We start from the raw sequence: 72,089 nt of genomic DNA on the forward strand, positions 1-72,089 counted from the left end.
GAGAAAATGACAAAAAGGCAAATAAATGTAGACTTGATGTTGGAAGAAAGTTCCTACCAATTAATGCTATTGAAAAGTAAAATGGACTTCCTCTGGAGGTAGCATGTTCTACATCTGTGTGTGTGTATGTGCGTGTGTGTGTCTGTGTGTATGTGTGTGTGTGTGTATTGGGTGTGTGGGGGATAGAGAGTTGAATTTTGAGCAAAGATAAATGACTACTTCTTAGAAACAGCAAAGGAGGGAATTTGTTCTCAATTATGGTTGAATTAGAAAACCCTTTCCAATGTTGAAACTCCGGGATTCTGCTACAGTCCCTCACCTTCTACTTGATAGCAAACAGAATTCAAAAAAAGCTTAGTCAGTCTGGGACCTCTTCCCAAGGGCGATCAGTTACTGACGTGCCAAAGGTCATCATTATTAGGTGGTCTGACCTCTAAAGTGGTCCCATGGTACGGGTCTCCAAGGAGAGAGTCATATAGAGGCTGACGTGGACCTCCTCAATTTCTGCTTCATCTCCTGTTAGCTTTATTCTGTCTTTCTTTGACTTGCACTGAAGCTAGCTTGCCTTCTTCCGGAGATGGGATTTCAATTAGGCTAGGGCCCATCTGATCTTTTCCTCCTTCTGGGTTAGAAAGAGAAGGAGATCCATACAAATTGCTTCTGCCATCCTCCCCCTTCCAGCATCCCATGTTATATTTTAAGCTAATTTTAATGTCAAACTCATCAATTAGTCTAATTGCCAGGAGATACATTTGGTCGGAAGGATGCCTCACAAAGCAAAGGCCAATCCAATTCTGTCCTATTTAACAAATCTGCGGCATGTATGGCAAGCCGGTGATCGTATTTCCCACTGGGGTTGAAAGGATGGGCTTGTTTTCTCCTTTGAAAAATCTCTCTTTAGCTTACTCCTTCCCTAGACTTTCTGTCTGGCGTTGGCATCTTGTTGCTATACTAGGCCCGTTCTTGCTGCTTTTGCAAAGCAGGAAGAAGGCTGGCTGATGGGTGGGACATTGGCAGTCCAACACCCCAAGATCTGCTAATTGCGTCTTCCTTTCAAATGAAAAAAGCAGGTGGTTGTGTTGAGTGAAAGCTTTTTATGCTTTCAAATGAGGTGTAGCTGTGATTGAGCTGCTATTAGGTTTTGAACAGTAATAATTCCCTTGAAAATGCACGTGAAATAATAGTAGGTTTGTTTGATGACTGGAGTTCCCTGTATTTCAACTCTGCCAAGAATTTTTTTTCCCTTCTTTAAACCTTCATGTGAATCATGTATGATAATAGCTACTTTGCTGCTTCCATGCAGCTGTGGTTCCTGGGAACATCTCCTTAGCAGACAGGATGGGAGAATGGGTCTGGGGTACCAGTACAGGGCTAGAAATGACAGCAGAGGGAAGGGATATACTTAAGAATGGGGACCAGGAAGCCCCACAGATCTTCCTATAGAAGTGGGGAATACAGAGGTATCTCTACACAGTGGGACACTCAACCCTATAGCCCAGTTCATAGACTGGTGGAGTAACAAGGTTATTGAGAGTGATTTAGGGGCAACAGGTTGGAGCAGGTACCAGTGTTCCCAAGTTGGGTCAGACCAGATGTGACACTTAGATATGTAGAATCATCCTGGATGCTCCTGGGCCATCCATTCCTCCTCACCCCCAGTCTACTCACCAAGAGGCAGGGTTCATGCATGCTGCTCTGCCTGCTTCCTACCTTTCCAAAGTTTCCCTTCTCCTTATTTTAGGCTTGAAACTTCAGGCACTTTGGCATGGTGGGCAGAATGATGAACTTAAAGTCTAAGTCTTAGAGACTGAGGTTCTGGAACTTTGTTAGAGGCATATGAGGGGCATCTCTCCATGGGACCTGGGCATGCCTACTGGAGGACACTGGGTACTCTAAAAATGCTTGGTTACCTGAGAAACAGGAAACTCTCTCTCTCTCTCTCTCTCTCTCTCTCTCTCTCTCTCTCTCTCTCTCTCTCTCTCTCTCTCTCTCTCTCTCTCTCTCTGTCTACAGCCTCCAGTTGTGTGGATAAGATTTTACATTCCCTAAGCCCTGTGGTCTCTCTACACTTAGCTTTTTGGCCGTAGAAGGACAATTTCCTAGGCAACCTCAGGTGTTCCTGGCAAACACCAGGTCTGGAAACTGTCTTTGGGGTAAGGTGGAGTTTAAGCACGAGCATTCTAGAAGGAGATATCCTCAATGGTGTGCTTCTTGGGGGAGGGAAGAGGATGACCAATATGACGACTGGGGGTGAAGGACTAAAATCACATCAAGACGACATATCTGGATCTCGTTGCCTCCCACAATGATCATTAGTGACTCAGACAGTGCAGTTCTGAGAGAAGGATTGTTTGTTAAGCAGTCTCCAAAGTTTGTTTTCCTTCCAAGAGAGTCTAAGCCACAGGGTGATGCTATGGGTCTTAAGGGGACAATTTCGCACTCTAGACAGGAATGAATCACCAGGACATAAAAGTTTTGCCTTCAGAAACAGACTCAAGTTTCATTCTCTTCTAAGAGAACTGATCATCTGGGTAATTGATGTGTTTTAAAATTTGTTTTGGACTCTTTTGTGTCCTTTTCATTTTATGTGGCAACAGTTAGGTGGTGCAATGGATAGAGTGCCATGTTAGAGTCAGAAAGACCGGAGCTCAAATCCAGCCTCAGACACTTAATAGCTGTGTAATGCTAGGCAAGTCTTTTAACCCTATTTGCCCCAGTTTCCTCATCTGTAAAATGAACTGGAGAAGAAAATGGCAAACCATTCCAGTAACTCTGCCAAGAAAACACCAAGCAGGGTCACAATCATGGAACAACCACAACAAAGAAAAGCTGTCCTATATTCTAGTTACATGCATTAGCTAGAGTGCTTGTACAGGAAATGAATGTCTTTTATTCATATTTTAGTAAACCTAGATACAAACTGTACCTGAGCTTTTTTGTGGAGATTTCATGAGATTTTTGCCCTTCTTTCATTCCCCAGTACTTAAATGCCTGATGGACAGTAAAATTTAATAAGTGCTTGTTGACTATAATGACTAACAGATTGGGAGTAATTGGGATAGAGGCAATGAACCAAGGAGGAAAAATGTTCCTCCCTGGGTCAACCCAAGGATCCGATATAGAGATCTGGATTCTGAGGGAATCCAGAATCTTAGAATACCATTGACCACTGGAGATAGAGAGCTCACAATAAATGGGATGGGTGGTCTTCAAAGGGATGTCTGGGTAACCTTATTGTTTGTATATATTGTAGAGAAAAATTCTCTTTCAAGCCCAAGTGAAGTCCCTTCCAACACTGAAACTCAGTGATTCCATGATTTTGGACTCCATGCCCATTATGTGCCTATAGTTTTTGCTTTTTTCTCTGAAATTCTCTTTTTTCACCTCACTCATCTTTCCACAAACATAACATTTCGAGTGCAGTAAATTTGGAGTTAGGATGATCTGGGTTCAAATCCTGACTCTGAAATTTACTAGCCATGTGACCCTGGGCAAATCATTCAACATTTCTTAGCTTCATATTTTTTTATCTGTAAAATGGGCACCATGTAACTCACCAATCGTGTAGGAAGGAAATGGATGGTAAATCTTAAACAGAGGTACAAAGGAAATGTGGATTGTGATCATTCTCACTGCCTTTACTCTTCATTAAAGTCTGCCTCCTTGGAATTTGAGTTGACCCTGAGTATAGAAGCCTCTGCTAATAAGGAGCAAGCTCTGGCAGGTCCTACCCAGCTGGGGAAGCCTTTTTATAAGGTGCTAGCAATAGACACTGTATCAATCGACTAATGCAAATAAGTTCAGAGAGAATCATCACATGCTTTCAGGGAGATAAGCTAGATAGATAGATAGACAGACAGATACATAGATTCATAGATAGATGATAGATAGATATTGTGTTCGTTCTTCGTTTTTGAAGAACCCTATGACATCAGAGAAATGATGACATGACTTGCACTTGACTTTGTTTTGAGTGAGGGAGGGCTGTGCAAGGTCACTAACCTCACTTTCTCCTCCTGAACCATCTGGGTCCAGTGACCAGATATTCATCAGAATGACTGGAGGTAGCCCAGAAAGCAATGAGAGACCTTGGCCTTCTTAGGTTGGCCTTTTCAGGTACTCACTTAGAGGGAGGTAACACCCATTGAATACATAGGCCTCTTTAAGAAGTAGTCAGAGAATGGTCCTTTTAATGAACAAAATTAAAAATATAACTAAATCAAGGGAGGGAAACAGAAACTGTTACTATTGATAATCACTCTGAGCCAGCCACTAAGTGGAGCTTGGGCAGGGACCCATTGTTGTCTAGTCTATGGGCTTCAGAGTTCACTGGGTTTAAGGTATGGGGAATGAGAAGGAAGGAAGGAAGGAAGGAAGGAAGGAAGGAAGGAAGGAAGGAAGGAAGGAAGGAAGGAAGGAAGGAAGGAAGGACATCTAGCCAGTAAACCCCAAAGGAAGGGGAGGGGGAGACAGAAGAGTGAGGATGAGCTGGGTTACTCAGCTAGCTGGGTCCCCACTCAGGCAGTTCAGTCTACTCACAGATTGTGCTCATCCTTCGTTTTCAGAGAAGACCATGACATCAGAGAAATGATGACATGACTTGCACTTGACTTTGTTTTGAGTGAGAAATGGACAGATGGATAGACAGGCAGATGGATGGATGGACAGATAGATAGACTGACAGAGAGACAGATAGACAGACAGACAAATAGACATACAGAGACAGACAGACAGACAGACAGATAGATACATACATACATAGATACAGATACATACCCGTTTATAATCAGTATATATTGTAGACCTAGGGCTATAGATTTAGGATTATAATAGGATAGACCTAGGGTTAGAAGAGATCTTAGAGGTCATCTAGTACAATTTTTTCTTTTTACTTTTGTGGAAACCGAGGCCCCAGGAGGTAAGATCACTAGGATAGGTCAGTAATATATTGTCTAGAGTGCTAGACTCAGAGTGAGGAAGACCTGAATTAAATTTCTGCCTCACACACTTCACTTTGTGACCCCGAACAAAACGCTTAACCTTTAGGTTAGCCTCAATTTCCTTATCTGTAAAATGGGGATAATAATACCACTTCATAGGGATCATGTGAAGATCAAAGGAAATTGCATATATATGTATATGTATATATATGTGTATATGTACACATACATACATATATACATACAGTAAGAGAGAGAGAGAGATTATTTAGAGAGAGTTTTCCAGACCTTAAAATGGTACACGAACACTAGCAATTTCTTGGGAGAGAACATGTTTCCCACTCTGTGGAGTTCTTCAGATAAATCTTCTTTGTGCCATGAATCACTCTGAAAGTTTAATGAAGCCTATGAACCCCTTCTCAAAATGAAGGTTTTAAATGTATTCAGTAAAATATGAAAGACTGTAAAGATGACCAATTATATTCAAGAACAGATATATACCCATCACACACATATATCTAAGTGTATAGATAGATCTATCTTTCTACCTACATATCTGTCTAACAAATTCACAGACCCAGGGTTAAACACTCTGCCTTAAAGTTTTATATAAATATTAGCTATTAACATCATCCTCATTATTATCTCATCATTACAAACATCAAGACTATTATTAATCATGTCTCTCCACCTAATGATACTTTAGGAGTCAGGATATTTTTTTATGTCTTTTTTCTCTCCTATAGAGCCTAGCACAATGCTAAGCATATGGGACATGCTTAGTAAAGGTGTGGTGAGCCCTTACTGAACATATCACTGCCCACACATGGGCACCCCTGACCCTGGGATTTTCTTAAAGTAGTTGTCAGTATGAGAGCTTGACCCCTCGCTGACAAGAACAGGAGGTGGTGTCTGATTCTGACTACACACACATGCACATGTGATATGTATGTGTAGATATGTGTATCTATCTATCTATCTATCTATCTATATATATATATTTGCATGTGTATGGAGAGAGAGAGAGAGAGAGAGAGAGAGAGAGAGAGAGAGAGGGAGGGAGGGAGGGAGGGAGAGAGAGAGAGAGAGAGAGAGAGAGAGAGAGAGAGAGAGAGAGAGAGAGGGAGAGGGAGAGGGAGAGGGAGAGAGAGAGAGAGAGAGAGAGAGGGAGGGAGAGAGAGAGAGAGAGAGAGAGGGAGGGAGGGAGGGAGGGAGAGAGAGAGAGAGAGAGAGAGAGAGAGGGAGGGAGGGAGGGAGGGAGAGGGAGAGAGAGAGGGAGGGAGGGAGGGAGGGAGGGAGAGAGAGAGAGAGAGAGAGAGGGAGGGAGGGAGGGAGGGAGAGAGAGAGAGAGAGAGAGAGAGAGAGAGAGAGAGAGAGAGAGAGGGAGGGAGGGAGGGAGGGAGGGAGGGAGAGGGAGGGAGGGAGGGAGAGAGAGAGAGAGAGAGAGAGAGGGAGGGAGGGAGAGAGAGAGAGAGAGAGGATGATTGTTTCAAATTATTTTGCCTTTGGCAAGAAAGGAAATTGAACTTTGTTCCTGGATGCAAATGGCCACTGGGTAATTGTCAGTGTGTTGGACAAGCAATAAATATATTCACAGGGGCCGGTCCTAGGAATTCATCACCTAGGGAGGTCACTAGTCCCACCATTTTTGTTATCTCCTCCTAGAACATAAATGGCAGTAGAAGTTGCTGATAGAGGAGTGAATTTCTACTGATCAGTTCACTGTGCGGTCATGATTCCAGGGGACTCAAGCTGAAACATGTTGCCTACCTCCAGCCAGAAAGGCAGCCAACTTAAAATACAAAGCAGGGAATGTATTGCTGGACATCGTCAACGTGGGAACTTGTTCGGTTTGCTTGTACATATTTGTTGTGAAGGTTTTCTTTTTTGCTTTTAAAGAAAATATTGTTCATGCGGAGGTTGAGAGGAAGAGAAAATAAATACTTCTTAATCAGAAAAATAATAAAATTCAATCAGAAAGAATGGAATACTAGGTATATACCTAGCAGAGTGTTACTATTGAGAAGAGATGTGTTTGTGGAAGGGTGGATTTCCTCCTGAGCACAGATAATTAGTTTAACTGAGGGTGAGTTTATTAATAGAAATATTTTTTCTTCTTTTATTTTTCTTTGAAATGTCATGAACCTTTACTTCAGCCATGGTTTACTGAAAGTTAACAAGGTTAGTAGAGGCAATATGGTGGAGTAAATAGTGGAGAAACCTTGTATCTCGAAAGACCTCAGTTCTAGCCATGCCTCTGAGATTTACCTTTTGCATGAACATGTTTTCGTGTGGCATGACAACTTGAGGTAACTCACCCTCACTGGGCTGCCATTTCTTTAACTATAACAATGAAGGAAATGGACTAAATAATCCCTCCCATTTAGTCTTTCCAGGTCTAGGGCCATGAACTTAATGATCCTACAACCTCAACCTCCTAATATCCCAGGCAACTCTCCAATATCAATCAGGTGTAGAATGGTTGTTGGTCTGCATTGATCAAGGGTTCCTTACTGGGACTTCTGTACATAAATGAAATCAACCATGCCACCCCCAAAAAAGAAACACAACTATGGGAAAATTATGTAATGCCTTCTGACCCACAGTCTCCTTATTTATAAAATGTGAATGATAATAATAACACCTACCCCCTAAGGCTACTGTAAGGATCCATTCGGATAATGGACGTGAAGAGCTTTTATAAGTCCTAAAATGCCACATAAATGTCAGTTGTAACTATAATTATTATTAATGATACCATTGAGCCATAGAAGGATAAAGGCATACCTCTTTGAGATCTCAATAAAGTTGAAAGTTGTGAGGGAGAAAGAAAAAGGAGATATAAAGGAGAGGTCCCCTCAGGTATAAACTGGTGATCTATGGTATTGAGTGGCTAAATTACAGATGAAAAGGCCAGAAGAGATGATGAATTTGCCTTCGGAGCACACACTGTCTCAGTCACCTTTCTCTCAACCACTTATTTACATAAACCCAACAGGAATGTAGAAAATGTTCTAGATGGTCACTCTAAGTAAGGCTTAGGTTCCCCACAGAAAGACCTTAGTTCTGAGTCAGGAAGAAGTATCATAAAAGAGAGTCTATACCTCTCCAAACTCCTAGGTGACAAACCCCAGAGCAGAGGTCCTAAGGGAGTAAAATTGGAGAAACTTCTGCCAGTTCTCGATTGTCTCTGCCATTTCTGAATGTGGAAAGACAACAGCCAAAAGAGTCCACCAGAATGGAGATGGTAGAGATTATTGCTGACCACTGGAGATGTATCCCAAGGAGTACAATGGATTGACCTAACCAGAAGGGATGATGCACTCCAGGAACAACCATCCTAGCAAATGACCTGCCTGGCTCAGTCAGTAGCAGGTTGACTTATCTAGCAAATATTTGCTCCTGAAAATTCAGCTGAGCCACTTGTCCAGTTGAAACTTTGGGTTCCCTGAGAAGAAAGGCTAACTGAATGGTGGAATGCTTTGTGCATTACTGATACTGACTCAATGCCTTGCCATACCCTTCCTCATGATGAAATTTTTAAGGACTTTCCAGAGAGAGAAGCATTGAAGTAATGCCTTTCTGAAATTGTGACTTACTTTGGCCACATGTGCTCCTTATATGTGGACTTTTCTATTAGACTTTAAGTCTGTATTCATTCTCCCTCTCCTGAATCCTGGGTGTCTTTGTGGGAGAGTACATCTCAGGGTTTGTTTTGTTTTGAGGTGAGTGTTTTGTGAATACTGTATTAGCTATTCCGTTTGAGTAAATGTCTTTTCTAAGAAATAGTTCAGTCTACTGTCCTACTGTTAATGGGATATACGCTGATGGAGACTTGGGAGATAAAGTGTTAGGACTAGGGACCAACAGAGCTATCCTAAAAACCTGAAGCTGGAGTCACACCAATGGGGACCCAATCTGCCAAAGTGAATGAGATTTCAAGGCATGAGCCCAAAGATGGTGCTAAAGAATTATTGAAGTAACCTGAGCACTGATGACCATCTTTCACTCACTTATTCATTCAGTCAACAAATATTTATAGGGGCACAGGAAGGGATACAAAGTTTAAAAATATTATCTACAGGATAGTTGTAGAATCAGCACTTATACACAGGAAAATTCAAGTAACAAGACAAAACAAAATATCAGACATGGTTTCATTATTTTTTATTTGATTATAAACCCTGGGAGGGCAGGAACTGAATCTTCTCTAAGCTTTGTGTCTCCACCAACACTACTCACAATTCTCCACACGCATTCAGAATTTAATAAATTCTGAATAATAATAACTGCATTTGTAGCATGTTCCGAGGCTTGCAAAGTGCTTTACAAATACTATCTCATTTGATCCTCACAATAACTCTGGGAAGCAGGGGTTAATACTATCCCCATTTTACAGATGAGGAAACTGAGGCAGCAGAGATATACAAAAGTGCCTGACCATGAGGAATTTCTTATCTAGTTAAGAAACCAGTCAATCAACCAAAAACATTTATTATTTATGCCCTGCTTGGTGTTTGGGTTGTAAGTATGAAATAAAACGAAGCAATCCCTTCACTTGAGGAACTTTTCATTTTAATAAGTCCAAGACACATGAGAAGTTAGCTGACAGTAAAGGGAAGTCTATGTTCTGTGCCAAATGAGGATTTGTATTCTATCTTCCTTGCTAGAAAATAAGCACCATGAGGGCAGGGGCTATGTCTTATCAAAACCATGTGTCTTCTCCAGAGCCCAGCATAGCTAGGTTCTGAACATAGTAGGTTCTTTATTGTAATATCTTTTAAAGGAATGAAAAGTAAGGGATTTAGACAATATATGGTCTGTTTAGAAATTCATAAGATCAGTGTGGATTAGAGCATGTGGCAAAGTTTCCTTAAAGAGAAGAAAGGATAGCATTGAGGTAGATAAGGAAGAGTATTCCAGATAGTCAAAGCCTTGGTGACTTCAGGAGATAATCAGTAAACCAGTCTGGCTGGGGTGGAAAGTTTGGGTAAGCAAATGGTAGAGGATAACTATGTTGGAGTTGGAGAGCAGAAGGTTTCCCAAATGCCAGGCTAATAATATTAATTCACATTTCTTTACTACATCAAGGCAAGCAGGAAACTTTCTTGACAACAACCCTGTGAGGTTTGTTTGTGTTACTTTATTACTGACCTTTTTACAAATGAAGAAACTTAGAGTGGGGAGAGGTTCAAATGACTTTCCCACTGACCACCTAGATAGAAAAAGCCACATGATGAAACAGACGATCATTTTCAATGACCTTAGGGGTTCAGCCTTTCTTCTGGAACCACTGATGATACTTGACCTTGGAGGTAACATAATCAAAGCGACATCTTAGGATAACTAATTAAATCCTTGTGTAAGATGATTTGGAGGGAGGGGAGGGGAGACACTAAAGGAGGGGAACCCATAGGATCATAAGGATCGCTGAATTTAGACCTAGAAAGGACCTAAGAGATCATCCCTCTAGTTCAACCTTCAGTTAGGTAATAGTCTAGCTCTATAAGGTGATAAGTATCTAAAAGGGAACGCAGGACAAGAACTCTGGAGCTCCCCTGCTCATAACTCTCCTTGGCAGCAGGTCAATCACTTCCAATTAAGCTCAAAAGGGCATGTGTTCCAGGTAGGTCACACCAGGTTAGAGTGAAAAGATTAGGGAAGTTACCATGAACCTTCTTCACCCCACCAAAGTCTAAGGAGGAGTCCAGAAGGCTGAAGCTCATTGTGGAGCAAGATGAGGCCATATTCCACATCCCCCTCTGTCCCTCACTGGACCCAAGAGCATTTAATACTAACTGCCATTTCCTTTCCTCAGTTGGACCCATGATTACTCCCAGTTGGGGATCTGTCAGTACGGGAAAGAGCTATCCATCTTTGTTGGGAAATGATCTCACGCAGTAGGGAGCAACATCCTAAGGCATTCATAGCAACAAGGCACTGACAAGCTTGATGGATGGAATACCTGCTGTGGGGCGGGGAGGGGGCTTGGGGGGACAAACCCCCTCCTAGGAGAGCCAGGAGCAGATGGAGACCTGAGCGGGGAGAGGGAGGAGATATCACTGTCATTCTCAACAGAGCAGGGCAAGTACTGAGGACAAGAGGCTTACTTACAGGAAGACGCTGGCCATGGCTGGTGACCCAAGGTTGGCCAAGAGGGAGATGCAAAGAAGGGGCAATGTCCCTGGGGAGGGGATTCCTTCCTGGAAAGGGGCAGTCAGGCTATTCTCAGCAGGAGCTGATGAAGATGGAAAGTTCTAAGCCCAGAGTGTAAATTTTGGTGAAAAAAACAGAGCAAAAAAGATGCTGATTCCATCTTTAGTTACCTTTAAATATAGAGCTGAGGCTCAGAGGGGGACTCAATAACCTATTCAATTCTGATGTTGCTTAAATGACTCTTCTAGAAGGAACTAACCAGGCACCATTCATTCTCCAACTCCCATACTGGAGATGCAGGTAACCCAGATGGCACTGGGTTTCTGGAGGCAGTGACCAGTTGCCTTTTGTTCTTGTATCCCAAAGGTCCATTATAGGTCTTTGGTCAAAGTAGGGACTTTAAAAGGACAGATAGATAGATAGATAGATAGATAGATAGATAGATAGATAGATAGATAGGTAGGTAGATGGATAGATAGATGAATGGATGGATAGATGATTGCATGACTGAATATAGAGATATAAATGATTAGATAGATAGATGGATAATTGATGGATGGATGAATGAATATCTAGGCCATGTTCTTTGGCATGATTTAAAGTTTTCCCTTCATGACACATAGTGGGTTGGGGAGAAAGATGGCATACTGTAAAATGAGAAATGTTAGAACTGAAAATAGAATATGAAATATTAGAGTTAGGAGGGGCTTTAGAACAGGGAATGGCCGAGCTGGGAGGGATCTTAGAACAGGAGATGTCAGGACTGGAATAAGCCTTAGAACATAAGATAGCAGAGGTAGAGGGACTTTTGAGATCAATTCATCCAACTCATTCAGTCTATAGAGGAAGAAATAGAGACCTAGAGAAGTTCATCCACTCAATTCCATTCCATTTATTCATTCACTCATTCATTCAATATCTATCATTGCAATGTGTTACACACACACACACACACACACACACACACACAGAGTGACTTTTCTAGGGTGATAGAACTGAATTGAGATGTTTAGTCTTCTAATTTCCAGACCAGAGGTTTAGATGCCAGCCTGGTGGCACAATGGAGAGAATGCTAGGCCTGGAGTCAGAAAGCCCTGAGCTCAAATCCAGGCTCAGACACTTCCTAGTTGTGTGACCCTGAACAAGTCACTTAACTATGTTTGCCTCAGTTTTCTCACCTCCAAAATGATCTGGAGAAGGAAATGACAAACCACTCTAGTATCTTTGCCAAGAGAATTCCAAATGAGGTCAAGAAGGGTTAGACACAACTGGAGAACACAAAATGCTGTCCTCCCTTAGGTTTTTTTCAGTTTACTTACCTGGTCTTGTTCACCCTACTAACAGTGAGAAAGGTTTAGTAGAGGATCTCTGGCCTTGGATGACTGCCAAGGCCAGTGATGGGGATGGGAATGGGTATCCCCAGGGTATAGCCCTGGATTGAGGGCAGAGTCCTCAGCTTCTACATCTCCCTCCAGGAAAGCTTATGAATCAGTTACAACTTTGAGACAAAGCAGAATACTCAGAACCACAAGATTCACTATCTGAATTTTGAGAAAGATTCCAGAAGCCAGGGAACAAGAAAAGACCAAAGATTAGGCATTGGGAATGACCAGACAAGATTAGGGAATAGACCCTTTTGAGAAATCAGCATCCTAGTGGCAGAGAAGGGCAGACTTACTATAGATCTACCCCCCCCCCCACAGCCCATAAAATGCCTGCAAAAAATGACTCCAAACAAATTCTAGAGCAGCAGAAGCCACAAAATGAAGGAGTGAAACATATTTCCAGCCCAAGACAACCTGAAAGGCTGACAGGAAAGGTCTATAGCACCAGACTCAGAGAGCAGCACAGTCCAGCCTTGGTTGCGCACTTGCAGCTTGGACAGGACTGGAGCAGGCATCAGGGCACAGAATCATGGGCAGCAGACATAGTTCCCAGATTTCTCAAACCACAAACACCAAAGACAGCTTCAAAGGTCAGTGCGAAATCTCTTTCACTTGGATAAGAAGGGAGCAGGGTCTGGCCCTAGTCCCAACTCCAAGGCAGTAGCAGCCACTGCAGCAGCAGAATCCTCAACCTAAAGACCCTGGGGGAATTGAGCTGAATATCTGACTCTCAGCACTGACTAATGGTCCTGGGGTCAGGAGGAATGCTAGTGTGGTGGAGCTGGTGGAGGTTCTGGAGTGAGAATTCTACTTGCAGATCCTGGGCAGAAAAGTTTGTGGTTGCTTCCAGATGAGAGCACAGGACAGGAAAGAAGTAAAATCCTCTCCCTTGATTGTACTATCTTGGAGAAATTGAGAATTTACTGGTCCCTAAAGCATACCCTCCATTTGACAAAGGATTCAAAAGTCAGGTAACAGAGTGGGAAAATGCTCAGAAAAGGGAGAAAAAATAATACTATAGAAGGTTACTTTCTTGGTGTACAGGTATTTTCTTCCATCCTTTTGGATGAGGAAGAACAAGGCATACCATTAGAGAAAGACATCAAAGTCAAGGCTTCTGCATCCAAAACCTCCAAAATAAATATACAATGGTCTCAGGCCATGGAACAGCTCAAAAAGAATTTTGAAAATCAAGTAAGAGAGATGGAGGAAAAATTGGGAAGAGAAATGAGAGTGATGCAAGAAAATCATGAAAAGCGAGTCAAGAGCTTGCTTAGGAGACTGAAAAAAATGCTGAAAAAAAATAACACCTTTAAAAATAGACTAACTCAAATGGCAAAAGAGGTCCAAAAAGCCAATGAGGAGAAGAATGCTTTAAAGAGCAGAATTAGTCAAATGGAAAAGGAGGTTCAAAAGCTCACTGAAGAAAATTGTTCTTTAAAAATTATAATAGAGCAGATGGAAGCTAAAGACTTTATGAGAAACCAAGAAATTACAAAACAAAACCAAAAGAATGAAAAAATAGAAGACAACGTGAAATATCTCATTGGAAAAACAACTGACCAGGAAAATAGATCCAGGAGAGATAATTTAAAAATTATGGGACTACCTGGAAGCCATGATCAAAAAAAGAGCCTAGACATCATCTTTCATGAAATTATCACGGAAAACTGTCCTGATATTCTAGAACCAGAGGGTGAAATAAATATTGAAAGAATCCACTAATCACCTCCTGAAAGAGATCCAAAAAGAAAAACTCCTAGGAATATTGTAGTCAAATTCCAGAGTTTCCAGGTCAAAGAGAAAATATTGCAAGCAGCCAGCACTCCACAATTAGAGTATTGTGGAAATACAATGAGGATAACACAAGATCTAGCAGCTTCTACATTAAGGGATTGAAGGGTATGGAATATGATATTACAGAAGTCAACGGAACTAGGATTAACACTAAGAATCATCTACATAGCAAAACTGAGTATAATACTTCAGGAGAAAAGATGGGACTTTCAAGCATTCTTGATGACAAGACCAGAACTGAATAGAAAATTTGACTTTCAAACACAAGAATCAAGAGAAGCATGAAAAGGTAAACAGGAAAGAAAAATTATAAGGGACTTACTAAAGTGGAACTGTTTACATTCCTATATGGAAAGATAATATTTGCAACTCTTGAGACTTTTCTCAGTATTTGAGTAGTTGGAGGCATTATATACATATAGGTAGAGGGCACAGGGTGAGTTGAATAGGAAGGGATGATATCTAAAAAAATAAAATTAAAGGGTTAGGGAGGAATGTTTTGGGAGGAGAAAGGGAGAAATGGAATGAGGCAAATTATCTGTCATAAAAGAGGCAAGAAAAAGCTTTTTCAATGGAGAAGAAAAGGGAAGAGATGAGAGGGAAAAAGTGAAGCTGGCTCTCATCACATTTGGCATAAGGAGGGAATAAAACACACACTCAATTTGGTATGAAAAACTATCTTACACTACAGGAAAGTAGGGGAGAAGGGGGATAAATGGGTTGTGGAGGGAATGATAGAAGGGAGGGCAAATGGGAAGAGGGTGTAATTAGAAGTAAATGCTTTTGGGGAGGGACAAAGTCAAAAGAGAGAATAGAATAAATGGGGGGCAGGATAGGATGGAGGGAAATATCACAACATGATATTAAGGAAGTCTTTTGCATAACTACATATGTATAACCTATATTGAATTGCTTGCCTTAGTGGGGATGGGTGGGGAGAGAGGAAGGGAGAGAAGTGTGAACTCAAAGTTTTAGGAATGAATGTTGAGAATTGTTTTTGCATGCAACTGGGAAATAAGAAATATAGAATGTGGTATAGAAATCTATCTTGCCCTACAAGAAAAGAGAGAAGATGGGGTAAGGGAAAGGAGGGGTGTGATAGAAGGGAGGGCTGATAGGGGGAAGGAGTAATCAGAATGCACAGTATCTTGGGATGGGGAAGGGGAGAGATGGAGAGAAAATTTGGAACTCAAAAACTTGTGGAAATGAATGTTGAAAACTAAAAATAAATAAATAAATTTTAAAAAAGAAATCAGCATCCTGACTAGACTTCCCCTGGAAAATCCCAAGTCAAAAATTTGATTCAACATTTATGAAGCACCTATTCCTTGCACAACACTGTGCTTGAAGAATATCATGTGCTAGGCAGAGAGGTTTAAAAAAATTAAAAAATAAAATATTTCCTGCTCCTAGAACCTTACTTTCCATTGTACTCCTCTCCTGTCCTGTGCTTTCATCTGGAAGCAACCACAAACTTTTCTGCCCAGGATCTGCAAGTAGAATTTCCACTCCAGAGCCTCCACCAGCTCCACCACACTAGCGTTCCTCCTGACCCCAGGACCAACTGTCAGTGCTGAGATTCAGATATTGCACTCAATGAAATGGAAATGTGCACAGAAACTCCAATACAAAACACTAGGGAAAATTGTTTCAGGAGGAGAGCACAGTCGAGGGGAGGGTGGGTTGGAGAATAAGGGGACATCCAGAAAAGTTTCATGCTTGGTGCATGATTGGGTAGTAAAGAAAATTAGGGAGTGGAAGAGTCAGGGGGTAGAGGGAAAGAATCCTCAGCTTCCTCCCAAGTCTTTTAGCCCAGGTACTCCTGATCCCTGATGGCCTTTCCTGGACCCCACCCTCACCCCAGTTGTGATTTTTTTCTCTTTTTTGAAATTATTTTCTACATACCTTTGACTTACTGTTGTATTTATTCACCTCATAAAACATAAGTATCTTAAGGGAAGAGAGGGTGCTATTTTTGCCTCTCTGTCTCTACAGCTTAATCTAATGCCTTATGCATACTATGCCCTTGATAGATGTTTGAGTAATTGAATTGAATGAACCAATTAAGTATACCAATCATGTGGGCACAGCCAGGAGGTTGGAGCCACCTTAGGGAGTCTGATCCAAGAGCAAGAATACTTACAAAGGAGCGAGTATGTTTTAACTTAGTGGTTACTGGGCTGGGAATCAGAAAAGAACTGAGTTTGAATTCACCAGCTGTGTGATCTTGGACAACTCATTTCCCTTATCTGGGACTCAATTTCCTCACTTGCAAAATAAAGAGGTTGGATTAGAAATTCCCTAAGATTCCTTGCAGATCTGAAACTATAATCCTAAAAAGGTCAGGAGACCTGGAGTCTGGTCCTAGTTCTTCCACTAACTGGTCGGTTCATCTTTCTCAGCCTCAGTTTCTCTATCTGAAAAATGAGGGCATAGGACTAGATGACCTTCTGCCTCTAGATCTATGAGACTATTGTTTGTACATACTGCTTTATCACCTCCCATCAATGCAACACTGACCCTTGAAATTGGACACTGAACCTTCCTAATGCCCTCTCTCTCAAAGCTGCTTGCTTCCTTTGCCGTTTAAATTCAATATTATGGTGTTTTTGATGACATGAAGAAGTAGTGGTTTAGAAAATGTCATTAAAAATAAAAACCACATTATTTCATAGTGTCCTTTAACTCCCTCCCTCCATCCTCCATCTTCCCCAAACTGTATCCCCTCCAGACCAGCAATGAGAAGCCAGTCTCACAGCTAAATAAGATCTAATTGCAGCAGGGAAGTAAACAAGCAACACCACTCAGCACTTTCCATCCGGAAAGCATTTTACATTGACTAATGGCCCTGCTCCCTCTCTGAAACAGGTACCATTACTCCCATTTGACAGATGTGGACACTGAGAAAAGCTGAGTGGATTCCAGAAGGGCAGGGCTGGGGAGCTCTACATGGTGAGGGGAAAAGTGATCCCAGCCCTCCATGACATTTTCTGCTTTACCTGACCAAGGGGAGGGAGCAGCAATGGTATGAGGTTGGCCAGAAGCCAACAAGCACAAAGGATTTGCCCAGCTTGCTTTGGGAGCAATCATTCCACTGAGTTAGATGGTGGCCAGTTTCCATTCCCTGGGGAAGCCCTTATATCCCCATCTCCCTTCTTGTTCCTCTTTGTTTTTCCTAACCTCTTCTGCCCAGATGGTCTTCAATGTCTGCCTCTGGTCATTTCCAAGACATAAGGTTTCTCTTCAGCCAGACTCATTGCTATTTACATCCCCTTTCCCCATCAAACTCTGCCCCTAGGACCCTGGGCTCTGAGAGGTGACATTTTGCTTTACCTTCCACAAAATCATGTATAGCCCTACACACACACACACACACACACACACACACACACACACACACACACACACACACACACACACTTTTAGCCTCCCCCTAAGGTGCAATGGACAGAGCCCCTGCCCTAGAGTTAGGAGGATCAGAGGAGCTGATGGGTCATCTGGGCGTTTGATGTGTTTTAAAATTTTACTTTGGACTCCTGTAGGTCCTTTGCCTTTTATGTGGCTACAGCTAGGTGGTTCAGGGGATACAGCCAGGAGTCAGAAAGACCAGAGTTCAAATCTAGCCTCAGATACTTCTTAGCTGGGCAAATCACTTAACCCTGTTTGCCTCAGTTTCCTCATCTGTAAAATGAGATGGAGAAGGAAATGGCAAATCATTCTAGTATCTCTGCCAAGACAACCCCAAATGTGGCCATGAAGAGTCAGATAGGACTGAAAAAAATGAATGAACAACACTGAACTTTATGTTCCCAATTGGGAGATGCTCAAGAGCAGGAACTCTCTAGCTTCTTTTTTATTTGCACCTCCAGTGCTTAGCACAGTGCCTGATATACAGTAAGCGTTTAATAAGTGCTTTGCTATTCATTCATCCTTTTCGTTTCTAATTCTAAAAATTCTATAAGTTATTTCATATATGGTATTACTCTTTTTCCCTTTTATGTCCACATTTTTTCTTCCTTCTTTTCCTCCTCTCCGTTCTTCTCCACCCTCTCCTCATCTTCCTTTTTCCCTTTTATTCACTAGAAAAGAAGGTACAACTCTCCCTTGATAGAGTTAGAAAGACTGTTCAAATCCAGCCCCAGACACTTACTAGCTGTGTGACCCTGGGCAAGTCACTTAATCTGTTTGCCTCAGTTTCTTCATCTGTCAAATGAAGACAGTATTAGTACCTGTCACTCGTAGTTATTATGAGAATCAAATGAAGTAACAATCATAAAGCCCTTAGCACAGTGCCCAACACACAGTCAGCATAATTTTGTTGTTGAGTCATTTCAGTCATGTCCAACTCTCCATGACTCCATTTGAGGTTTTATTGGCAAAGACACTGGAGCAGTTTGCCATTTACTTCCCCAACTCATTTGCAAATGAGGAAGCTGAGGCAAACAGAGTTAAGTGACTTGCTCAGGGTCACATAGTTAGTAAGCATACGAGGCAGGACTTGAACTCAGGTCCTCCTGACTCCAGGGCCACCTTCTCTCCTAACTGTATCACCTAACTGGCCCCTGGTACTACATCAATGTCAGTTATTATTTTTCCCTCACTGTTACCTGAGAGTAAGTATTCTTAACCTTGAGTCCACAGACACTCGTCTACACAGACTCAAATTTGGATGAAGAAAAAATACATCTATTTTTATCAACCTCTAACTGAAATTTAGCATTTCCTTCAAATATTAAAAAAAATATATATGATTCTAACAAGGACTCCTGAGACTTCATCGGACTGCAAAAGGGCTCTGAGACACAAAACCAATGTTCTAAAGTCCTGCTCTGGAAGCATCACATGCCCGGAACACCATTCCACCTTTCCTCCACTTCCTTAGGCTCTTCCCAGCCCATGTTCCCCATGAACCTTCTCAGACTTTCCAGCCCACAGCTGTCCATTCTAATTGACCACCTAGTGCACCTCAGATGAGAACTCTGAAGTTCACTCCTTTTCTGATTGTTCTTTAGGTATTAATCCTCTTTTTTTTTTCTCTTACAGTTCCCCACACATAGTTGTGATATGGTAAGAATTTCATTGGTTGATCTATAACACTTAATTAACTGTCTTAGCACAGTGCCCAGCACATAGTAAGCATCTGATAAATGCTAGTTAACTAAATATCTTAGGGCAGGGGGAGCAAATCAAGATTTTGTGCCATTTTCATAAATGAGATTTTCCCACTCTCTTTTCTAATCCATCCACTAGATGTCTGGCAAATTGATATTATCAAAGCAAAGATCTGAACATATCACTCCTCTCTTCAGAAGTCTCCAGTGGTTCACTATCACTACTAGGATAAATGCCCAGCTTGGCATTCAAAGCTCCTCACATTCTGCCTCTCATCTCTCTTCTCAGCCTTATATCATATTCTTTTACTCACTTAGAATTCCAGTTACATGAGCCTACCAGATGTTCATAATACACATTTCATTTCCCATCCTGGCACCTTTGCACAGGATGTACCATATTCCTAGGATGCCTTCCTTCTTCACTTCTTTGATTCTTTCTTAATATATATCAGGTGTTACTTCCCCATGGTAGGTCTTTCCTGATTCCTCCAGTTTTATTGTACTTGACTCCTTAGAATTATTTTGTATGTACTTCAGATATATGGAAAGAAATAGATGTAGATATAGGCACACATATGTACATATATGTATGGATGTGTATGTATGTATAAATAATGTACTTTCCTAGTAGAATGTACACTCCTTGTACACAAGGCAGGGTCTGTTTCCTTTTTGTCTCTGTACTCCTGGTGTCTAACATAAGCATCTGGAACCTACTAGGAACTCAGTAAATGCTTGATAAATTGAATTGAATCAAATCCAATTGAATCGAATTAAACTGAGTTGAATTGAATTGCCATACTGACTGGCAAAGTTTCCTGCTAGCTCTTGGGTCTGAAAAGTTGGCCACTCACTTAACTATATAACTTAGGAGAAATGACTCATTCTCTTCCAGGTCCCTTAGCAACCTGGTCAGTCAGTTGGTCAGTCATCTCAATTAACAAGTAGAAAGGCTGCCAAAGGAATTTAGCCCACAGAAGAACTCAGAGACTATGGGATGAAATGAGTCCCAACCAGCCCATCACCACAGTTGAAGCAATGGCTTATATTATTCTCACATTTTGAACCTTCTAGCACCCATGAAACCCACAGCCTGCAGAAGGCCATTCATGAGACTATTTGGCAAGCACTGATGTAAATACAGCCTAATATTGAGCTCATGTGAGCTGAGAATGGGAGAAAATAAGCATTTTTCCTTGGTCTTTTCCAAAATGAAGACTCCATCTCCAGTCCCCTCCACAACTCTTCCTTGGAGGTGGAATCATCTTACCGCCTTAGATCAGATGAGAAGTTCATCCAGCTAGTGAGGTTTACACCCATCTTAACTGCTCAATAAAAACTCGTGAGACTTCCTAGAATTCAGAAACGTTAAATCCTGACACTTTAATAGCTTGTTGGAGATACACAAACCAGATGGAACTGGGCTGTGGGTTGAGTGTGCAGCAGACACCATACACCCACAAACCAAAGTAGAGCAGCTTTGCAGCTCGCCATGGTCTTCATAACGTCCAGCGGATGCCCCTTGGGGGCACCTGTTTCCTATCTTGAATCAGCCTGGAACTGCCACCCAAGATGTCAGTCTTGTTTCCCCCCTTCCCTTCCCCTCCCCCTACGCTAGATTGCAAAATCTGTACTACAGCCCAAGCTTTCCACCATCCCAGGGCCAATGGGGGATCTTGGCAATTGGAATATCACAAAGCCAGACTTTGGTAAACACTTCAAGAGGCAGGTTCCCATTAGTTGGCTGAACATCCAGCACACAAAGGAGCCAGGGTGCTTGTAGCTTCTCTGTTTTTAGACTGTTCAGAAGACCAGGAAGGCCAGCCTTCCACTTTTGGTTTTGTTTGAGTCCTGGTTCGTGGAAATATGTCTTGTCTTCAATCTATCAATCAATCTGCAAATATTTATTAAATACCTACTATGAGCCAGCTGCTATTCTAGGCTCTGAGAATATGAAGCAAAAGTGAAATTTCCCCTGATCTCAAAGGAGTTTACATTTCATGTGAAATGTAATCTTGTCTTGACTTCAAAGCTAAACACTAAGCTCCTTATTGTGAAATTTCAATGGATATGGGTGTGTGCGTGTGTGTTCATCCTCCGTTGCCGAAGAATATCATGCATCAGAGAAACAATGACATGACTTGCACATGACTTTGTTTTGAGTGAGTGAGCGCTGTGCAGGTCACCAGCCTCACTTCTCCTCCAGAGCCATCTGAATCCAGTGACCAGATATTCATCAGGATGACTGGAGATGACCCAGGATGAGGCAATTGGGGTTAAGTGACTTGCCCAAGGTCACACAGCTAGTGAGTGTCAAGTGTCTGAGGTGAGATTTGAACTCAGGTCCTCCTGACTCCTGCACTGGTGCTCTATCCACTTGCACCACCTAGCTGCCCCAATGTATATGAGTACTCCTTTCACTGAGGCAGATCCCTAGCCATCCCTTCTCACCCTGGACTACTACTGTCCATGTCCTTCTATAAATCCATCCATGGGGAGAATGTTGGCTCAGTGAAATGGAGTCACTCCTCCAGATTCTTTGACATTGACTTTGTTTGGATACTAGTGGAGCATATGGATTGTACTCTGGTTAAGCCTTACTCCTGCTATGTCATTGGCCCATCTTTTCCCCACTGTCCTCTTCTTCCTCTCCAATAATATCCTTTACACTCTTTCTCCCATATATCCTCTTATTTGTAATATTTTCCAGGTTGCTCATTCTGACTACTTACCTCTCCTTTTCCTTTTGGTTGACCCTTAATTTCCATTCTTCAGATACTATGCTAAGTGGTAGAGATATGAAGAGAAAAAACAAGACAGTCTCTGCTTTCAAAGAACATAAATTCTAATGGGGAAGTAGTACATGAGAAAATGGTGGTTAAGTAGAGACATTTTCACCAAGGAAATCACAGAGATGTTGTATGGAGTCTTAAAAGAATAGATTGGCATGTCTTTCCAGGAAGGGTGGTATTTATCTGATTATTGTGCATAGGCCTGAAGGTGGAAAACAGGAAAAAGATGGCCAAGGAATATCAGTATAGAGATCTGCAGAAATGACAGATGCTGACCAATCAGAATCCAGTCAGGTCCCATGACTCTCAGCCATACAGCATCGCTAAAGAACACTGATGTTTAAAAAGTCGCAACTTCCCAAAGGCATTCTTGCTTGGTTCTGCACCCATCTCATTGCTTCAACTCCTTGTGAAAAAGAAATGTGTCATCCTCAGGAAATACTTATTGATTTTGAAATAGCGTGAACTAAAGTAGATGTTCATGATTAGAAAATGGCAAGATAGTTTTTGATACATGAATAGAATGGAATGCTACTCTGTTGTTAAAAGCAATGGATATGAAGAATATAGAGGAGCATTGGAAGACTTGGTGAACTGATACAAAGTAAAGTAAGCAGAACTCAGAAAAATGATTACTGAAAGGTAAAGGAAAATAATAACAAAAAATCAAAGCTGAAAATTGCAAGATTATAATGATTATATTTGGAACCAAGGTGCAGAGGTGGGACACCATAGATATGGAACAATAAATATGATATCTGACTTGGTTGCTATGTTTCTTAGTTTTCCCATATTGTTTATTTCTCTTTTTCAATCAGTCAGTTAGCCGATAAACGTTTGTTAAGTGCCTACTATATTCTAAGCACGATGCTAATCACTAGGGATGCAAAAAACAAAAACAAAGGCACTCCTTGCTTTCAAGGAGCTTGTGGTCTAATGGACTTTCTTACTTGTTGCAAGGGATGCTGTTTGGGAGAAGGAGGAGGATGGGATATATTGGGAAATGAAAGTGATGTAAATACCAAAAGATATCCATAAAAATCTAAAACTAACCAAAAATATAGAATGGTGAAAAATATTCATCTCATTAGACAGTGTAAGTTTCCGGAAAAAACAGCGGATGTGGAGCTAGACTATCTGGGTTTGAATCCTTGCACTGATATGTACTAACAGTGTAATCTTTGGCAAAAATAATGAAGTGATCAAGTCGTCAACATTAATTAAAAGGCTTAATTAATGTGTCAGCTCCTGAGCTAGGCATTGAGGATACAGAGACAAAAGCCAAAATCTCCTTGCCTACAAGAAGCTTACAGTTTAATAGAGAAACATGTACACATAAAAGTCAGGACAAAAACTATACAAAGGAAATATAAGCAAAGGGAGAGTGCCGGGGCATTAGCATCTGGAGAGGTCACAAAAGGTTTCAGGTAGGAGGCTGTTTTTAATTGATTTTTAAATCAGGACTGTGATTTTATCATTGTACAGAGCTCCCTTTACCAATGATTATGGGCACTTGTTATACAGCTTATAGTCTTAGAGCAGGAGTGAGGAACTGCGACCTAAAGGGCCACATATGGCCTCATAATTACAGGTTCACCACCCTCCTCTTAGAGACTTGCCTGGGAGCACTGAAAGTTAGATGACTTGGCCAGTATGTATCAGAGATGGGACTTGAACCCAGGTGTCCCTGAATCGAGGTCAGCTCTCTCTTCCTACTACACCAGGAGTGTTACATAATATAGCTTTTTCAGGAGGCATGCAAATAATGACAATATTTATAATAATAATTATAATAGCTAACATTTATATAGCTTGATGGTTTACAAAGCAACTTACATACATTTCCTTGCTAATTTCTCATAACATCTATATGAGATAGGTACCATTTTGCCCCAATTTAACAAATGAGAATTAAGGTTCAGCAAGAATATGCAGGATTTTCCAGGATCACATCACAAGTAAGTGTTCAAGATGGGACTTGAGCCCAGGTCCTCTTGACTCCAATTACAGATCTGATTCCATGACCCCAAACTACCCCTCTCACATAGCCTCTCTATGTTTCTGTTTCCTCTTCTACGAAATACAAATCATGGGATTTCAAGCTTGAACAAGTCCATCTTCATTTAGCAAATAAGGAAGCTGAGATCCAGAGAGGTGAAGGAACTTGTCTAAGGCTACAGAGATATGTGACAGGGCAGGGATTTGAACTCAGGTCCTCTGACTCAAAATCCAACATGGTTCCTACTCCACAATGGTACTCACTCTTCCATTGTACTAATGAATACCCCAGGATCAAATGAGATAAGGGTTGTGAAAGGAGAATGTAAAACATTGTGCAAATTTTAGGGTATTCACAATTAATTGAATGATCACTGCCACCTTGCCATAGAAATAGTTACTTCCAAGCCATTCAATACTTTTCTGCATAGTTTTTGTGGACTTTACTGTCCTTTCCTTACTCTTTACCTTATCTTGCATATTCTTCTGGCTTTATCCCTCTGGGTGACCCATCTGGGCTAAGGAAAAAGGGCAAGGGGTTTTAAAGGTCCTTGACACTGAGGTACCAAAATGGATGTGATCTGGCTTCCTCCAAGGATAAAGGGCAAAGCCCATCCACATCTGCCCACTTTCTTCCATGGCTTTCCTTTTGTTTGTTACTGGAACTCTATCCAAGGTGCCTTCTTTACTCCTTTCCTCTCTTCCAAGGGAGAGAGGGTGGGAGGGAGAGATGGATGGAAGGAAGGAAGGAAGGAAGGAAGGAAGGAAGGAAGGAAGGAAGGAAGGAAGGAAGGAAGGAAGGAAGGAAGGGAAAGAGGAAACAAGCATTAATTAAATTTCTACTGTGTGCCATAGAGCTACAATATTCAAGAATGTTCAACTTTAGAGTCAAGAAGACATGGCTTCAGATCCTCCCTCTGACACTTACTAGCTGTGAGACTATACCCATCACTTCACTTCTTGGAGTCTCAGTTACCTCATATACAAAGTGGAGATAATAATGACACTTACTTCACATGGTGGTTCTGAGACTCATGAGAAATAATGCATGCGAAAGGCTTTGTAGACTTTGAAGTCCCCTATAAATGTCAACTATGCTTATTACATAAGCCACGTGCAAACGCATGGACATCTGTAGCAACCATTTCACACATCTCCATGGGGTCTGGAAGGAAATCCCCAGGGGAAAAAATGACTGAGCTAAACCATTCCAGGCCAATAACTGTCTATCTTGTTCTTTAAGTCAGGAAGTCGATTCCACCACCTCCCTTAATAAGTCACTTCAAGGTTTAATAAGCTTTTCTTTCAGGAAGTCCTCCCATTTGATCCCAATTCTTCCTGCTGCAATCTCAACTCCAAGACTGCTTGCCTTTTGCTCCTCTAGGGTTGGGAATCAAAGCTTATTTGGAGAAAACAGAGGTGAGGAAGAATTAAAAAGTCTGGGGACTCCAGGGAGAAATGAGTACCTTTGTGTACTCACCCAGAGGTTCAGGTCAGCTGAGACAAAATAATAATACTAATAAAAGTTGAAGTCAATTATATCCTTTCCTCTCTGAATGATGTCTAAGGTTGGTAAACTTCTGTATCTCCAGATGGACTTTCAGTTCCGGACACATTCCCTTGGGTCAAGTTCACCAGCTACTAATGGGTTGTCCATAGCTGCTGGGCTCTAAGTCAATCCCAGTCCTCTCTGCCTTTTTTCCTGTCATATTTCATGCATTTTGATGGCCATTCAACTAAAGATTTACGAAATTCATATCCTTCCAGACTGGAAGAAAATGGAAAACGAAAGATTTAGTGTCCTACCGGGGAAGGATAGGAAGTCATAGAACAAGGAAGGTTAAGAGAGGAGAGAAGGCAGGTTAGGATGACAGGCATTTGGTCATGGCCCCATTAAGCCCAGGCTGGCTGACTTTGTAAATCTCGATGTGAATCATCCTGGATGTGTTGAAGGTGATAAGGAGACCTTCTCTCCTTTCTATTTCCACTTGCAGCTAGGGGAAACCTACAGGAGCTGGACAGCTAGCTGGGCTTTTGTGACCTCAAACAGAGTTACATTGGGGGAAATCCGAACTCTCCCCTTCTCTGCTTGTGAACTGCAGCCCACACAGGTCACAGGAAAAGAGGCATTGCAGACAGGAAACGGGAACAGGTTCAAGAGGAGTTTAGGTAAATTCTTGGACAATAGTTCTGTAACAAGTCAGTAGGGGAAGTTTAGGATATTTTGAGCCCTGTTCAAATCAAGAGCCTTTGGCCTAAAAAAGCCAGTGGCATCATGATTAGAGAATTGGGCTGAAATCAGAACAACTTGGGTTCAGATCAGACACTTACTAGCTGTGGAACCATGGACGAGTCACATTGCCACTGTCTGCCTCAGTTTCCCCAAAATGTAAAATAGGATCACAATAGCACCTCTTTCTCAGGGCTGTTGTGAGGATCAAATGATACAGCACATGTAAAGTACTTTGCAAACCTTAAAACACTATGTAAATACCAGTCTTTGTTGTTGGAGGGCCAGCCGTCAGGGAAAACCAGGAAGCAAGTATGACTTTTAACACCTTTGGCAGTGGGAGCCTGGAAAAGTCACTTAACCTCCCTCAGCCTCAGTTTCCCCATTGGTAAAATGGGGATAACAATAATATCTAACTCCCAAGGTTTCTGTGAGAACAAAATGAGATGCCATGTGTAAAGTATTTTGTAAACCTTAAGGCACTGTATGAATGCTAGCTGTTGTTGCTACAGTTATTGTTACTACTCCAGTTTTCAGAGAAAACCAAGGTTCAAGTCTGATCTTGGGCACCTTTGGCTGTGTGAGCCTGGGCAGGTGAATCTATGCCTCATTGTTCCCATTCCCCACCCCCGGTAAGTCTTGAAGACCATAAGTTCTTAGTCTACATGGGTAAAATGAATGAATGAATGAATGAATGAATGAATGAATGAATGAATGGTGAATGAATACATGGGTATTTAGTAAGGACTGTGCCATGCACTAGTGATATAAATAAAAAGCCCAAAGGAAGCCCCTGATTTCAAGGACCTTACATGCTAGTTTCCATACTGAGAGTTCCCCACTCCAAAGAAAGTTCAGGTCCAGACCCCAGTTTCTCAATGATCTTCCTAAAATATGGCCTCCAGAACTGAGTACAATACTTTTAAACCAAGACAGAGTAGAGTAGGCTTATCATCTCATTCCTGGAATCCATGACTCTTTTAATATGGCCCAAGATAGCATTGGGTTTTCGGCTGCTATATTCCATCCTGATGAACTCTGGGTCTATATCACTTCTCTGACTTTAAGTCCTTCATTCTTTCCATGACCACTTAGGTCTTAGGATAGAACTAGAAGAGTGAGTGAAGTATTGGGCTCAGTTCTGGGCACCATATTTTAGGAAGGACATAAACAACCTAGAGTGTGTCCCCTGTAATTACAACTTTTCAATTATACAGATCACCCTCATATTCTAGGTCCTATAGAAAGGATTCTCTTCTTGGGTTGGGGGTTAGACTAGATAATCCCCAATGTCCTGTCCAGTTGTTAAATGGGTGAAAATTCTCAAAGAATCTAAGTCAAAGGATTTGGATTCCCAAGTCACCGCTGTCATTTACCAGTTGGGTCATAATCTTGGATAACCTGACTTTTCTTCCTCTACAAATGAGGAGGTTGTACTGCTTGCATATCCTTAAAAGATCGAAAACATAATCAAAAGTGCAAAGCAGTCATTCCGGCAAAGAAGTGAAAGCAAAATGGTACTCATTGACTGGGGAATGGACAAAGAATCTATGGCACATGAATGTGATATAATGATACCGTGACATAGAAATGACATGAAATAACATGATGCATAGAGATAGAGAGGCAGCTGTAGCGACACTTGGGTTTAAGCCCTGCCTTGGGCCTGTATTATCTGTGACATAACCTTTCAGCGCCTCAGGCAGCTTTCTAAGAGAAGTGTTCTAACCCTTGAGTTTATGAACCTATTCTCTTAATATTTTGTTAATTGTGTGTCAATAGAATTAGTTTCCTTTGTAATCCTGAGGGTGAAGAATTCCTGTTGCAAGATTATAAATTACAGAGCTTACAGTCTGCTGATTTGTTCTGGCAGTAAGTGTTTCTTCACTATGGATTCCCTTACCAAGAGGAGAGGAAAAAGGAGGAGGAGGAGGAGAAAGAGGAAGAAAAGGAGGAGGAAAAGAAGAAGGAGGAGAAGGAAGATGAGGAAAAGGAGGAGGAGAGAAAGGAGAAGGAGAGATGAAGAAATGGAGAGGAGATGGAAGAAGAAGAAGAAAGAGGAGGATGAGGAGGAGGAGGGAGGAAGGAAGGAAGGAAGGAAGGAAGGAAGGAAGGAAGGAAGGAAGGAAGGAAGGAAGGAAGGAAGGAAGACACTTTATTAAATGCCTACTATATGCCAGGTACCACTGTAGGTACTGTGGATACAGACACAAGAGGTGAGATAGCCCCTGCTCTCAAGTCAGTCAATCATTCAACAAACATTCATTCAGTTCTTACCATGTACCAGGCACCATGATAAATGTTGGAAATACAGAAAAATGAAAATAAAAGCTCAGAATCCCTCCTTTCAAGGAATGTGCATTCTAATGAGGAGACAACTTGTAAATAGCTAGGTATATTCAAGACGCAAAGAGAGTAGATGGGAAGCCATCTGAAAGGAGAAGGCACTCCCATCTTGGGGAATTAGGACAGGCCTCCTGCAGAAGGTGGGATATGAGTTGAGTCTCAAGGGAAGCCTGGGAAACAGGAGGTAAAAGTAAATGGGCAGGGCATTAAAGGAACAGGAGAGAGACAGTACCTACGCATGAAGATGAGAGATGGTCATTGTCACTGGATTGTAATGTGTGAGAGAAGAGGAAGATGGAGGATGACTGCAAAAGTAAGAAGGGGTCAGGTCATGAGGAACCTTTGAGAGTTGAGCCTGGAGGTAACATAGAGCCATTGGAACTCCTTAAATAAGAGGGAGAGTATTGAGGGTAACATGGATAGACCTTCACTTTCGAAAAATCACCTTGGCAGCCAAGTACAGGCTGGATTACAGTAGGAAGAGACCTAAGTCAGGGAGACCAGTAAAAAGTGTTACTGCAGTCCAGGTGAGAGGTGATGACAATGTGGACTAGGTTCATGGATGTAGAAACAGAGAGGAGGAGACAAATACAAGGGGTTTTATTAAGATAGAAACAACAAGATTTGGCCAATGAGCTTCAATATGTAAGGTAAGTAAGCATGAGGAGTCCAGGATGTGAATCATCCTTGAGTCTGGATTATGAGGAGGGTGGTGATATCCTCAGTAGTGGCTGAGAAGTTAAGAACTGTACAATGTAGTACAACACATAGAAGGAACTACACCATGACAATAATGTGTAGAAAGCCAATTGTCTATGTGCCAGTTTGAGGAGGAGACAGAAGGTGTCCTAACAATTAAGGGTATTGGTAAAGGTTTCCCATAGAAGATACCACATGAGTTGAGCTCTAGAAGAAGCTATGGAGTCTAATAAATAGAGGTGAAGAAGCATAGTGTTCTAGGCATGGGGACCAGTCAATGCAAAGGCTGGATAGAAGATGGAGTGCTTAGTGCAGGGATCAAGAAGAAGACCATTTAGTCTGGAATATAAATTATATGAATGGGCCAGGGTTGTGGGCAGATGTACAACAAGCCTGGAAAGGCACACTGGAGACAAACTATGGAGGACCTTAAATATTACACAGAGACATTTCCATTTTATCCTAGAAATGATAGGGAGCCCCTGATGGCTCTTGAACAAGAAAGCAACTAGATTAGACTTGCAATTTAGGAAGAGTATTTTGGCAGATATATGGAAGATAGATTAGAGGGAGGAGAGAATGGAAGACCTAAGTCCAATTAGGAGACGATTGAAATAGTCAAAGGAAGTGGTGAAGAGAGCCGAATTAGGGAAGTGAATACGTGGGTAGGGGGAAAAGGACAGATGTAAAATATATTGTGAGGGTAGAATTTAAAAAGAAAGAAAGAAGGAGAGAGAAAGTGAGTGAGAGAGAGACAGAGATAGAGACAAAAAGAGACATAGAGAGAGACAGAGTGAAGGGGAGGGAGGAAGGAAGGAAGAAAGAGAAAGAGAAGAAAGGAAGGAAGAAAGAAAAACTTTGCAAATAAGTAGATATGAGGAGTGATGGAGTGAGGAAACCAAGGCCATATAGTCCAACCCATACAAAAATCCTCTCTTCAATATACCTGATGAAAAAATCATAGGATAATTGATTAGAGAGCTGGTCCTGGAGTGAGGACGATCTAAGTTCAAATGTGACCTCAGACACTTTCTATTTGTGCAACTCTGGACAAGTCACTAAACTCTATCTGCCTCAGTTTGCTTATCTGGAAAATGGGCTGGAGAAGGAAATGGCAAATCACTCTGGTATCCTTGACAAGAAAACCCTAAATGGGGCCATGAAGAGTCAGAGAAGACTAAAATGGAGATAATAGCACCTACTTTCTAGGGCTATGGTGAGCATCAAATGAGGTAACTGTAAGGCACAGTGACCGGCATATAATAAACATAATATCGTTGTTGTTTTTTAGTTGTTCATTCACATCCAAATGTACATCACCCCATAGACTTTTGTTCATGGGGTTTTCTTGGCAAAGATACTGGAGTGGTTTACCATTTCTCCATATGCCCCCATTTTACAGATGAGGAAACTGGGGCAAATGGGGGTCACACAGCTAGTAAGTGTGTGGGATCAGATTTGAACTCAGATCTTCCGACTCCAAGCCCAGTGCTCTTGCTGTTATATAGACCTTAGAAACAATAGACTACATTATATCTCTAACTTCCTTGTCTTTGTCTAAATTTTGCTCATGCTTAGAATGACTTTCCCCCTCCTCTTATACTATAAGTTACAGATGAGTAACTTACTAAAAAGTAAAGAAGGATTTTGAACGCCAAGATTAATCATATCGATGAAATCTCAGACAGAGATCAGAAACAAAATTGCTGAAACTTCTCTGTGTGTGATCCGATGATTCAGACGGAGCTAGGGGGCCTGTCTGGGTCTTCATTATGGTGAGTGCTACACTTGACACTCACTAGCTGTGTGACCTTGGGCAAGTCCCCTAACCCCAACCCCCTCATCCTGGGTCATCTCCAGTCATCCTGATGAATATCTGGTCACTGGACCCAGATGGCACAGGAGGAGAAGTGAGGCTGGTGACATGCACAGCCCTCCCTCACTCAAAAACAAAATCAAGTGGGAGTCATGTCATCATTTCTCTGATGGCATGGTCTTCTTTGGCAATGAAGGATGAACACCCTTGGAAGAGGGAGAGTGGCCAAGGAGGGCCCAGTCCTTGGAGCACACCCCCATCTAATACCAGTTCAAATGGGGAGTGGTCAGCCTACTTCTAAATATGCATGATATAAGGACCTTCCCCTTCTCTCCCCTCCCTACCCCCCACTTCAGACCATATACAGGCATCCTCTTACTGCTTTCTTTTGATTTATTATTTGGTGATGCTTTTTCCAAGTCACAAATGAAGGTATATACAAAGGTTCTAGTAAGCCAGCTCACTATCTCTTCTTCCCTGGAAGTTTCTGAGTGACAAAAAAGAACTACTGTGGAACTTCAAAAGTGAAGAGGATGTACTTTTCTATCCAGCTGCCATGTATACGTCCAGAAACACATAAAGTTCCTGTTTCTTCTGTCTCTGTTACGTATTGTTCGTTCCTGATCTTAGGTGAATATGTATCCAAAAATGGAATATACCAGGTTATGATCTTTTGAACTTTAAGAAGTTGGCAGAACTATGAGGATATGACAAACAGAGTTAGTAGCTAAGTATTCCAGCAGTCCCATTAAGCTGGGTCTGCTGAGAGACAGCCCTCAGGAGTGACCCGCTTGAATCAGTCTAGCTAGAAGCCAGAGCAGCTAAATGAGAGAAGGATTCATCTCTTTGCTATGCCACACCTATTTAGGAAACTCCAAAAATGGAGAAACAGATACCCAGGGTCAGGAATAACCCTACTTCAACTCCAGATTAGGAGGAGAAGATAATGCTTGGTAACAACTACCTTCAATCTATTCTCCCAAGGTACCAAGGAGAGGGGAGAAGGTACCTCCAGATTTAGGGAGATGCTGTACTTGAGTACTTTCTTAGTGAAGTATAAGTTTGAAAAGCTAATCAGTGTTAATTGATTATTGGAGATGTTAACTGGTTAAGTATTATTGAGAAGCACACTGGATGAGGATTCATGAGCAACAGGAGGCAAAAGAACACACAACTTTTCAGGGATACCCCTAGAACACAGTGAAGAGAAATAGCAGCTGCCCTTTAGGGACCTGACCAGCCAGTGTGGGTAGGGTGAGAAAAGTGAGCTTAGAGCATCCATTATATAATCATAGCCATGTCTGCAGAAGATGGGGAAGATTGAACTGAATCTGAACTGACCTTGGTACTGCAATAAACCTCAGTGATGAGACAAGAAGACAAAGTGATATCACTCCTATAAAAGTTGGGACCAGGATGGGGAAATGCTGAATTCTGCTTATTTGAGTTTTTCAAGGATGTGGATTCTGGAGAAAATAAGAAGATCAAATGGTTTAAGTCTTTTTATATTCACACACACACACACACACACACACACACACACGGCTTTGGCACCATGCTATCAATTTTTTATGATAAAAATAAAATCTTCCCCTTAGAAACCATCATCAGCCTCTCTGAATCTGGAGAAAAATGGCCCCCACAGTGGCAGGTGAGAAAAAGTCTGGAACCAGAGACTGGTTGCATCATCAGCAGGAGCAGATCCTACTGGATCCAAAGGAGCTGCCCCCTGTGACCCATTTCAAATTGGCTACAGTAACTGGCAAGAGCCTCTTGGGGAAGAGACCACCCTTGTGGATAGAACTGCAAAGCCTTTCCTCCATTGGACTCTGATCTGGTGGCCCTCCTCTCTGGGGACCAGGGGCATTAGAGGCATCCCTCTCCCTCCCCCATCCCCCAGGACTCTTATCCCCTTACTAGATTCTGAACTCCCACCTTCTAGAATTTGGTTTTGTTTGCTCGGCTCACAAAGACACTTCCTGTTTCTAAGAGGAATGAGTTTTTAAAAGGCTTATAAAAGAGATTCAAAAGGCTTTTTGGACATCAAATGGCTCATAAAAAAAAGAATGTTTTGATGAGTTCAGCGTAAATGAATCAGAAACATACGGCTAAAGTTCTCCTACCCAAACACGTGAAGTTTCCAAATATGAGGAGAGAGGACAACGTGGAGGGAAGGGAGTGTGTACATTTCCTGGAGCTAATGGTGCATGGAAAAGAAAGGGGGGGGGGGCAGAGAATTGGGAATGAGGAGGAAAAGAAGAGAGAGGATGGGGAAGGAGGTAGTTGGAGACAGGAATCTTGACCAAGAAGTCAATGATGAGGAAGGAGTCTAAGAAACTATAAAACCTATTCACAAAACCAAAAGTATAGCAATAATAGCTGATGTTTATTTGAATAAGTTTTTATTGACAGCTATTGCTTTTATATCCCTCTAGATTTCCCTCTGTATCCCTCCCCATCTTCCTTTCAGAGCTATCCCTTATAACAAAGAATGTAAAAAAAAGAAAAAGAAAAGGAAAAAAATCAGATGTTATAGGAAATGTTCCATAACTATGGATGTTGACCTGTGCAAAGACCTTAATGGCGTAGGTGATAGATCACTAGAAGTAGTATCAGGAGAAGCTGAGTTTGAATCCTAAATCAGACAAGTATTAGCTGTGTAATCCAGGAAAAGTCATTTCATTGTTCTAAGTCAGTTTCTTCACCTGTAAAATAGGCTTATTAGTAAGCACCTACCCCTGGAGCTGTTGTGAATGAGGATCAAGTGAGATAGAGGTAAAGGGAAAGGAAACAAACATTTATTGGGTGCCTACTATGTGCCAGGGGGGCAACTGGGTGGTGCAGTGGGTAGAGCACCAGGGCTGGAGTCAGGAAGACCTGAGTTCAAATTCAGTCTCTGACACTAGTTGTGTGATTTTTAGTAATTCACTTAACCCTGTTTGCAAAATGAGCGGAAAAGGAAATAGTAAACCACTCCAGTACCTTTGCCAAGAAAATCCCCCAAACGGGATCACAAAGAGTCAGACATGACTGAACAACAACTCTGGGAGTCAGAGCCCCAAAGTCTTATGGATAGGAAACCTCAGAGGGGGCATTTTAAGTTACCTTTTAAAAAGTTAATTATGTAATTTTCTGATTAGCTGTTTTTTTCTAATGGCAGAAAACTAGAAACTAAGGGGCTGCCCATCAGTTATGGAAAGGCTGAACATATTCTGGTACGTGAATGCAGGAAATGATAATATTGAGTGAAGTGAAATAAGTAGGAAAATAATTTGTAAAATGATAACTCCATAAAGAAGAAAACAACTAAAGCTTTCAATGATATAAAAATTCTGATAACCGCAATGATCAAGCCCCATTCTAGAGGATCAGTAGGAAACATGGTACCCACCTCCAAAGAGTCAGATGATGGATTCAAGGCATAGAATGAAATGAAAATTTTCAGTGTTTCTAGCAAAAGGATAATGATTTTCCTTTAAGTTACTGAGAGCTCTTCTTAATCAGACTCAGTCCTGGACATAAGAGCACTCTGGGTTATCATAGTGGAGATAGTAATTGTGGGAGCCTGGTGGGTAACATTTCTGACAATGAAATAAGAAATTCTGGCAATAAAAATCACATTTCTTCATGTTTAAAAAAAATGAGGCATACATTTTTTAACATAACAAATCCAGGGATTTATTTTGTTCAACTATACATATTTGTTACAAGACTTTAATTTATCTAATTTTTTCCAATGGGGTAGGGATGTGAGAGGGAAAGAAAATAAATGATTATTAATTGAAATAAAATAAAACAAAATTAAAAAATAATAAACCACATTTACTATTCTTTGTTGAAGGACAGGGAAATGTGGAATACATTTGAGAAAGTTTTACACCAAGCAGAAAACAGTAGAACAGACATTAATTTCGGTTATCTGGAAAATGCATGGTACAAATGCCTCCTTCCCCCATAATAGATGAGACATTTTCATATTTCACTTGGAGATGGCCCCAGGGAAAATCCTAGTGAAGATCACTGAGCTAGACCCAGCAAATGCAGACATCCCCTCAGGGAAAAGTCCTGGCCAGAGTTCTAATGGGTTAAGTGCATTCACTCAGTGGGCCAAGGGGTTGCTCACCCCACCCCATCCCCAAAGAGCCTGGTAACAGCTACTGATGTCTAAAATAGAGGCAGTGATGGATAATGTGATGGACTTGGCGTCAGTAAGACCTGGATTTAACTCTTGTCAATTTATTATCCGTGTGACCACTAGCAAGCTGCTCAATCTCCCCCAAGCCTCAGTTTCCTCATCTACAAAAAGAGGGTTAAAAAAGAAAACCTATGTTTTTTTTTAAAAAATGGAGGTTCCATTACCTATAGTATCTAATTCTTAAGATTGTAAGACTTTCTCAAATGAGTTAATGAATGCAGAGCTTTGCAAAGCTGAAAAGCCTGCCTAAGTATCAACTGTTGCTCATATTATAAAGCTTTGATCTAGATCTGTGATTTATCTATGTGGGTACCTCCCTGTGAGAAAACTCTTATCAATGCAGATGGACAATGGAAAAATGGGACAGTGGGCCCATGCAAGTTCTATATGCAACCTGTAGTCTTAAAGAATTACCAAGACTACTAAGACATAGTAGAAAGTAGATAATAGATACTATGCCCAGGGTCACTCAGTCAGGATCTGTAGGAGGCAAGGCTTGAAACTAGGTCATCCTGATTCTGACTCTATCTACTATATGAAACTGCTTCTTGTTATTATTACCAAGCATTTTAAGTCATAGAAGACTTTCCTTTCCCTAAGAATTAGGGGATGATGGAGTGAAATGCGGTATGCATTCTCAGGCACAGTTTGTTATTATTCAGTTTTTTCCTCTTGTGTGCTATTATTCATGACCCCATCTTGGCAAAGATACCAGAGTAGTTTTCCATTTCCTTCTCCAGCTCATTTTTAGATGAGGAAACTGAGGTAAACAGAGTTAAATGACTTGCCCAGGGTCACACAGCTAGTATCTGAGGACAGATTTGAACTCTGGTCTTCCCGACTGCAGACCAGGTATGCTACTTCACTGAGACTTAGCTGCCCCTTGGTTGGTTGTACTTGCATATTTTTCATGGTTACAGGAGAAAGCTTATGATATGGATGGAGAAATACTCAAAAGTGGTAGAGATATAAAAATAGGAGACACTAATAAAAACTTTTTCCCCCTAATCGTGTCTTCTCTAAAGTGATCCAGGAGAAAACAGATTTATAGAACCCCTAGGTCTTTGGTGACCAAGGGCCAAGCAATCTCGTTCACCAGAGAGGTCAGGCACCTCAATGACTATGTCAACAAAACTCTCAGGAGCCTGCCAGGGGTATCACCTAATATTTCTGCATAAGGGCCTTGGGCATACTTTTGAATCTGGGTAGCTCCTGGAAAACCAGCTATTCTGGCTAGACATACCCCATCTTCTCTGATAGTATCAAAAGCATGTAAATGAGTACCTTTGGCCCCTACAATGTTATATCCAAAACATGCCTATCAGCAGATTTTCTGGACTTGTTACTTCCCAGGGCCTTGGAGTGACTCAGTGCCTGCTGAAAATGTGGTCGGATGTCTTGGTCCACAAGTCGTGCATGGTATGTATGTGAGTGTGTGTGTGTGTGTGTGTGTGTGTGTGTGAATGGTACACTGTAAATAACGTGTCTAGTAAATTGAGATTGCCCATAGCTGCCCCAGAAGGCCTGGCACGCATATCCTCAAGCTGGGCCTGATTTATCTGGATGTTTAGTTGAATTCCTTGCATTTTGGGTCTCCCCCATAACCTTTTCACCTCGTTCTTTTTTGAGGTGACTGGTTGAGCTGGCTGTTACCATTTATCATGAACTCATCTCACTTCAAGCCTGGCTCCTCTGACGGAAGGAACAGCCGGTCTCCCAGAGGTCAAAGGCATTATTCTTCCTTCGTCTTTCTCAGTTTCCAGCACAGATTTGTCACTTTGAAAAAGCATGAACTGTGGATTGGATTCACTTTAATTGATTTCACCCTCGACAAGTCTGACTGTCCATCAGCCATCTTTGGGTGTTTGCCTTAGTTTCGGCTGACTTTCCATGGAGAGGCAGGCTTTTCATCGGTCCATGCACAGAAGCTGTCATCAAATTTAGGTCTCCTCACTCATCCTCCCAAACCCTTTTCCTGTCCCCACCTTTCACCCTGCCATGGTCAGTCCTTATTAGATACTCCTGTTATAATTTTTTCAGTCCTCCTGTGGATTGAGTCAGAGGAAGTTGGGGGAAGTTTACAGTGAAAATGGAGGAAGGGAAGAAAAGAGATGGAGGAACAGACAATTTGGAAATTCATGTCAAGAGGGACCATGCCTGGAGATTGGATTCATTATGGGTTTTGTTAATTAGTTGGAATTCTAGGATGTCAGAGCTGGGAGGGACCTTAAAATGTGGATTCTGAGAAATGGAAAGGGCCTCAGAACAAGGAATGTCAGAACTGGAAAGGGCTTTAGAATTTAAAGAGACCTAGAACAAAGAATGTTAGAGCTGTGAGAGGCCTTAGAACAAGGAATGTCAGAGGTAGGGACCTTAGAAGGAGGACCTTGGAACATTGAGGAATAGAAAAAGTCCTTAGAACACAAGAAAACCATAGAAGCAGTCACAGAACATCAAATATCAGAGATGGAAGTGATTCTAGAAAAAGATTATCAGACATGAAAAGGACCTAGAACTCAGAATGTCAGAGCTAGAAAGGACGTTGAGAGATCATTTAATCTAGTCCATTCTGGAGGAAGGAAACATTGAAAAGAACAGTAATCTGCCTGAGATCACAAAGAGAATATGTGGAAGAGAAAGGCCCCGGTCTTTTGATTCCAGGGTTCTTTCCATTCCCTGGAACACAATGATCAATTGCATTTCTCAGAAAATAAATGTCTAAGATAAGAGACCAAGATCTGGGGGCCCAGGCTGAGACCACATGTGTGTGGCTGGCTCCTGGCAGAATGATTAGGGTAAGAAATTTGCTATTTCCTCCATCCCTTCCCTCTTTGTTTTGACTTTTTTCCTCCTCCATCTACTACACCTCTCTCCAATCATTCCCCAGACAACTTGTAGACCTCTGGGGTTCTCATGTTGCCAGATTGGAGAACAAAACTTCTGATGTGCATATTCACCTCCACTAAGGTGTGAAGGAGGGACTGAATGGGTCCCTTCTTTCCTAGAGGAAGATCTGAATTTTAAGAGGATCTGAATTCAATCAATTAACAAACATTTTTATAATATTTGTAATATTACTTCCTATGTACTGGGAACTGTGCTAAGTACTGAGATATCACAAAGTGCTAAGAGTATATAACAAGAAAACAAATGTGTTTCTTGCCCTCAAGATCAGACTAATGGAGCAGAAAGCATGTGTGCAAATATATACAGAGATATACATATACCTAAATTATGTATGTATACATTTATGTATATGTGTTCATCTTTCATTGCTGAAGAAGAGCATGCCATCAGAGAAATAATGATATGACTTGCACTTGACTTTGTTTTGAGTGAGGGAGGGCTGTACAGGTCACCAGCCTCACTTCTCCTCCAGAGCCATCTGAATCCAGTGATGAGGTATTCATCAGGATGACTAGAGATGACCCAGGATGAGGCAATTGGGGTTAAGTGACTTGCCCAAGGTAACACAGCTAGTGAGTGTCAAGTGTCTGAGGTGAGATTTGAACTCAGGTCCTCCTGACTCCTGCACTGGTGCTCTATCCACTGCATCACCTAGCTGCCCCTATGTGAGTGTGTGTGTGTGTGTGTGTGTGTGTGTGTGTGTGTGTGTGTGTGTGTGTGTATGAGAGAGAGAGAGAGAGAGAGAGAGAGAGAGAGATCTAGATACCTAGATACAGAGATGGAGAGCTAGATAATAGGCAAAAATAGATGGATGGATAGATAGATACAGACAGACATACAGACAAGAGAGACTAAATAGGATGGAGAGAAGGGGGGAGGGAGGGAGAGAGAGAATACAAGTAAATAGAAATTGAAGGCAAGATGGAGAAAAGATAGTAAAGATAGTAAAGCTGGAAGCTGGGGAAAAGGGGAATAGAATTGGGAAACTTGTCCTATAGAAAGTGGAGCTTGAGGTGAGCTTTCCAGGAAATCAGCAATTTGAAGAGGTGGAGGTGAGACAGATAATGGAGCCTCATGAAATAGGCAGGATAAAATTGTGAAGTTTTAACTGCCAAATAGAGGAGGGTACTAGGGAGTTACTAGAGTATATTGAGTAAAGGAAAGAGGATTGTGGTGACACATTGGCTCTCAGAAATTCACATGGATTGCCATGTAGAGGATGGATAGGAATGGGGAGAGATCTGAGGCAGAGAAAGGGTCTCTGAGGACAGCTATGGAAGTGATTACCATCTCTCCAGATGTTTCCTCTTGGCAACGCTAAGCATAGGGATATTTGTAAATACCCAGATATTTAAGTAGACCTTTTCAGAATGTGACCCCAATATCTGATAATGAGTCTAGCCAAGCCTATTAAGACATCAAGCCAATTTAACAAGAATCTCAGCACTTAAATAAGGCTCTGTTCTGTGTACTAGGCATGCAAAGACAAAAATGAAACAGATCTTCCCTTCCAGGAGTTTATATTTTACTGAAAAAGACAACAGGGACACAAATAAGTAGACATAAAGCATATTCGAAGTAATATTTAAAAATGTGAAAAGGGAAGGAACACAAATAGGATGTGTGTTTGTGTGTGGGGGAACTGTTGAGAAAAGTATGGTGAAGGTGGTACCTCAGCTCTGCTTTTGAAACTAGGGATTCCATAAAGTAGAAGTGAGGAGGATTTGTATTCTAAGCATTGGGAGACCAAGTTAGATGGAAAGTCATGGACAGGGAGCAGCTGACTAGGAAATGGGTTTGGGTTGAATGGAGAAGGGTCAAAGAGGAATCCTATGAAATAAGACTGGTAAGACATATGAGAACCAGAAAGGGGATCACTGTAAAGGTCATCATTGGAGATACTCTCCTTTGCAGTGGAGTGACCCATTTGCCTACAGTGGTTAACAAATAATGCAAAATGTCAACTCTTGTGTTGGGTAGGTCTAAGGCCACAGGACTGGAGAAAACAATTTTGGAATTGAGACTGCTGTCCATGGTCCTGGGAAAACGTAGGATATATTCAGATTTTCTAGAAAGAAGAAAAAAGAAGGGCCAAAATAAATTCTGGAAAACAAAAATTAAAGCATAATAAGGTTTTGTCTTTTGTTGAACAAAGTTATTTTCAAGATTGAATCTTTCCTGAAGAGATGTTTAGCCCATAAAGGACAAAGAAAGTTGATGTTACCATTTGAACCATCAGGGAAGGAAGGAAGGAAGGAAGGAAGGAAGGAAGGAAGGAAGGAAGGAAGGAAGGAAGGAAGGAAGGAAGGAAGGAAGGAAGGAAGGAAGGAAGGATGGATGGAAGGAAGTCACCACATAGTGTATGTCAGGGGGCAGGACTTGAACTTGGATCTTTCCTACTTCAAGGTCAGCTCCACCATGCTGCCATAGTTTGTAGGATCACAGACTTCAATCTGGAAAGAACCTCTAACACCACATAATCCAGTTCTAACACTTTACAGAAGAAGAAATTAAGTCCTAGGAAAATGAAATGATTTGCTGTAAGAGCAGTATGAGAAAGTAGAATTGGACCTGGGTCGTCTAGGTCTGGAATCAGCCCTTTGTAGCTTCCAAAATAATATTCTTAATTTTACTTTGTTCAAAAATCTTCAGTGACTTGCCCTTCCTCTCTTTCCTGTGTCACTTTATATTGCTCTCCTTTACGCATTCTATGTTCCAGCCCAGTGGAACAACTACTATACCATTCCCATAGGGACTCCCATGCCTGAAACATACTCATCCCTCATTTCTGATTATTGAATTCATTCTCTTCCATTGAGGCACAGTCCAAATGCCACCTCGTCCAGGAAGCCTTCCCTGATTGTTTCAGTCAAAAATAAAAGCTTCCTCCCTCTTCCCATTTTCCTAGATCATTTGGTCAGGATCTTGACTCAAGGGCAGCTTACATTTGGTTGGCCCTTTCTCCCTTGAAACTTCATTTCTTATCATTCATTCATTCATCCACTCACCACTTATTAGTTACTTTTAAAGCCCTTCCCAACCTGGTCCCTTTCTGCCTTTCCAAACTTCCATTTCACTCCCTTTGGGGTACTTTATAATCCAGTGGCACTGGCTTCCTTGCTATTCCTCAAATGAGACCCTACCTTTCCCAACACTGTTCCTTTACACTGGCTGTTCCCCATACCTGGAATGCCGTAACCCTTCATCTCCGCCTCCTGGATTCCCCAGATATTTCCAAGAGTCAACTTAAATTCCACCTTCTGCCTTTCCTAATCTCTCCTACCCTATCTATGCTTGTGTCTTCCCTCTGACATTATGCCCTGTTTGTACTGTCTATATCTTGTTTGTATATAGTATATAGTCATTTGCATCTTGTCTCCCTTATTAGACTGTAAACACCTTGAGAGCTGGGGGGTTTTTTGGGGTTTTTTTTTGCTTTTCTAGCATGGTGCTTGACATATAACAGGTGCTTAATAAATGCTGGTTGAGGATGATAAAGCTATACTGGAAATACAAAGACCAGTCATTTAAAAGAAGAAATTAAATTAGATAATCACTAAGGTCCCTTTGAGCATTAAATTCTATAACTTTATTATTTTCACCTTTCTTGGCCTCAGTTTCCTCAAAAAGGAATGTGAATTTTGGTCACTGAAACCCTGCATGATATCTTGGAGTTTACTGGCTAGATGGAGCCAGTAGAACACTACATCTGTCAGAATGGTCCAGCATGACCTAGAATTATGACAAATATCTTATCTCTGGAGAAAGCCAGAGAGAGACACTGATGGGCAGACAGACAAATGGAAACAGACAGAGAGAGTAAACAGAGCCCTACGTTGAGCATTCCAGAGCACCAGAGATCTAGCCAAAGGCAGCACTGGGGCTGGAACCATGTTTCTGAATTAGCCCTGGACGTCCTCTGGAATCTCTTTGGTGGCTGGCTAGGGCCAGTCAGGTCTATGAAAATAGAATGGATTAGATCTCCATCTGATCTGCCCCCCTTCCCAGCTCAGCATCCAGCATAAGAGCTCATAAAAATTGCATGATCCAGTTGAGTTCAAGCTGCCATCACACCTAGATGCACATGATATTGGCTGACAGGCAAGACTGGGCTCTAGGAAGGAAGGTGGGAAGACACTTCAAGGTGATGAGTTCTTCACACTCCAGTGGAAGTGACATCAAAGATATGTTAGCAGGTTTTTTGATGCTGTCTCCATAGAGGTAACGGAGGAAGGAAAGAGGTGTTGGTGGGAAATTCCCTGGGAACAGCACACTGGCAATTTAATTCTAATCAATTCAGTTCAATAACCACAGATTAAGCTCCTACTATGTGCAAAGCCCTGTGCTAAATTCTGGTGATACAAAGACAGAAGGAGGGACAGGAGAATGGGAGGATGAAAGGGAAAAAAAGAAGGAAGGGAAAGAAAGAAGAGAAAGAGGAAAGAAGGAAAAGGGGAGGGAAAAAGAGAAAAGAAAGAGAAGGATGAAAAGAGGGGGGAAAAGAAAGAAAGGAAACAGAAAGAGAAAGAGGGGAGAGGAAGAAACAAGAGATAAGAGGAGAGAGGGGGAAGAGGAGAGGGGAGAAAAGAGAGAGAGACAGAGACAGAGAGACAGAGAAACAGAGAGAGAGAGAGAGAGAGAGAGAGAGAGAGAGATCCTGCCCTTGAGATGTTTATATTATCCTGGGAGGGTAAAGGAGGGGTGAGATATTTATCAGACAACAAGGCACAGTGGGAAAAATGCTAGCTCCAACAACAGAAGACATGGGTTCAGATCTGATATGACATACTCACTACCGGTGTGGTCTCAGGCAAAAAGCTTACCCTCTCTGGGCCTCAGTTTCCCCACCTATCAAATGAGAGTGTCTTTCAGACTCGTCTCCATGTTCCTCTGGCCCTAGAGGTCCAGTCTCTTCAGTTTACAGGAGAGGAAACTGAGGTCCAGAGAGTTAAGTGATTTACCAGAGGTCTCACAGGTAGTAAACGGTTGAGTCAAAATTTGAACCCATGCCCAGCTTGCTCACAGGATCATAGCTCTAGGACTGAGAAGATTCTCAGACAGCCTCTACTCTAAGCCATTCATTTCATGGATGAGCAAACTGGAGCCTCTAAAACTGAAGTGATTTGCCCAAGTCCACACAGGTAGTAAGTCTCAGGAAGAGGATTTGAATTCATATCTTCTAACTGAAAAGCCAAGTTTTTTTTAAAAAATCCTTTTTACAAATTATTTTATTTTTCATTTATGGAATAGAACGAGCATTTCTATAAAATAGTATAATTTTTTTAAAAAGATGATCGCACACAAGACTGCAAATTCACTACGTACAACCTACTATTTCTTTTAAATATGTAAAATTAAAATGTAAGTTTCTTTTTTTCCTTCCTTCTGTCTCTAAAGAGGGGCTCATCTTGTCTCAGAGGTCCCTTCCAACCAGAAGAGTCTTTTCTTCTAAATGAACTGAGTTTGAGGATGCCACAGTCTAATCATCTCCCCTTATATCTTACAGTAGGAGGCCTCACTGTCCTCCTTGGGCTCTCACTTTGCATTTTCTTCCCCACCTGGACCCTCAGGGGAAACTGCCCCTCACAGGATCATAGCATTAGAGTTAAAAGGGTCTTTAGAGGTCTTCTCATCCTCCCTCTTCATTTCATAGGAAATCGAGACTTAGTGACTAGCCTTTGGTAACACAGCCAGTAATCTGGTAAGGCAAGATATCAACCCAATCTTCCTAGGTTCAAATCCAGCTTTTTAGTGTCTGTTGTAGAGTAAATTACCTTTTCAGTTCCTGCTTACCTGCTTTCTGATCCATCTAGGAGAGAGCAAGGGCAAGGACTCCACAATTCACTTTTCTTAAAAAAAAAAAAAAACCTGAATAAGTAATCCAGACAAGAGAGTCCATCAGTGGCTTCATTATGTTGGAGGCCTTCAATTCACCAGCCTAATCTGCCTGATTGGATTGGCCTTAACTGGTACTGGAGACCCCCTGGCTTGTGTTTGTAAAGATTGGATAAGCTGGGATGAAAAGCCCTGGGTAATTGACCTATTCAGAGTCTATCTGTCTGTCTGCCTGCTTGTCTGATTGTCTGTCTATCTGTCTGTCTCCCCAGTCAAACCTGAGCCCAGAATTTCTGGTGATCTGTCTCACCTCCTTTGTCCCCTGTTCTTTTATTCTGTGAAGTGGTCTGGGGTCTGGGAGAGGGCCCACAGCCAATTTTCTTCTTTTCTTTTAATATTGGGGGCTGTTGACTTCTCAGTGTGCTCAAATCCTCCAGGGGCAGCCTTCTCAGAATCGGAGCTGAGCTGGGCTTAGAGACCATCTAGTGACTAGATTCTTTTATTAAGGGGATTTGTCCTGTGAAGTTTGGATTCAGTCAAAGGGCCACGCTGGAGGACCTAGAAGGCCACAGGCTGCAGGTTCCCCACCCCTGACAGTCTAAACTCTTGTATTTTAGAAAGGAGGAAACTAAGGACCAACAGTCAAAGGTTTGTCCAACTTCACCTTATTAGTGAATATGACTCAACTTGGGTCTCCTGACTCCACAAAAATAATAGTTAATGTTTATATAACATTTGAAGATTTGCAAAATATTTGATAGCTATTAACTTATTTTATCCTTATGATAACCTCCAGAATGAGCCTGGCACCAAATGAGAGATCTGGATTCAAATTCTGGGCTAGCTGTACTCATGAAACAAGTCAACTCCTCTCAGAGGCTCAGTTTACTTCTCTGTAACATGAAAATAATCATATTTACACTACCTAACTCAGAGAATAATTGCTGGGAAAGTACTTTTAAGATGAAGAATTCTGTTTAAGTTGCAGTCAGTATTTTAATAATATTGATTTGCATCTCAGTTTTGTCTCTGCCAAATGAAAGGGTTTAAGGCAGAGACAGGGAACCTGCAAATGGCCTTCTAGGTCCTTGGGTGCAGCCTTTTGCCTGAGTCCAAGTTTTACAGAATAAATTTTTTTATTAAGGGAATTTGTTCTATGAAGTTTGGATTCAGTCAAAGGGCCACACGTGAAGACTTAAAAAGCCATAAGTGGCCTCGTGGCCTTGGGTTCCTCACCCCTCATTTAAAGGGTAATATCTGAGGCTCTTTTCCAGCTCTGGACCCAGGATCTTCTATCCCATATTTACATTTGTGCCTTGTATCACTGACACTATAAATCTGATTTATTTCTATTCATATAAGATGGTATATTCATCCTATATACACACAGTAGAACTGTTTATACCATTTTTACCAAATACTTCCCGTGATACTAGCATTAGGTAAGTATTCCAAGGAGATCAAGGACAGAGGAGAAGAAATCCTAAGTACAAGAATATTTATAGCACCACTTTTTGTTGTAGCAAAGAACTGGTGACCAAAAGACCATCCATCAACTGGGAAATGGCTGAACAAATTACAGTGTGAATGCAACGGAATTCCAATACATGCCATAAGAAAAAAGGAAGAGGTTGGATTTAGAGAATCCATACAATACGGAGAGACTCATGAACTGACGCAGCCAAATAAGCAGAATCAGAGAATGATTTAAAAGACATTAACAGGAGTGGAAACAACTCTGACCAATCAGCCACCAGTCAAGATTTCCAAAGATTGAGGATAAAACATACCTTCTACCACTTGACACATCAGCAAATATCTAAAGATATAGAACCAGGCATGTATTCTCAGAAATGGATAATGGGATTTGTTTTATCTTACTACACACACACACACACACACACACACACACACACACACATAATGTGTGTGTATATATATATATACATGTATATAGGCATATGTGCATATACATATATAGTGTGTGTATATATGTATATGTACATGCATACGTATATTTGTTATAAGGGATTGACTTTTATTGGAAGGAGGAAGAAAAGATGTAGATTGAAAATAAAGAAAAAAGTTACGATATTTTATTCATTGAAATTAATAAATTTAACCATAAGGCTTACCACAAAGTTAAAGTAATTACTAAATCCAATACTAAGCACCACAAATCTTTTCAAGCAATTGATCAGCATGCATATGGTAAGTACTTACTGTGTTCTAGATGCTGCTTAGCTAAGCACTGAGCATGGAAAAAAGATGAAAAACAAACCATGGTTTCTTACCACAAGGAGCTCCCATTAGAACTGGAGAGACAATATTCAGTAACTATGTACAGAAGATACACACACACACATACATATATGTGCGTGTATACATATAGTATAAATAGGAAGTGATCTTAGTGGGATTTCATTAGCAGTGGAGAGAACCAGGACATTGAAAAAGACAGGTTGGAAGCAGGAGCGGGGTGCCTTTGGCCTAGAGGCCACATGTGGCCTTCTAGGTCCTCAAGTGCAGCCTGTTGACTGAATCCAAACTTCACAAAACAAATTCCCTTAAAAAAGGATTTGTTTTATAAAACTTGGAGTCAGTTAAAGGGTCACACTGAGAACCTACAAGACTACATGTGGCCTTGAGGCTGCAGATTCCCCACTCTTGAAAGAGCTAAATATTGAAAGAGGCAGGAGGTGGAGATGAGACAATTCCAAATATCAGAAACAGACTCAGTTTCCTACGTAGCATACATTTTCTCAATGGCTCAAGACTGAATCATTTTGGCTGTTTCTTAAAAAAAAAAAAAAAAAGCTAGGCTAGAAATGAGAAAATTCTGGGTAATATTTGAGCTCTTTTCAAGTTGGTAAAGGGTTGTTGTGTGGAAGAGAGATTTGATTTGCTCTGCTTGGCCCCAGGGCTAAAACCTCCATAGGACTGAAGTGGCAAAGAGACAGACCTTGGCTTATCATCAGGGGAGGAAAAATGACCTAGCAATTATAGATGCCCTAAAATAGAATAAATACCTTGGAGAGGCGCAGTCTACAGAGTGTTGTCAGGAAGACTCATCTTCATGAGTTCAAATATGGCCTTGGACACATACAAGCTGTGTGACCCTGGACAAGTCACTTCACCCTGTTTACCTCAGTGTCCTCATCTGTAAAGTAAGATGGAGAAGAAAATGACAAACCACTCCAATATCTCTGTCAAGAGAACCCCAAATGGCGTCATGAATAGTCACACATGATTGAAATGACTGAACATCAACAAAACGTTGCAGAGGAATGGTTTCCCCTTTTTTGAAAGTTTTTGCTTAGAGACTGGATGTCCGCTTGTCAACTATATTGTGCAAAGGCTTCCATTTTCAGGTATGAATTGAATTAGAAGGCTACTGAGTGAGGTGGTCCCTTTCAACTCTATTTTTCTGTGTTTAAAGTTGGGTCCATTTTGCAGGTCTAGAAACTGAGACAGTGAATTTTTTCTCATAGACACAGAGACCTACAAGCAGGGAAACCTCCCCTTTTGGGGGGTTCATTGTACAACTAGCTATCCTCTCTTGACTAACATTTAGCTTGAAATTTTTCTTCTTTGGTACCAAAAAAATCTCAAAAATACAGCCCTCAATTTCACACTTCATTTGGAGCACTGAAAGAAAGAGACTGCTTCCTTTGTCCCTTTTCCTCTTGACATGCCTCTGGAATTCTGCCCCTGCTACTTAACCCCAGCAAGAAAATGAACATAAGGCTTTTGGGCTAAGGCATCCAGCAAGAGGCAATGACACCAGTGAATAAATCAGCCCATATTCAAGTCCAATGGGTGTCTCCATATAAGTCATTCTTTCAATAAATGTTGAATGACCAAGTCAAGGGCAGTAGAAAAATTCAGAAGATCTTGGAAAGGGACACAGGAAAAATGGCTTCCTGATTTGTTTATTTTCTGTTCATTCAATTGGTTCTTTGTTAAATGCTCAGTTAAAATTTTGTTCCTTACTCTTCTGTGATACTACTATATATGTAATAAAAATTTTACAAGGAAAAAAGTGTTGAATGAATGCATGAATAACATCTGGACTCTCTTGCTGCTAAGAGAAAAATGATGAACAGAGTTGGAATTTTACTTCTATTTGACTTTTTGATCTGAAAGCTAGTTGTTTGAACATGAGCTTCTGCACTGATTAAGACAGCGAGTATAAAAAAGTCTGTTTTACAAGTTCATTAGCAAAGTAACTAAAAACGTCCAAAGGCTTTGACTAAGACATTCCACAGCTGGGCACACACCCCAAGGAGGTCATTGACAAAGAGAAAGGCTCTGTACACACCAGAACATTTACAACACCACTTATTCTATTAATGAGAATGACTACAAATCATAATGCCTGATTATAACTTCATATCCCTGTAGAGTAAGAAATGGTCAATAGAATGAATTCAGAGAAGGAAGGAAAAGTCTCCATGAAACAATGTAAAATGAAGGAAAGACATCTGGGAAAAGTGACTGCAGCAGCATAAATTGGAAAGAATGATGGTCGAACAATTTTTTAAAGTTATGAAATAATAATGAAATATGAAATAATTATGAAATAAGTGATTATGAAATAAATAGCTAGCATTTATTTATTTGGCATTTTAAGGCTTGCAAAAACCACTATATAAATAACATTTTAAATTTTTATCCAGAGATGCTATGATTATTTCCATTTTACAAATAGGGAAACTAAGGAAGATAGCCACAAAGTGATTCACCCAAGGCCACAGGGCAAATGTGTAGGTTCAGATTTGTATTTGGGATTTCCTAGCTCCAGGTCAAGCTTTCTATCTCTAACGCCTCCTACTTGAACAAACATAGTCCCAAAAAAGAGCCAAGATATTTCCCTTCCTAACTTCCACTTAGAGATAGGGGCTATGGGACATGACATCTGATATCAGATTTAGTGAACTGATAAGTTTTCCTGAATTTTTCTTTTTAAAATCTTTGTTATAAAGGATGCTTTTAAGAGAAGGAGATAGGAAGAATTCCAAGGGATAGTAAAAAAAAAATCACTAAAAATCTATTTTAAAACAAGTGCATTGAAGTTTACCAGTTTTACATTTTATGCCAATTCAATTCAAAAATGTATTTAATTCCTGCTCTCCGGAAAGTCCTGGGCTAGAGACAGATTCAGGCTCAGTAAACACGTTTCCATAGAAAGCACTGAAGACAGAGTCAGGCCACCTGGGCTCTTGTCCCAGCTTTCCCACTAACTGGCCATGTGGCCTTGGCTTACCCAAATCCCTTTACCTCACTGGGTTTTCTCACTGTTTCCTCTGTGAGATGAAAGATTTAGACTACATTTGCTTCCCTAGAACATTCTTCTTGCTAACGGTGCTCAACAAGGCAGTAATGCTTCCTTAGAGTCTTCGAGGAATGAGTCGAACAAGATCAAGCTACAATTTTTCTTTTAGCTGTAACATCCTACAAATTTGGGTGCTATTTGGGCTAGGTTTGTCCTGGAAGGTTCTCTCTCCTCCCTTCTTTCTCTAAGGATCTCCAGGTTTCAATAAAGTTCAGCTTAAGAGCCACCCCCTAGATGAAGGATTTCCTAACTCTCTTCCCTCAGCCCCAGCTAGTGCCTTTCCCCCACTCCCAACCCCATCCCAAATTACCCTGTCTCTATATCTGTCTCCCTATTACCTTTAAGATCAAGTACTAACCCATCTGGTTGGTCTGTAAGGCTCTTTCCAACCTAGTCTCTACGTATGCTTCATTTCCCTCCACACTATGGCCCAGTCCCACTGACCTACTCTCTGTTTCTCACCTTCCATTCTGATTCCCAAAGCTGCCTTCGAATGGGCTGCTGCCCATGCCTAGAAGGACCGCCCTCCTTCCCTCCACCTCCTGGCTTCCATCAAGACCCCTAAACCTCACCTCCCACAGGAGGCTTTTTTCTGGTCCCTTCTCTCTTCCCCCTATTGCCCACAAGTGGCCTTCCACTTTCATTTGCACAGAATATAACTTGCAAGTTCCTAATCGTTTGCCTGCTGTTACCCCCAGTAGAACATATCTGGGGTGGGGCAGGGACCATGGTTTGACCTTTCTATGTGTCTCCATCCCTTAGCACAGAGAACACTTAGTAAATACTAGCTGACTATTGTATATAATTCATATATGTGTATACATACACATGTATGTATATATGCACACACATTTGCATATATACCTATGTATACATATATATGTATTTATACACACACACACACACACACACATATATATATATATATATATATCCAATTCACATTTACTAAGCATCTACTATGTCAGGCACTACACTAAATGCTGGGGATATAATTAATAGAAAGATAGACAGTTCTTGCCCTCAATAAGCTTACAATCTAAAGTAGAAAACAACATACAAAAGAGTGCTGGAAAGGGAGGTAGGATAGGACACCAAGGGGTACCTAGAACAGAGGCATCTTGTTCCATGGAGCTGAGACTGCAGTGATGCAAAGTGGGGTGGGGGGGAGACAGAGAAGAAGAAGGAGGAGGAGGAGGAGGAGAAGGAGAGAGGAGAAGAAAAGAGAAGAAAGAGAACTTATTTCATGGAATAGAAGCTTCTTGAAGGCAGGAATGGTTTCATTTTTATCTTTGTATCTCAGCATCTAGTAAAGTGTGTGGCACAGGGTAAACTCTTAATAAACAAATAAAAACATATTTGTAGAAGATTGATTCAGTAATTTAAGAACCTGATCCAAGCAGCAACATACCGAAATTCATTCACAATGTAGAAATAGACCCAAGAAAAAGCCGAAATCAACCAGGCAGACATTGAGTGATGATGGATAGGCAGCTAGGTGGTGCAGTAAGCACTGGACTTGGCATTAGAAAGACCCAAGTTCAAATCCAACCTCCAACACTTAGCTGTATGACCCTGGTCAAGTCACAACTTCCCTAAGCCTCAGTTCCCTCATTAGTAAAATGGGGATAATAATAGTGCTTACCTTCCAGAGCTGTGAGGACAAAATGAAAAGCTATTTATAAAGAGCTTTGCAAGCCTTAAAATTATATATATATATATATATGGAGAAAGAGTAGTTTTTACTATTATTAATAATAATAAACACAGACAGTAATGATCTAATACGGATCCCTCTGTTGGCTGATAAACTGGGACTTTCCCCTGCCAGACTCCGTTGGGAGATAAATTGGTGCAAAGGAAAGAGTGATTGATTTGGAGTGAGAGTTCAAATCCTGCCCTGGTACTCCCTGCATGATCATTTAACAGGTGTTGAAGCCAGCAGAAGGGCTGGATCTAGATAAGCTCAAACATGACTTGCCACTTTGAGTCTCTGGTCCTCAGATTATATGACCTTCATTAAAGTCTTGTCTCAGGCATTGACTACCTAAATGAGGGCAGGAGACACCTGGCTTCCTCTCTCTTATCCTCAATTTGATCATCTGTTAAAAAGAAAATGTTTGCTCGAAACCCAGAACACTGGGCTATAAATTGGAAAGATTCATCTTCCTGAGTTCAAAGTTAGCCTCAGACACTTTCTAGCTTTGTGACCCTGGACAAGTCACTTCCCCCTGTTGGCCTCAGTCTCCTCATTTGCAAAATGAGCTGGAGGAGACAATGGCAAACAACCCCTCCAGTATCTTTTGCTAAGAAAATCCCAAATGGGGTCATGGAGAGTCAGACACGACTGAAAAAATGGCCAAATTCCTTGAAAAAAATACTTTCACTCCTTACTTTACAGAATCCTTGAGAGCAAAGATAAATTCCCAACTAAAATCCTAATCCCTCTTAATTCTAGTTCCTTCCCTCTGTTAATTATTTCCTATTTATCCTGTATATTGTGCTTATCCTTTGGTCTATAAGGGGAGCAGAATGACATCACTATGTTGGGGTCAAGTTGCAGTGTATACACTATGGTTGATCAGACCAGTATGAACTCAGAGTGTTCTATCACAGGTTAGGCATAAATAGACCAACTAGTTCTGTATAAAGTTTACTTTTTATACATTTTCTCCCCCATTGAATTACAAGCTCCTTGAGGGAAGGGGCTATCTCTTGCCTTTTTTTGTATCTCCAATACTAAGCATGATGCCTGGCACATAGTAGGTTTTTATTGTTTATCGATTGATTATAAATTTATAAATTATAAATTGACTGATTATAAATAAATTATAAATTACAAATTACAAATACATTGATTCTAAATTTAAATTATATAGAATAGTCTGCCATTTGTGCCTGTAAATGAGCAAACAATAAGAGGTACATTTAAATATCATGCCGCTATGGAAGTAGAGACATCCTTGGGGACTATGCAGAACCCTATCCGAAGTAAGTCACTAAAAATTGCCTCCACATTCAAGCCTTTTGGTTTTACATCTGGGAAGGCCACTTAGAAGCCACCGATGTCCTCACCACCTCACTTTATAGTTGAAAGAATGGACATCCAGGAAAATGAAACGATTTGCTTAAAGCCACATGGGTAATAAAGATCAGAGGGTGGATTTGAACCTAGGGACTGAGACTGCAGAATGAGGATTCTTCCTATTGTATCACACGCTACTTCTATCACTATTATCCCCTCTTCCTCCTTCTAAGAATCCCTAGTTCCCTACAAGTTCAGCACAGGCATCATCTCCTATAGCTCTCCTTTTATTTTTTTTAACACTTCCTAAATGTCACTGCCACTCCCTTCTCAAATTATCATTGGTAGACCTTTATGCTTGAGGGTTGTCTTCTATCTCTTAGGAGAATGAAAGTTCCTTGAAAGCAGGACTTCTTTTTATTTTCCTTTTGTCTTGGCATTGCCAGTGTCTAATATACAACCTTGTGCACAGTAATGCTTGGTAGGTCTGTTGAATTGTCTTGGGTTCTAATTACCTCAAGGATCAAACATAAAGCCCTCTGTTTGGAATGGGGAGCACTTCACAACTTGTCCTTTCTCTTCTTTCTGGTTTTCTTATCCATCTCTCCCTTCTACGTACTCTACAATCCAACCATAATCTATCTCCCATCTTCCTGCCTTGCTCCTGCTAGCTCCCATGCCTAGAAGACTTTTCCTTTCTCCTCCACTTGTTGAAATCTGTATTATCCTTCCAGACAGCTAAAATGCAGACTTCTTCCAGAAATCTTTACTGACTTCCCCAATTGCACGTCTTCTCTCACTAATGTTATATTCTTTATTCTCCATATGTATTTCACATCTTTCTGTTTCTGTATGTTTGTCTCTCTCATTAGACTAGAATCTCCTTGAAGGTTTGTCTTTGTATCCTCAGTATTTAGGACAGTGTTCATCATGTAAAAAGTGCTAAATAAATATTTTTTGACTTGTTTAGATTAAAATGGATTGGACTCAACGGATCCAGATTAAATTGAATTGAATTGTAGGTGTTTGATAAATACTTTGGATTGAATTGAAGTAGATTGGATTGGACTGGAGTGAATTGGATTGGATTGGATTGGACTGGACTTTGAGTAGAATGAATTGGATTGAATTGGATTGGACTGGACTGGAATGGAATGGATTGGTTAGTTTGGATTGGGCTGAACTGGACTAAATTAAATTGGATAGTAGGTGCTTAACAAGTGATTGTTGGATTGGATTGGGCTACACTAGATCAGATTAAATTAGACTAGACTAAAATAAACTGAATTGGTTTGAATTGGACTGGATTGAATGGTATGAGACAGTAGGTGATTAACACATGCTTGCTGATGAATTTGTGTGGTCACAGAATAATTTAATTTAACTGTATTGAAGATTTCTCTTTTCTAGATATAGCAAGACTTCTTTCTTAACAGGGCTTCTCTGACCTGCCTTTTAATTTTGAAAATTAGGCCAAGGGTTGTAGAGAGCTTTGACACCAGGTGTACTTTTAAAAAACCATACATATACATGAATGTGTATAACCCCCCTCCCCCAATAAAAAACCAAACCAAGCCAAAACAAAACAAAAAAACCAAACAAAAAAACCCTTTTACAAATGGCCATCAGCCAGCCAATTGAAATTAGTCATCTAAGCCCAACCATTGTGGCATGGAGGTGGGGACTCCCTTCCTTGTACTTCCTCTAGGCTCTGATTGGCCATTTGCGCCTTCCAGGGCTGTCACTGGACTGGATGATAGAAAGGAATGTTTCATGGACCACATGTTGTGTGTCAAACCTCTGAGAGCTTGCACCTGCCTTGGAAGGGCCAAGGCTTCCCCAGCACCCCTCAGTCTTCAGATCACTTTTGATTCTTAAAACCTCTTGCCGTCTCTAGCTTTGCTTCCTGACCATCCAATGAGCTTTGGGGATTTAGAGAGTGGGCTTCCTCGGCCCCAGCCCCACGGTGGCCGCAGCTGCAGCTCTCAACCCCAAGAGCCTGGCCCGGAAATTCGTGAAATTTGACAAACAGGCATCCTAACCTCCCCTTAGCCTGTGAACTCTGGACCCTCCTGCGCTTTCACAGGGGATCAGGTTTCCCTCTGACTCCTTGGCCCAGATTTCGTTAGGGCACAGTGACACAAGACAGGCTCTCCAGGATGATAGAATGTCAGGACTGGAAGAGACTTTAGGGAGTATCTAGTCCAGGGTTTCCCAGCTTCCCAGACAGCTCTATCCCTGGACAAAGAATGTATGCCCATGAAATTCTTACTTCCAAAGCCCCTCAGTCCTTACAACGAGAGAGAGAGAGAGAAAGAGAAAGAGAGAGAGAGAGAGAGAGAGAGAGAATCAGGATATGGAGCAGTGACTCTAGAATTAGAAGTCCTGGGTTCAAATACCATCTGTCATTTATTATGTGTGTGATATTGCTCAAATCCCTTCACTCTGAATCTCAGTTTCTCATCTGTAAAATAAGGGAGTTAGATTGAATCACCTCAAAGATCCCTTCCAGTTTCCTCTATTTTTCCATCTTCTGATCTGTAGCTAGGTGGGGTGTGAGTTCAAGTCCCTGCTCCTGTTACTAGTTGTGTGATCTTGAGCAAGTGACTCAGTTTCCTTTTCTATGAAATATGCATAATAATACTTTTGGTTCCTATTTGACAGGGATGCTGTGAAAATGAGATGAAAGAATCGAAAGTCAAGTGCTCTGGAAACTTTAAAGTACTCTGCAAATGTCAGCTGTTTTTAGTTTTAAAACAAACTTCTCTGAGAAACCTATTCCTTCCATATCCCCTCCCTCCTCCAAGGTCCAGGGCTAGTTTCATCCTATCCTCTCCACCCTTAGCCCCATTAGCAAATCTCCAGCCATGGAAAGTTGCCCTACTAAGACTGTGAAGGGATTATGAGAAATCCCCACACAGCATCATAGTATCCTCTGATCTGGGAAACCCCAATCTGATCCAGCCTCTCATTTTACACAACTATCCCAGAGAATGGAAAACTCTTTTTCAAGGTCACACAGCCAATGGGTGGCAGAGCTGAGACTAAGAATAATAGCTGACATTTATAAAGCACTTTAAGGTTCACAAAGTGTTTTCTATTCATCGTTCCATTGGCTCTTCATGACAATTCTGTGAGGTATCTACCTCTTATACTATAGTACAAATAATCTTACCCCCATTTTAGAGAAGTGGAAATTGAGGGTCAAGAGAATACAGCTATACAGTGTTATGAGTGAGGACTGGAATGGAGGTCTGCCTTGGCTCCACTTCCAACATGCCACGTAGGTCTCCTTACTCCTCCGGTCCTCCTTCCAACATAATACATGGTCGAAGCCCCCTTCCCTACTCCCACGGTGTCCCTATGATCTGTTGAGACACAGAGATCAGGATGAGTATTCTCATTTAGAAACTGAATCTCTTCTATTTTCTCTCCTTTCCAGTTCTATGGCCAGACTATGAGCTGGTCAAGGTGATCTGCTGGGCTATGATACAATGACTAACACTCACCTGGCTCCTAACAGACTTTCACTGGAGAAAGTCAATACTTTTCATGACAGGCAAAGTGATCCCTGGTAAATTAGTCTAGTTCTGGATCTTGAGGGAACAGAAGCCCAGCCCTGCTTCATAACTCTACAGGATTTATTGGTAAAGTATAAATCATTTGAGGTATAGACAAAATAAAGCAAGGACAGCTGGACCAAGTTGTTCCCAATTTTTCAGCTGTCTGTCTTGGTCCCTTGGAGCCAAAGCAGTGCAGGGAGTGGGCCCTAGAACAAGAGATCCTCCCAACATGGAATAAAAGGCGAGGTACAAATAGTGGAGCAGCTTAGTTTATACTCCTGATCACAGAGGTGGATGTCACCTTCTTTTTTCTTTCAAATGCACCAATCATGAATAGGTTATAAGGGAGGCAGCATGTTGTGGCAGGAAGGTCTCCAACTCCAGAGCTAGCAATCTCAGTTTTGATGCCCACTTGGTACACTCAGTACCCATGTGACCTCAGTCAGGTTATTTTTCCAATCTAGGCCTCACTGTCCTCAACGTTGGACCACAGCTAGACCTTCCAGCTCTAAATCACTTATACCAAATAAATAAAAAGAGACATGGGGATGAATGAGGTTCCTTTACATCAGAGATAATGTTATAGAGCCAGGATTTAGAGTTGGAAGACCTCTCAAAGGTCAATACATGCCTTCATTTTCCATTTGAAGAAGCTAAGGCCAAGAGAGATTAAGCTTTTAAGAAATAAAGAGAGCTCCCATACTATCTTAAATCTAAAATCTTACAAAATTTCTTTGGCCTTCCATGTTTCCCAGGGTTATCCCTGCCCTTGACAAACATTTATGAGTTCTAGAAATATATTTCAAGCACAATAGTGCAGAGGCATTCCATCACCAAATTAGTCTGAGAATTGCTAACCCTAATGCAATTTATCTCCTCTACACTCTCTTTCAACTTCTGTTGCTCCTCAAGGGCCTCTCCTAGCCATCTTCTCTTTTAAAAAGTCATCTTTTCTTTCCTACTATGGCCTGTAGTTCACCTGCTCTCCCCTTTTCACCTCATTCAGATGATTCTGAGTTCAACCCATGACTATTAGAATATAAGTATCTTGGGGTTGGATCTCATTTTTTCATATGTACCTCTAGCACCTAACTCAGAGTAGGTGCTTAATAAGCATTGACTGTTGCTGATTGACCAAAGTTACCACCAATCAAATTCCCAAAATTGTCACCAGTACATCCTCCCTAAAACAAATTAATATCCCTAAAGCAAAGGCATGAGGGTGCTGCTCCCAGCTCAAGGAATTCTGCAGGCTCCCTATTCCCTCTAGGATTAAAAAAAAATCCCCAGCCTCTCATTTAAAGCCTTCCTCCATTAATCTGATTCCAATCTTAAGTTCATGACCACTCTTGCCACACTCTTTATTTTAATCATTCTGGATATCTTGCTATTACGTTACATGTGACATTTCTGTCTTTGCACAGGAGTCCCCTGTGTATGGAAAACCCTCCCACATCTCCTCTGCCTCTAGGAATCCTTCCAGGTGAAACTCAAGTGTCCTCTCCTACCGGAAGCCTCTCTGCTCTTCCCTCCAGGTTTGATTGCTGGTGACTTTCCCCTTCCCCAGACATGATTTGTATTTATTTTTCATGTATTTCAGTATTGACTTGCACATTGGTTCTTCCCAAAGAGAAATCCAATCAATTCCTTGAAGCCAAAGGGAGTTTTGTATAAAGCCCAGCCCTTAGGAGGACTTAGTCAACTCTTGTGGAGAGAATGAATGGGTGAATTCTGGTCTTGATCCTCCGAGTTCACTGATTGACAACCTCCCCTTCCTCCCCTCTCCCCATTCCCTCCTTTCCTATGGAAAAGAGATTACAAAAACAACAGCAACCTCTAACTCAGGTCAAATGACCCAGGCTTAGAAGGCGGTCTAGACAGCAGGGCCCTGACCTTCCGGTAGGAGGTAACAAATTGGATGGCATGTAAACTGCAGGGCCTGGGGACAAAGGAAGGGGCAGAAAAGGGAGGCAAGAAACAGAATTACAGATAATTTTTTTTTATTTTTATTTTCTCTTTTCTTTTTTCTTTTTCTTTTCTTTTTTGAGTATCCATAGAAAACATTATAGGTTGGTGTACAGACTTTTTTTTGGGGGGGGGGGGGGTGAGTATGCATTGTTAGTGGGGTGGAGATCAGGGACTTTCGGAGGAAAATTACAAGAGACAGAAATAGGGACTGTGGATTCCCTCTGCCTCACCTGGAGAGTCATTAAACCTGCATGTTAGAAGATCTCCCCAACCCCACCCTTTTAGGAATGATAGGTCATCTGTGACAAGTGGGGCTTGTATCAACTGAAATCTAAAATCCCTTCCCACACTTCTCTTCTATGAAGTGTAATTATGTCTCCATTTTACAGGTAAAACAACTGCGATCCAGAGAAGAAAAATGAGTTGACCAAAGCTACACAGCCAACAGGTAAGGGTGGAGACTACAGCTTTGCTCTCTTGATTCCTGATTGAATGGTCTCCCTTCCCTAAGAGGCCATGTTGTACAGTGGATAGAATGTGGAGTATGGAGCCTAGAAGACCTAGCTCTGACTCTTGTCTGCTGCTTACAATATCGATGACCTTGGTTTCCATTTCCTTGTCATTTTTATAACAAAATGAAGGTAAAGTATATTTAGAACTGAATGGATCCTCCAGAGATCATCCAGTGCAACTCCTCATTTTATCCATGAGGCTACTGAGATCTAGTGAGGGGATTAGAGAATCCCTAAATCCTGTGATTCTTGTGAACAACCAGAGCAGAAATCATCAACCTGCATCTGCCCTAGTGACCTAATTGGTGCTTAAGAGCCTCAGGCTCCTTAAACCTTTGGGTGGGTCTCCCTTCCATTGCCCTTTTACCCTTCTTTTCTCCCTCCTTCCTTCCTCTCTTCCTCTTTATTTCTTTCCTTCTTTCCTTCCTTTTCTCCCTACCTCTCTCATTTTTTTCCTTCCTTTCTCCTTTCTTTCCCATTCCTTCTTTTCTTTCTTTCATTCATTCATTTTCTTTCCTCTTTTGAGTCCATCATCCCATTTTACAAATGAAGAAACTGTGGTCCAGAGAGGTTTCAACAGAGGATCATAGTTCTAAGGGAGAAGGGACTTTAGAGGTCATCTTGCTCATTTGGCAGATAAGGAAATAGAGTTGAAGACATTTACCTAAGGTCACAGAGGTAATTAGAGGCAGAGCTGAGTTTTGAACTCCTTCCATCCTTCTTTCCTTCTTTTCCTCCTTCCTTTCTTCCTTTCTTTTCTTTCTCATTGAATTTGAAGTCAGAAGACCTGGATTCAAATCTTGGCTCTGCCACTTACTTCCTAACCTTGGGTGAATCATTTGACCCCTTTGGTCTCAGTTCCCTCACCTGAAGAATGAGGAGGTTTAGTTAGGAAGGTAGACTAGTGCAGTCAAGAGACTGCTAAATATGGGAACTGAGTTCAAATCCCAGCTGGGCCACTAATTACCTCTGTGACCTTGGCCAAGTCACTTCACCTCTGCTTCCTCATCTGCCAAATGATGGAGTTGGGCTAGATGACATCTTAAGTCCCTTCTGCTTCTAGAACTATGATCCTATGTAACACCCTCTCTGGGCCTCTGTTTCCTCACATGTAAAATGGGATGGGGAAGAGAGTGGCCTCAGTGTCTTCTAAGATGTGTTGCAGATCTAATTCTATAATGCCCATTTCCCCAGAGCTGATGTCACTCAGGTCTTCCAGGTACCCCTCTCACTCATGCTCTCCTGTAGCACATCAAGGTTTGCAGACACTTTGCTTACAAAAGCTCCATGAGAATGATCACTCATTTTTCAGAGAAAGAAATCCAGTTTTCCTGGGGTGACGCAGCTCATCTGTACAGGAGGTTAAGCCTTCTTATTCCAGGATGAACCCTTCTCTCCAAGAGGGGTAGTGGCAGAGTAGGGAGTCCATCTGTCCCTCTTTCACACTCGTCAGAAGCATTGCCCCCGACGTGGTCCTTCTGGAGGAAACTGCTCTTTCTGGTTTAATTCACTACACGTCTGGTTTTAATTGCACCGCTCTGTTGTGAGGATAGACCTCCCATTGAGGCAATTCTGGTGATGGAGGAGGGGGAGGGAGAGAGGGCATGAGGAAGTCGGGGAGAGTTGTTAGAATTAGGGTTACAACAGGGCTTAGGGTGGGGAGGGTAGAGAGCCTGGATACCTAGAAGGAAGGATGCGGATACTCTCTTAGGGGGTGACATTTACTGGGACGGAAGTGTGTGTATTTGGAAGAGCAAGGAGGCAGAGAGAGAGGAAGGGAGGGAGGGGACTTCCTCAGGTTCACTCCTGACATTTGGGCCAGCAGTCCATTAAATTATGACACTTAACACATCATCAAAGTGCTTTACAATCAGCCCACACAGTCCCTCAACCCCTGGGAGACTGGAAGGTATTATTCACCACATTATAGGCTCTGGACACAGAGTCAGAGAGGTCACATGATGTGTTCAAAGGCCCACACAGGAAACCAAGGCCAAACCCTGGGACCCCAGACCCTTCTCCCTCAGCATCCTGTTGTACCTGGATGTGGGAATAATATGACTTTTTTCAGGCTGCTATTATTGAAGAGGGGTTGAAGAGAAAGCTAGAGTATATATACATCTGTGTGTATAGGCATGCATGTATATGTATGTATATACATATACATGTAGACATAACATACATTTTATACACTATATGTCATGTTCATAGTGAGAAAGGGATAGATAGATAGACACACAAAGGGACAGACAGACAGATGGAAGGACAGACGGACAGACAGATAGAAGGATAGATAGACACATAGATGGATGGACACAGATAGATAGATAGATAGATAGATAGATAGAGCGAGCCAGGTAACTAGGGAGACAGAGACAGAGAGAAAGAGACAGACAAAGCAGACAGAGATAGAGAATAGATTATTCAAACTTCATCACTGGTAGACCTTCAGACATCAATATGGCAGGATGGTGTAGTGGAAAGAATGTGAGATTTGGCATCAGAAAGTTGGGTTTGAGTCAAGAGACGCATTTACTAGTTGTGTGACCTTGGTTCTTAGATAGATACCTGGGAAGTCACAGAGACTGTTAAGTGATATGCTCAGTGACAGACAGCCAAGGCACAACAAAATTAAGACAAAACGTTTTATTCTGTGGTCTACTTTTTATCCACTGCACCTGGATTGGTAAGAGGACCAAATGAAGCTGTGTGTATGTATGTATGCATACACACATATGCATGTATATACACATGTGTGTATGTATGTATGCATATGTATATGTGTGCATAGTGTGTATGTATATATACATATATGTATATGTGTATATTGTTGTGTTTGTCCTTTATTTTCGAAGAAGACCATGACATCAGAGAAATAATGACACGATTTGCACTTGACTTTGTTTTGAGTGAGGGAAGGCTGTGCAAGATCACAAGCCTCACTTTCTCCTCCTGAACCTTCTGGATCCAGTGACCTGATATTCATCAGGATGACCCAAGAAGATGGCCCAGGAAGAACTATTCAGGTAGTCACATAGAGTGAGCTAACACCCATTTAGTGAATAGGCTGTTTAAGAAGCAATCAGGGAATGGCCCCTTTAATGAGCAAAAAAGCAAAAAATAACTAAATCAAGCTTGGAGGGAAAGAGCAACAGTTACTATTGATAATCACGCTTAAGCTAGGAGGGTCCAGAAAAGAGACCTTAAGTGGAGTTTGGGCAGGGACCTGTTGTTGAATCTATAGGCTTCAGAGTGCACTAAGTTGAAGGTTTTGGAAAAGAGAGAAAGGGAGAAAGGGAGGAAGGGAGGATGGAAGGATGGATGGAAGGAAGGAAGGAAGGAAGGAAGGAAGGAAGGAAGGAAGGAAGGAAGGAAGGAAGGAAGGAAGGAAGAAAAAAAAAGAAACAAAAAAAGAAATCTAGCCAGTAAAGCCCAAGTTAACTGGGCATCCTCGGGCCATCCAAATTTACCTTCCTTTGGAGAGGAAAGGGAGGGGAACACAGAAGGGAGAGGATGAGCTATATATGTGTGTGTGTACACATATATACACACATATGTATGTGTGTGTATATATATGCATGTGTATGTGTACATATGTTGCATATGTATGTGTGTGTATATATGTATGTGTATGCATATCTGTATGTATGTATAATACGTTGTTTGATCATTAAAATGTTTCACAAATGCTGACAATATGCTAAGAATAAACATGTATGAAATGTCTATTGTGTGCCAAGCAGGGCAGCTTAATGATAGAGTAAATAGAGTACCTGGCTTGAAATCAGGCAGACTCATCTTTGTGAGTTCAAATCCCACATCTGACGCTTGCCAGCTGCGTGACCCTGGGCAAGTCACTTAACCTTGTTTGCCTCACTTGACTATTTGCAAAATGGGTTAGAAAAGGAAATGGCAAACCACTCCAGTATCTCTGCCAAGAAAACCCAAAATGGGATCACCAAGGGTCAGACATGACCAAAACAACTGAACAACAAAAACGTGACAGTCACTGAGTGAATCTTTGAGGCCAAAAGCTGCTTCTGTCATTGTATCCTCAGAGATTAGCACAGTGCCTGGCACATAGTAGGTACTTAATACATGCTTGTTCATTCTCAACACAAGGGAGCTCAGAGCTTCATCTTCCTACACAGAGGAGAGATGTCTCTCTGTCACTTAGTATCCAAGTCCGGGGCAGTTTCCTGAGGCACATCAAAGCTTAGTGACTGATCCCAGGTCAAGTAGTAGTCCAGCCGTCTAACCAGGGAACTCTTAAAGCAAGAGGGACCTAAGATTAAATTCTTCCAGCAGAAGAGGATTTCATGAAACGACCCCAAGACCTGTGTGATTCCATTGGATCAAGGTCAACAACAGACCTAAACCATGCTCCTCTCCATGAAGTTTTCAGAATCCTGGAAGACTGCTTTCTAATTCTGAATTTAGCACAGTTCCTGGCACATAGTAGGAGCTTACTTAACGTAGATTGACTGATTACTATGTCTTCCCTTCTTGGCTTGACTTGCAGCTCTAGGGGAGTGCAGTACAGGTAGACTAGGGGTGAGAAAGGGCGAGAGCGCAGCTCCCAAGCCATAATGGAGTAACAGAGGAAAGTAAACAGACCCAAGGGAGTTTTTTTTCCATTTCCAAGTGTTCCCTAAGATTTCCATCTCTCCTCCCTGAGCCTTGAATATTTCCCTAATCGCCTCTAGAGAACCCCAGCCAAGTATAGCTGGTTTTCATGGTCCATGTGCAGTCATAAGGCAGAGTTAATGACTAATTGGTTCACGGTACCATTTTGAATTTCACGGCTATTCAGTATCATGCAACAATAAACAAATGAATTCCTAAGCCTTTAATTTGCGTGTGGGGGGAAAACATGATAAGAATAAGAAGGAACTGGGCATAACATGAAAGTAAAGTCCCAGTTCTCATGGAAAGAGCTCTCATATGACTGTTCACTGCCTGGGCCTCAACTTTTCTAACCTTTCCAGCCCCTGAGATCCTGGGCTCCTTTGGTGTGGTTTCTGTGTCTCTTCTCCTTCCTGGCAGAGAAAACCTCCCAACTGGAAACCCCTTTTCACAAATATGATCTTTGCTCCTCACAACAACCCTGGGAGGTAGATGCTACAATGCCCATTTTACAGATGAGGAAACTGAGGCACAGAGAATTCAAAGAACTTTTCCCATAGTCACAAAGCTATTGTCTAAGGTGTCTGAGGCATTCCCCATTCCAAGTCCCCAAGTACAGTATTCTCTCTATTACCACTCCACATTCATCAACATAATGAACTTTCATTTCTCTCATCTGTAAAATGATGGTATTAGATGTAATGGCCTCCAAGGTCATTTCTAAATTTATGCTCCAATATGCAAATGCATTCAGCCTCCACTCCTACACGTATAAAGGGCGTTACAACCTTCAAAGCACTATGAAAAGGCCAAGTACTATTATTGTTATTATCACACCTCCCGGTCACCCAGTCACATATGCAGTGCAATCTGGTCCAGCTGGGTGTGATCAGGAGTTGGCCCAGCAGCCTTCCCCTCCTGTAGCCTTTGCACTCAAAGGCAGCCACTTTGGACTGGCCAATCACCTTCCCAGAGGCGAGGGGTCACCACAACCAAAGAAGGAACAAGGAGGTCCCAGAGCTGTTCTCCTTCTCTTTCCAGCAATTTCAAATAAAGCAACTGATAAGCAACAGGAAAACAAGCCAGCCCTTCGGCTCAGCAAGCAATGAAAAGAAAAACACACACTCAGAGCCATGATTAGACTGCACTTTACTGAAAGCCTCTTGGGAAAGGGATGGGGGAAAGGCTGAGAGAGGGGGAAGGGCAGGGGAGAGAGAGGCTGGGCTTCGAGCTGACACTCTTTTACAGAGGGCAAACCTCCCAACTTCTCAGCTCTTCAGTAATAATGCCATAACAATGACCAACCTTAATGTCTCAGGGATGGAGTGAAATATGGTGACCACTCATAATAGTAGCCCATATATCTATAACAACTTGTGCTTTATAAAGCCAATGAAACAGGTCTTGCAAATATCATTATTCCCATTTTATAGATGAGAACACTGAGGCTGAAGCATTGCTTCTTGATAGCCATGTAACTTTGGGCAAGATGCAGGACTTGATCAGAGAGGTCTTCTGATGTCAAGCCCGGTACTCATTTCATCTGTCTCACACTTAGAAGAAAAAACACAGCGTGACCAATAGAAAACTGACTTCTATTTGATTTTGGAATTCACTTTCTCTGTCTCTCCCTCCCTTCCTTTTCCTTCTTATGTACATATGTACATATACATATACACACACATAGAGAGAAACATATACACAATGTTTATTCACTTACTCATTTTGTACCTCTCAGGTGGCTAATTTTCTGTATCCATTTGCATCTGTGGACATCCTTCAAGTGTATCTTTTTGCTACAGGTTGGATACATTATCTCTTATTGGTCTTTTTCCTCTGAGGAGATAGTTGGTGGAAGGAAAGAGTAGGAAGAAGCAAGGAAACATTCTACCTTTCCCCTCAACAGTAAGTCCTTGTTGGGGACCTATTCTGCTCAATCGTCCCTAAATGGGATAAATGGCATTGAACTGAGTTCACCAATGAACTCAGCTCCATACACAGGCCCCAAAGCTGACTGATCGCATCCACTCAACACATTGCCTTCTTTCTTGACAGAGATTCATACTCATAGAGACGCCATGGGGTATAAACTATATTCTTCACACATTCAAAAGTTCACCAAAACCATTTATTGATTTAATTGATTTATTGGGGTATGTTGTGAATGTGTGCGTGAGTGTGTGTTAAAGAAAACGCACACTCACCCTCTTCCCCCTCTGCCCAGTTAAACATTTGCTTTCTCCAACAAATCAAGTGGAATACTTTTGGAAACAGTCTCCAAAAGTCCCAAATTCTAGATAATTGCCTAGTGGCTTAGAAAGATTCAAGTATCCATTTGTTTTAATGCCTTCCTGAATACCTTGGTGTCCTCATTTCATAAATGAGGGTAATTGGATTAGAAAAGTATATGGCATAGTTTGCAAAGAAATCCAGAAATCAGTGTTCTTCCACACTTGTTAATATGTGAAACTATCATTTTAAAATTGTATAGGTGTGTATATAACGTATATGTCTATATGTACATGTTTGTATATCTATATAATATCAGACTTGAGAAGGATCTTAGAACAGGGAATGTCAGATTTGGGAGGGTTCTCAGAACAGGGGATGATAGCACTCAAGGGGACTTTAAAACATCAAATTTCAGAGCTAGAAAGCATCTTAAAATACAAAATATTAGCACTAGAAAGATCACACATCTAGAGCTGAGGCTTCCTAATCCAACTCCCCTCATTTTATAAATGAGGAAACTGAGGGCCAAAGAGGTGGAATGGCTTGTCCAAAGACACTATGGTAGTATGAGAGGCAGTATTTGAACCCAGTCCCTCTGACTCCAAAGTCAGTGTTCTCTGCTCTGTACTCTTCATTAACAGAGAAGGAAACGTGCCACTGGAACAAGAATTCTAAGCCTTTTATGTTTCTGAATTTCTAAATTCTAAGCCTTTTTTGTGTCCCACTAACACCCTGGTAAAGTCTATCAATACCTAAGAACTGTGTTCTAAAATAATTGATGGAAATCATAAATTACTGTTAGAAGTTAGGGATAAAAAGATATGTTTATAGTATTCCCATCCAAGTTCACAGACCACACCCCCCTCATAAGTTGGGGTTTTCTTGGCAGAAATACTAGAGTAGCTTGCTATTTCCTTTTAAAGCTAATTTTACAGATGAGGAAACTGAGGCAAATAGAGTGAAGTGACTTGCCCAAGATCACACAGCTAGTAAGTGTCTGAGGCCAAATTTGAACTCAGATCCTCCTGACTCGAGGCCCAGCACTCTGTCCACTGCACCACCCAGATGCCCTAATCTAGCATCAGACCCCCTAGTTAAAAACCCCTGCTCTCAAGGGTCAGTGATTGGCCAAGAATGCACAGTGAGTCAGGATCAGAGTCAGGGATTCAAACCCAGGCTTCTTGACTCTCAATCAGATCACAACAATGACCTAAACATTCAGTCAAGGTCTACTCTGCCCACTGGCCCTGGTCCCAAGGTCTTTTCTACAAGCAGAACCATCTCAGGGCACTCTGCTTTTACCTGAAGCATTTAGCAGGTCTTGAGAGGTAAAAATCACACGCTTACCTAATGAAGAACCAGAGAGGCATTAAGGGAGAAGAGGAAGGCGTCTCGAGCGAGAATGTCTCTCAGTCCAGCTGGGAGAAACCTTGGATCTTATAAAAGGCCACATTTCCTTCTTCATAAATGTTGCAGGCTTGCCGCTCCAGAGATGCCTGTTAATAAATTATATTCTGCCCCTGTTTTAAGGCTCTTCTGTTATAACTCAGTCTCCCAGTTCCATTAAACCTCCATTATAAGAACACTTCATTACGGCATTTGTGCAGAGACTAAGAGCATAGCCTGTAGCCTGATCATCCAGTCAGGAGGTACAGAGAAAAAGGCTTCATTAGGTTGCTGTGGGTGAGGCACCATTTTTTCCAGAGTTTATTTTCTGGTGCTTTTAAAATAATGGACTCAAATGTTTCCCTTTTCTAGCAAACTTTTGAGCTGAGTGCCAAAGGTTGAGGCTAACAAAGACAGGAGACTGGGAGTAGATGGAGCCCAGTGAGAGGTTTGCTCCACTATGGGAGGGTCCAGCCCCTTCTTCTCTGCTGAAGGACGGCGTCCAGAGCACATATCACACTGGAGCTTCCAAGATGTTTGGCTCTGATGACAAGATATTGTCATGGAAAATGCTTTGTGGAGATGACAATAATTCAGGAATGAGACTGATATCTAGCATGGCACCAACAAAAAGATTTTTGGAAAAAGCAATTTCCAGTATAGAGAATGAATGCACATAGACAAATGTATGTATATACGTAGGTCACCCACAATGATAATAATAGCTAACATTTATATACAACTTATCATGTGGCAGCCACCGTGCTAAGCTAAGTTGCCCATCTTTCCTTTCAAAAACCATTGATACCATGGGGTCATCTCTTGACTTGCGCATGAATTGGATTTAAAAGAGGCAGAATTGCAAAATGTCATCAGCCTCCCTCTCTCTTCCAGAGTCAGAGAAGGCAGGGCAAAAGTCAAGACACTACATTGGAAAAGTGAGTTCTTCCCAGGGAGCTTGCTACACAGATGGAATTACAGGTCACTATTGGATTTCAGATCTAGAGTTAGAAGGCATAAGATTTAAATCCAGGTCTTTTGATTTCTGAACCATTGTTTTTCCACTATATTACACTGTTAAAAAAAATAAAAAACAAGGAACCTCCCTGCAGGCAGCTTATAATCTACTAAGGAGGCCTTTCTTCAGTGCTCCAGTTATTAATGGACCTTACTACACAAACTTATTTCGCATTGATTTTGCATATTTTTTAGAACAGTCTCTGTACATGTACCCCCAGGGGGATGCTAGCACTGTATTTGTCTATGGATTGCCAAGGCTTGCCCTAGAACAGTAAGGGACACAGAGTAAGCATTTAAATTTTTTTTCATTGAATTGAATTGAATTCATGATTTCGCTGGGTCAAGTTGGTGATGCCATGAAACACCGATGGTCCATAACAAGACAGGCAATTCCTATATGCAACCCCTAGATTCTGTGTGTGTTTTTATATGTGTGTGTGTGTGTGTGTTTTCTCCTTTTAGCTAGAACTATATTTAGAACCAAAAGGCACTTTTAAATTAAATCATCAAATTCTATTACAGATGAGAAAATCAAGGTCAGAAAGGTGAGGTTGTTTGCCAAAGGTCACATAGATTTAAGGGACAGAGCTAAGAATTGGTCTCAGATCCTCTCAATCAATAAATCAAGAAACATTTCTTAAATGCTTACTGTGTTAAGTACCGAGGCTACAAAAAGAGACAAAAGACAGTTCCTGCCTTCATGGAGTTTATAGTCCAGCATGCTATGGTCATTCAACTGGTCAAGTGATCATTCAACCTCCTCTTACAATAATAAATACAAGACAGATGAAAGAAGCAGTGAATGAAAGATCATAAGAAGATAGTTTATAGTTTGAAGGAAATGTCTATCTAGTCTGGCCTCTTCATTTTCCACATGAGGAACTAAGTCCCAGAGGTTAAATCATTTGCCCAAGGTCACATAGGTGTCATGACTTGAACTCAGACGTCTGATTTGATTCTAACACTCTTTCCCTGGCACTGACTTTCAGTGACAATTTCTGCACAGCTGATGAGGTTAATTCAGGCCTTTCTGTTTAAATAACCTCAATTGAAACTCTATAACGCCCAAGAAACTGGCTGATTTGGTTCATACAGTCAAACAACTGATCATCTTAGTGAGGGCAGAAAAATCATTCCAGCTAGCTTTTTGGAGTTGAGCATGGTTCTTCAGTAGTTTTTTTAACTCTTCATGACCCTATCTGGGGTTTTCTCAGCAGAGATACTGGAGTAGTTTGCCATTTCCTTCTCCAACTCATTTGACAGATGGGGAAAAAGAGGTAAACAGAGTTAAGTGACTTGCCCAGAGTCACATGGTTAATAAATATATAAGGCCAGAATGTAACTCAGCAAGAGGTATATCTTCTTGACTCCAGACCTGGTGCCCTATCCATAGATCCACACAGCTGGAGCTGAGGAGGCAAGAAGAATATTGTGGCCCTTGTAATTCTAAGGCATTTTTCATCTGGTAAGGCAAAGAAGACTGACCAGAGATTTTTTACAGTTTTACAGTTGACCTGGCCAGAGTGCCCTGCTGTTGCCCACCTAGAATGCTGATCCTTTCTTCTCCACTTCAGAAGTGATTTCTGTATACATGTAGCTGATACATCAGGTTTTTTAAGTCAGATTTGGTGATCAGGGCACCTGAGGTCTGGTTGCCAGTTGACCACTTACTCATTCACAGTGGAAGAAACAGTCAGTTTTGTTTGGGGGTTGTGGGGGTTTGGGGGTTGTTTAAAGTAGAACAGTTTAAAAGTAGGGTGAGTTGTCCCAAGAGGTATCGGGTTCCTTCAAGTTAGAGGTCTTTAAAAAAAAAAGAGGGGAGGAGATTCCTGTTAAGGACTGAATAGGACCAAATACATGGCAGCTAGGTGGCACAAGGGGTAGAATACCAGGCCTGGGGTCAGGAAGACTTGCCTTCATGAGTTCAAATTTGGCCTCAGACACTTGCTAGCTGTGTGACCCAGAGCAAGTCACTTAACTGCCTCAGTTTCCTCAACTGTAAAATGTGGATACTAATAGCACGTACCTCCCAGGGATGTTTGCAAGGATAAAATGAGATGATATTTGTAAAGATCTAATCATGCTATCTATTTAATAAATTCTTGTACCTCCTTGCCCTATCTCTCACCTCCACAACTCAGTGATTCTGTTATTCTAGGACATCTTGGGTGAGCTGATCTCAAAGTCCTTTACCCTTTGGGATACTTCAAAGCTCTAGTTAAGACCTTTTGGTACATACTTTATATACACTTAGATATGTCCATATTCTCTCTCCTGAGAAAATACAGACTCCCTGAGGGTAACAATTGCTTTGTTTTTATCTCTGTGTCCCTAGTACCTGGCACAGGTGCCTAGTATGGGTGTCTGACTCCTAGGAACAAGGAGAAAGGTTGGGTCTGTGATGCTGGTGATGAACTTTCTCTATCAATGTGGGCCAGCCCTTTCTCGTAGAAAAGGGAAGTGATCAGGGTCACATAATTGGAGCATCCTCCAGTTAGAGGCAGGACTCACATAAGAGTGCATGTCCATCAGTTGACTGAGTTTACAATTCTCTGGACTTTTTTCACAAGGATCTTCCCATCTTCTGATGTTTAAAATAAAGTTCATTTAAATGTGCCCCAACACCAATTGTCCCCAAAGAAGAAGGCTTGGATAATAAAATACTTTAGCCTTTACTATATCCAGACTTTTCTGTCTCCCAATGCTATGTTTACCCCTGAACCTCAAAAAAAGGGAATCAGGGGCCCTTAGAGGCTTGGAAGACAGTTTGGAACTCAAAAATTCAGATCCCAGTTCCAGAGGGGACTCTGGGAATCATCTGGAAAATCATGCACCAACGGCTGGTGGTTGGAGCAGAGGGGTGGGGGTGGGGGAGTGGGGTGGGTTGCCAACTCCAGCCTGTCTCCCACAAACCAACCTCACCCAGCCCAAAGCCCTCATGGTCCAGCCCTCTCACTCCCAATTTCACAAGGAAATACTTTCCCCATTTTCTCTGGAGGCCCCAATGCTCTCTTGCGTATTCTCTTTCCCACTCCCAGCCACAACCTTGAGATGTCAGGCTTGGAGATATGACCACAGCTGTTTATACCCTTACGGTGGGCTTTTCTTTTTCTCTACTTTTTTTGCTCTGTCTTTCTCTCTCCTTTCCTTCCCTCTTTCTTTTCTTTTTCCTTTTCTTTCTTTCCTTTTTCCTTCTTTCCTTCCTTCCTTCCTTCCTTTCTTCCTTTCTTTCTTTCTTTCTTTCTTTCTTTCTTTTTTTCTTTCTTTCTTTCTTTCTTTCTTTCTTTCTTCCTTCCTTTCTTTCTTCCTTTCTTTCTTTCCTCCCCTTCTTTTATCTTTCTTTTTTCCATCCTTTTCTTCCTCCCTCTTTCCTTTCTTCTTTTCTTTCCTCCTTTCTTTTCTTCCTTCCATCCTTGTTTTCTTTTCTTTCTTTCCTTCTTTATTTCCTTCTCTCTTTCTTCCTCTTTTCCCAGGCTTCATCCTTTGCCTGGTTTGACAAAATCTTTGGATCACTCCAAATGGCCCTGTGCACATCTAGTCTGAATGCCATGCCTCAGTTATAATGAAATTTTTCACTGTGAAAGATGGGATAGCTAGATTTAAAAAAGCAGTGGTAAGGGCATCAGATTGTTACTGTCTGTCATTATTTTTTTGTCTAGCTATGGCTTTGAGGGGGAACAAAAGCCATAGACCTTTCTGAGAAAAAATGTATTCTCTTAGGGGTTCATTTCCCCTTAAGGTTATACACCAAATATCATGACTGATTCTGTGACTGTTGGTTCCTTAAACCCAGTGGAGACCTAACTCAGCTTGAACACAGATTCTTGTTAATAAGGAGCTGGAGTCATGTGGTCATTAGGGATTAGGGAAAAATGGGCAAACTTGAAGAGGGAGGGCATAAAGGAACTGTCTTCACTTAGGATTACCAAGGGCTTTTTTATGCCCTAGGTCATTTGATGATTATTGGGACCAATCCAATTCAATCAGTATTTATTATAATTATCATATTATTATACATAATATATAAAAATTGATAGCTAATATTAGGCTTGGAAATGTGTTATCTCGGTTGAGCCTCACAAGCACCCTATGAGATAGGGTCTATTAGAGTTATACCCATTTTACAGTGGAGGAAACTGAGGATGAGAAGGGTGAATGGACTTGCTTGCACTGCACAGCTAGTAGGTAGGTATCTGAGGCTAGATTTGAACT

The sequence above is a fragment of the Notamacropus eugenii genome, chromosome 4 (genome assembly GCF_028372415.1).
Source record: "Notamacropus eugenii isolate mMacEug1 chromosome 4, mMacEug1.pri_v2, whole genome shotgun sequence".
NCBI lineage: Eukaryota > Metazoa > Chordata > Mammalia > Diprotodontia > Macropodidae > Notamacropus > Notamacropus eugenii.